Genomic DNA, 72,089 nt, shown 5'->3' with positions numbered 1-72,089 from the left:
GGATTCCGGAATGCCAGCAGGCCTTGGAGGAACTAAAATGGTATTTATCGGGCCCACCGCTGCTTCACACCTCGAAAGTGGATGAACAACTTTACTTGTAATTGGTAGTCTCGGAGATAGCGGTAAGTGGAGTCCTGGTCCGAGAAGAACAAGGTACGCAATTCCCTGTCTATTATGTTAGTCGGACCTTAGGTGAGGCTGAAACTAGATATCCACACTTAGAAAAATTAGCGCTTGCTTTAATAAGCGCCTCTAGGAAACTAAAACCATATTTCCAATGTCATCCAATATGTGTGGTAACAACTTATCCTCTTCAAAATATTTTGCACAAACCCGAGCTTTCGGGTCGATTGGCCAAATGGGCCATAGTAATCAGTGGGTACGATATTGAGTATCGACCCCGAACCGCCATCAAGTCTCAAATCTTGACAGACTTAATAGTTGGCTTTACGTCGGCCCTCGTACCAGAGGTTAAAAAAGAACTACTGATAAAATCGGGTACATTTTCGGGAGTCTGGACCCTCTTTACGGACGGTGCTTCGAACACGAAGGGGTCCGGACTAGGCATCGTACTTAAATTACCCACAAGTAATTTAGTTAGACAGTCTATCAGAACTACAAAATTGACTAACAATGAGGCCGAGTATGAGGCCATGATTGCAGGTCTCGAACTAGCTAGAAGCTTGGGAGTGGAGGTTATAGAGGCTAAGTGTGATTCCCTCATCGTGGTAAACCAATATAACGGGACTTTTGAAGTCCGAGAAGACCGAATGCATAGGTACTTAGATAAACTACAGGTGAATCTATATCGATTTAAGGAATGGACCTTGCAATATGTACCTCGAGAACAGAACAGCGAGGCCGATGTTTTGCAGACTTAGGTTCATCAGTCGAAGACGACGAACTCAACTCGGGGACTGTCGTACATCTCATGAGATCGGTAATTGAAGAAGGTCACGCCGAGATAAACTCCACAAGTTTAACCTAGGATTGGAGAAACAAATACATAGAGTACTTAAAGAATGGGAAGCTTCCATCAGATCCAAATGAGTCGAGAGCTCTGCGCACAAAGGTAACACGGTTCACTTTGTCCGAAGAGAGAACGCTGTTTAATGGACCGTTGGCAATATGTTTGGGACCGGGAGATACCGACTACATCCTACGGGAAATTCACGAGGGCACTTGTGGAAATCATTCCGGTGCCGATTCGCTCGTCCACAAAGTAATTAGAGTAGGGAACTATTGGACCGATATGGGGAAGGATGCAAGGGAGTTCGTTTGAAAATGCGACAAATGCCAAAGGCATGCGCCCATGATTTATTAACCCGGGGAACAACTCCACTCGGTCCTGTCCCCATGGCCCTTCATGAAATGGGGAATGGATATCGTTGGCCCTCTCCCGTCGGCCCCAGGTAAGGTTCAGTTTATTTTGTTTATGACTGATTATTTCTCTAAATGGGTTGAAGCACAAGCTTTCGAGAAAGTCAGAGAAAAGAAAGTCATAGACTTCATTTGGGACCACATCATATGTCAATTCGGGATGCCCTCCGAGATTGTATGTGATAATGGAAAACAATTCATCGGCAGCAAAGTAACTAAATTTCTCGAGGATCAAAAGATCAAAAGGATCCTATCAACAACTTATCATCCCAGCGGGAACGGACAAGCCGAATCGACCAACAAAACCATCATCCAAAATCATAAGAAGAGATTGACCGACGCCAAAGAAAAATGGAGAGAAATACTACCCAAGGTTCTATGGGCATACCACACAACATCGAAATCCAGTACCATTGCAACATCATTCTCGTTAGTTTATGGTGCCGAAGATATGATCCCGGTCGAGGTCGGAGAACCTAGCATCAGGTTTCGATATGCAACAGAGGATTCAAATAACGAGACCATGAATACGAGCCTAGAATTATTGGATGAAAGACACGAAGTCGCTCTCGTCCGATTGGCCCCCAAAAATAGCAGATCGAAAGATACTACAATCGAAGAGCCAATCTTCGACATTTTAACGTCGGGGACTTGGTGCTAAGAAAATTCACCCTCAACACCCAAAATACGAATGAAGGAAAACTGCAAAGGACCGTACCAGGTTCTCAAAATCATCGGAAAAGGATCCTACAAGCTCGGCACGATGAACGGCGAACAACTGCCGAGCAGTTGGAATGTATCGCACCTAAAACAATACTACTGCTAAGGTACGACGCCTCCCATTTTCATTTATATTTTAAACTAACCCTTGCATGTTTTTGACCAGAAACAACGATGGATTCTTCGACACGAAGCCTTTAGGTCTGAAAGCACGCGTTGCACTCTTTTTCCCTTAGACCGATTTTGTCCCAGATGGGTTTTTCGGTGAGGTTTTTAATGGGGCAACCATTGATCGTGCTAACTTAGAACAACTCAATAGTACCCGAGGCTTCTTTACAATCAACCTCGAATACTGAGGGGCATTTCCCTCGAATGTCAACTTTTATGCGAGGAAGTTACTTCATTTAAGCAGGGTCTTGATAGAAAAAATTTGTAAGGGCCAAACGGTCAAACGAACCGTGCCCGCGTAGCTTGCTCGAGCCCTGGCATAGAACATGTACGCATGTATAATTATTTATAAAGAGAAGTATTTTTCTTTACCGATATCTCATGCCTTAGAAATAATTTTCTACTTTACAATTTCATACTCTCGATCTATTATGTAAACATGCTTAAGGGCCGACCATGACCAGAGTTCGGATAATTATCCCCATGCTCGGGGACTGGCGTCCGAAAAATAAACGAGATTGAATTATTAAAATTCCGAGATCATAAGACCTTTTAGGAAACCCTTGATTTTTATAGGCCACGGCCACCCCACTCGGGACAGACACTTCAGGCAAGCTCGAAGTAAAACAGGATAATTAGCCCAAGGGTCAAATCTCGAACTAAATAGGCTATGGCCGAATTAACACGGGTCGAAGACATCGGAATTCCGTAACAAAACATGCCTTCAAATTATTTCATAAACCGGTTAAAAAGGCTACTCCCGGCAAAATCATAAAAGGCATCGATAATATCAAGCCTCGAAAACTCTAATGAGTACTAAATTATTCGAAATTTCGAACAATTCCTTATTTCATGCTAAGGCATTACAAGTTTTGTAAATACAAATGATAAAAAACTTTTTCAAGCCAAAAAGGGGAGAAAGCCATAAACAATCTTTTTACAAAAGCCTAAGGGCTGTTTCTTTGCTTTGAGTTTGAGAGACCATCCCCGCTCAAATAAAAAATCTAAGGGTTACCTTACTTCGAGTTCGAGCAAGCACTCACTCGATCATAAAGCCTACGGGCTATACTAGTTTGGTTTCAATCAAATTGTCTAAACCTTGCACCTTAGAATAAAACTTCATAATTTTATAAGGTAGAAAGGAAGAAAGTTTTTCTATATATATATGTCAAAAATCATTTACAAGGGCAGCATGGCCCGATCAAATTTCTCTACAAAAGACCGAAACAGTCTTAAAAGAAACACAAAAAATACTAACCCTAAAGGACTTAGTCTTCTCCAGGAGCAGCATCTTTGCCCTCGAGGCCTTCTTCGCTTTCAGATCCGCTCATACTCCCAGAATCATCATTATCAGGAAAGGCCAACACTCTAGATTCAGCTTCAAGCTCCTTATCATTCTTGATCTCGGCTGTAAGATCGAAGCCACGAGCATAGATCTCCTCGAGAGTCTCCCTTCGAGACTGGCATTTAGCATGCTCGGCAACCCAGCTTGCACCAAGGCCTTCTTTTTCAAGCTTCGGAGTTGGGTCTCAGCCGAGGCCAGTTGAGCTCGGTCAGCCTCCTTTTCTGAGGCAAGGCGGTCCATGTTCTTCTTCCACGCCTCAACCTCCTCTTTCACTGTGTCCACTTACTCACAAAGCTGCCCAATCACATCGAGCTTTTGCTGGACCTGTGGGACCGAACTGTTAGCCACCACGCCTGAGTCAGTGTCATTAACTTCAAAGATTCTTTTTACCTGCTCGGCCAGATCAACTTGTTCTTTCTGAGCTGCTTTCAGGTCAACTCGAAGTTCTTTTGCTTCCCCTTCTCTCTGCTCAGTGAGAAGCTTGAAGGCATCTCTCTCCTCAGTAAGCCCTCAGATTTTGGCTTTGTACCGGCTCAGCTCCCCTCGGGATCGGAAGAAAGCCTCTGTCACGCCCCAAACCTGGGGAGGCGTGGCTGGCACTCAGTGCCGTAGCCCGGGCGAACCATTCTGTAACTCATTCTTTCTATGACCATCATGGGCCAACATGGCAACAACTCATAGTGCATGACTGTAAGTGGGCAACCATTGTATCAATGAACCATCATTCTTAAAACATGAATACATATGGGCCGTCAAGGCCTCTGACATACTATACAAAATGAACCTCTATCTACAAAGCCTCTAGGATTATTTGACATCAAATGGGATAGGGTACCGACCTACCCATAAATCTGTAGCAAAACTCTGACACGATGACTCATAGACTCGGCTGCACTCCGAATGAGGTGGAGTCTTACCGATCCTTCGCTGAATGCCAATCTCGTCTACTATGAGGGCTCGTCAAACTGATTATCTATACCTGCAGGCATGAATGCAGCCTTCCCAACAAAAGGACGTCAGTATGAATAATGTACTGAGTATGTAAGACAGAACTGAAATATAACAATAAGTCCACATTACTTTAAAGACATATAAGAATCAACCTGAATCTCTGAAGTACCACCGTTTATGCATACTTATTATACTTACATATATACAATGCTTCTCTTTGAGATTGTTATCCATATCGTATGATGCATGACTGCCCAACTGATCAGTGGTAACTGCCCGACCGGCCGTAGCTCGGTGATAAATATGTAACTGCCCAACCGACCGTAGCTCGGTGGTAAATGTGTAACTGCCCAACCAGCCGTAACTCAGTGGTAAATGCATATGTATGTCTGCCCAACCGGCAGTAAATAATGATACATAACTGCCCAACCGGTGGTAACTGCCAAACCGGCTGTAGCGCGATGGTAAATGCATGAAGATGCATGTATCACTATATTATAAACATTAACATCTCTATCATAATACCTCAATAGGGAACTAGATACATACTTAGACATGCTTGAATATAACTCTACATGAATGAATAACATAGATATCCTTAACTGCTAAGAGTAGAACCACTTATGGAATAACATTACATTTACGTATCGTTACTTGGATCATGCCAAAATGAAGGAAGGACTTAGCCTTAATATACCTGAGCCGATTCTCTTAACAATCCCTTTCTAATATAGCCAGATGGAACGATATATCTGTCACTTAATAAGGATATATCTCTTTTTTTAGATCTTGCCAAACTTCAAGGCCTTTAGGATGAGGGTTTACATATGCCTTCATGAATAATTTCTCTGAGGAAGCTATGATAGTGCTAAAAGCCAACTTTGCATCCACTATTCCTTCATCTCTGAGCCAATTATACATTGAAAGCCTAAGCCTGATTCTTGGAATTGTGTAGTTGAGGTAAGATGGAAACGAAACCAAAGTAAACAGCGGATAACCCAATTTATTCACAAGAAAATCAATCTTTGCCTCAAGTACCTCTTTCCTTTGGTTGAGTATTTGTGGATATATTTTCAGCACTGACGCGACATGCTTTGTATCCAAACCAGCATTTACCAAACAATCAATTGAAACTTACTGGAAAGTCATGTGTACTCCAAAAGTGTAAACAAAAAAATTGATCTACTAACATTGGACTTTATCTTCTAACAATGTGACACCTATTTTAAATGACTAATGAGTCATTAATTAGAAGGTGAGGGGGCTGCCACGGTTTTTACACCTTGAGCTCATCCAAAGACTTTAGTCTTTATCCAAAGACTTAAATTAATCAACCACTAATTATTAATTACCCAATTATCCGCATAATAAAGAATTATTTCAAATTACTTAAAAATTCTACTTATTTTTAATACACTTTATACATCCTACTATCATGTTCATATGGTACCACATAAAATAAATACATACACTATTATTTTTATTAAAACATCCATGTAAAAATACATATATTTTCTCAACTTATAATTTTCCTAATCTCATATAAAGAGTAAAAATTCTCGTACGCTTAATTCTTAAAATGGTAAAAAGATAACCTTCTTTTCTTGTGAGAAAATAATTTCTATCTTTACAATAAAGAAAATCTCATAAACTTTCTTATATTATGTGTATAATTTATCATATTCGAAAATAGTAATAATGGTAACTATCCAAAATTATACTTATAAAACTTTTACTAAAATACTCCACTTCAAAGAAAGTACCACATTAACATAATATCTAACGGTATCAATGTAGTTAAACTTATGGAGTCTTAGAATAACATAGTCACAAATCCTATATAATTTCATGAATGGAATTATACAAGGGGAGAAAAGTACAAGTATGAAAATTGACAAAGAAAATATGAACTTACCCGGTTCAGGGCTTGTTAGGCTTCGTTTAAAAGACACGGCGCTCCCACCTCGTCCATCTGGGCTTGGTCTTCTTCCGTGACAAAACATCAGAGGTAGCTAGCCACCCCTATGGGGGCAGCAAGAACCCGGGCATCCTCCAAGACCATGATAACGATTGTTCGCTTACGCCCGGGATTGACACTAGGGGTCGAAAACTGATTGGTTAGTTTAAAACCTGAGGAAGCCTCGCCTGAGCTCTTCTTCGGAGCCTCCAAGTCACTCAGACCGGTGACATCTTCTACCCCAACAAAATAACCACGAAAAGGATCTTCCTCTCCGTAGGATCCCTCCCCGTGACAAGTCTCCACGGCCTGAGCGTCGCGTATCATCGACTCGGAAAATGAAGGAAACAAGGGTGAATCCCCGATCTCTATTGCCCCAAGTAAGTCTTTTGGGACGCCGCCTCTGTCTTGGGGAGCCTCAAGCCCGATTTTTGTACCGGCATCCACCGCCTCTTCAACGATCTCTTCGCCTCGAGATAAAGCATCTTTGGTTCCTCTCGGCTTGGGGACTTGGGCCGAAGTCTCCTCCTCGACCTCATCAAGCCTAAACGGAGCAATATCAACTTCCATCAGTTCCGAAATTCTCTGAATCTCGGTGCTAGCTCGCGCACGGGCCACCATCCTGGAATCATCTTCTTTCTCTTCTTCTTCTTCTTCCCTTAGTCTTTGGACTGACTCCGTAATCAGCAGGATTGTGTTCCCCTCGGGTTTACGGGCTGATCTCTTCTTGGTTTTTTTACCCTCAGAGTTCGAGGCCCTTTTTCTCTTATTCTCTTTCGCCGGTTTCGAGATAGGTGGTAAAACTTCTTCATCACCGGATGTGGGTCTCATAGTCGCATCCTTTCCGAGACCTACAAAAGGAGAAAGTAAGTAAACTCATGTTTGAAACGATGCTTGAACGATAGGCAAATCGGTAAGTTAGGAAGAAGGCTTACCATGAGTACGAGCTTCCTACCGGCCCTTTGACAAACCGCGACATGCACGCTCGGAGTATGGTGACGTCGAAACCAGGCTCCTAACCCAGTTCTCGAGGTGGGGAACCGCACCCGATATACAAGCAACGGCTGCATCGAGAAAAAACACTGATAAGAAAGGATGAAGAAGTAAAAACAATGAACAGAAATTAAAGACGGAATCATACTTATGTTTCATATTCCATTTCTCAGGAAATGGCACGCTCTCAGCCGGGATTAGGTCCGTTGTCTTCATTCGAATGAACCGGCCCATCCAGCCCCGATCTTTGTCTTCATCTATACTCGAGATGAGTGCCTTGGTGTCCCGTCTTTGAAGCTTTATCAGCCCACCTCAATAGAGTCGAGGGCTATATAATCTTATGAGGTGGTCAAAGGTGAAGGGAAGCCCGTCGATTTTGCTCACGAAGAAATGAAGCAGTATCATGATCCTCCAGAAAGAAGGGTGAATTTGGCCGAGGGTCACCTGGTATATCTTGCAGAAGTCTACGATGCCCGGATCGAGGGGACCCAACGTGAAAAGATAAGTGTAAACACTCAGGAACCCTTCCACGTGGTTGGTGATCGCTTCTTCTGGTGCTGGTATCACAACCTCTTTGTTTCCCTAGTTGCAATCTTTCTTCACCTGGTCAAGGAGGCTTTTGGATATCGAGAATATGTATCTCGATGCCGACTCGCATTGACCAGGAACCGAAGAGGGTTTCTCGACCTTAAAGTCGGAATCAATGACACACCCCCCGGGAATAAGTTCTTCAGGGCGTGGCTCCACCACTGGTTTCTCGCCGGCCGGCCGAGATGAGGAAGCAGCCTCTTTCTGCGGAACAGTTTTAAATGTTTTGGCCATTTAGGTTTTGTGGGCAAAGAAGAATGGAGATTGAAGTATTTAGTGTTTTAGGAAGAACAAGCAGAGAAACTAAAAAACTTGTAGATAGGAAGATTTGGAGAAGGCAAAGAACTATGGAGATTGGAATGAAAAAGAATTGAAAGTAAAGTTTGAAATAATGAAGAAGGGGGCTATTTATCGATTTCACAACGACGGTTCAAAACTGGTAATGGCCGACCGTCGACTGATGATCATTAAATACCCGAGAAACTGTATCGACGAGATGTTTCGGTCACTCATGCTGTTTATCTCACGACGATTACGTCATGATGTACCAAGGTGAAGATCGAAGGCTCAAATCGTTTCTTGTCATTACTCTCCAAAAAATGAGGGGACTATCTGTGTACGGTCAAAATCGGGCTTGACCGATTTTGTATGGTTAATCGAGATCGAGAAGGATAGAGATCTAGCGATATCGAAGGAAGCCTGCTAAGTCAAATAACAAAAAGCCGAGGAATCCGTGACCGGGTGAGGATTGTGGCGGAGATCTCGGCATGTATCAAGTCAAGACCGGCTGATTAGCCAATTAGGAGATTTCCTTATGTATTTAAAATTGTACCATATGTAGAACTCCTCTACTATATAAAGGGAGTTCCAATCATTTTGTAAGGGGGACATTCACGCATAACAAAGCAATATATTACGTTTTCTCTCTTAAGTTCTCTTATTCAGTTGTTCAGTTCTTGCTTTTCAATAATATACTCAGTTGGTTCGAGGGCGACCTAGCTCGAGGGTCAAAGTTGCGTGTTACATTGGTTTGCTTCATTTTACAGTTAAATAATAACTTCAATTCTCATATTTCTCAGTTTGTGCCACATGAAATCACATATCCTTAAAATCACTTATAAATTTAATTGTTATACGATTTTAAGGGTAAACACGCTCGAATTACTCAATAAGAATCACTTTTTCATTCATTTAATTATTTATTTTGTCATTTCATTAGTTTTGTTATCGTTATAATACCAAAGGTTCAATTATCGTAGAATAATCATATTTCTTGTGGCCTAATCTTATAAATTTAATTGCTTAACCTATTTATTAAATTTTAGTGTAAATAATTTGGCACTGTAATTACCCGGTCGATCGTCTTAAGCTTTAGCATTTTGTTCAAGAATTTGAGACTTGCGTATGATTGACTCTGATGTTTTCAGGGTTCAGAATTGATTTGATAGAATGATTCTTAATTTGGAAGCTTCAAGTTGGAAGAATTGACCAAAGTTTGACTTTTAAATAAACAACCTTGGAATCGAGATTTGATGGTTTTAATAGGGTTTTATGGTAATTTTAGACCTATGCGTATGTTCGTATTTGAATGTAGATGTTCCTGGAAGAGTTTGGCTCTATTTATCAAAAGTTGGCAATTTGAAGGTTTAGAAAGTTTATAAATTTGATTGAGAGTTGACTTTGATATTATCGGGGTCGGATATTGTTTCGAAAGTTGGAATAGGTTTGTTTTGTCATTTGGAACTTGTGTGCAAAGTTTAGTAGGATTCCAGATTGGTTAGGGTCAACTATGAGCAGGGGAGAGTGGGTGGTTACCTTCGAAAGATGGCTATGCTTGCTTAGAAGTGGGGGAATATTGTTATGGATTTTGTGGTAGGGTAACCATAGGCTTTGAGGAAGGTTGGTGCGTCTTGGGTCATTGTGGACAAATGAGTAAGACTGTGCATTTCATTTTGGTGATGACTACCTACGTTTTGGAGGGTTTTGGATTTGATAATAAAGGTTAGCTTGAGCTACAAAGGGAATGTTTTATGCTTGATTATCATCTTGGTGTACTATAAGGTCTTGAGTTTTCGATGAGTTGATGGATCTTTCGGTTGTTCATCGATGGAATGAAATAGATTCTTGCGGCATGTATACGAGTGTAGACATGAGAGAACCAATGCATTACATAGTGGTGGTGCTCATCGCAAGGTATTGGAAATAATTGAGGTTACACATGTGGGCTATCTCCTGTGGGAAGATTTGGGGTGGTACGATTTCTTACAAGGTTACTATGAAGAGTTTTACCTTCTATCAAATGGGATGTATGTACTATGATTTAAATCTGGATCGCTTGAGGTAGACGGCACAACTATCACAAGGTTGAGTATGCATTTCGGCTGATAATTTGGGATGTGTTATCGATAGTGCAACATGAGCTTATGGAAAGTCAGCTGAGTAAAAGTGTGAGGTCATGGTAATTAAGGAAGAATGATCATTGTGAGTTCTTAGGTTATGTGATTGCGGTTTGAGGCCAAGTGGGAGGGCCTATCATCGACTTTGGATCACATGGTCATATGTGGTTGTATTCCTGGACTTCGAGGAATTTGTGGATGCAAGATAAAGGGATTCACTCTGTTATTTCTTAGGAGTACTCATGTGCTTATAGAGCACTAGTCGTCAACATGTTAGCTATATATTCGGGACTAGCACTGACTGGGTGACTCTCCAGGGTGGTTCTAGTGAGTTCAAAATTTATGATGTGGTACCTAAGGATTTTCAGATTCGTCATGTGGCTGAGGAGTTGAGACTGACGTAAGATTGTGGGAGAGACTTGGAGCACTTCTGTATTATTATCGGTTCTGGGGGCAGTGTTTGATGGAAGAAACAACTTCAGGTTCATAGAAGATCTCTTCAGAATAGGTATTTTAATTTGTGGTACTACTGGGTGTATAAGAGGGGGTAAAGTGGCTTACAAGTTCTAGGACGACGAGATTTCATGCTGGGATCACTTAGGATGGTTTTTTTTATTGATGTCTATAGTGTGTTGGAAAGAGTAGTGTTGCCATAAAGGCGGGTCATGAGTAATCTGAAGAAGTTGGGTTTGTTTAGCAATGACTTGGTTCAGCATGGTTATAGAGATGATTAGTTTCTTTGGTATAATAGGGTTTTGCATATGTATGTGGCAATACCTTTCGATCTAGATAGTCTGTGTGGCTTGGTTGATTTAGAGAAGTTCAGTTCTGATGGCTTGGTCATGTGCAAATGGAGTCCGAAGAGTTTATGATGATTTTGACCACGACTTGAGGTTGATATAATCTACGGATATGGGGAGGTTGTTGCCTGTTGTGATTTTTCTCCCGAACTGAGTTAAGTTGAAGATTTCTAATCGATAGACTGTGTATCCTATTCGTGATTCAGGATTGATAATGGGGTTCTCCTATTTTCGTGTTGAGGTATGATAGATGCAGTGAGACATGCAGAATTGAGATTGAATGGACAAGGTTGCAGTTTAGTTTGAAAGAAATGCCATGAGTTCTAGAAAGCATGGAGGATTTCATATCATCGGAGGAAAGTCTATGATGTAGAAGACGCATTGTAGATTGAATTGCAGAGGCTTGAATAGTTCTACAAAGATCGTATGGTTGGTGACTGTGGATGTTCAGATTTCTGCTACTTGGTGCGAACAATTATGGGAGTATTTTCTTATGAGGCGATTGTGTATGTGTGATGTATCAGTCATTTAAGTGGGAGAGTAAGATCAAGTATGGAGATTTTGTATTCTCGAGGTTTAGTGATTTGATCTTTGTGGAGGCAGATTGTTCTGTTGGTGGCAGACTGTGAAAGTGTGTTAAGGGCTAGACAACTGATTGTTGGGGTCATTGTGGATTTTGGGAGGTTTTTTTAACCTGTATCGGGATGATCTGAATCGATTTGGGTGCTTATTTGTAGGCTTAGTGAGGATGAATATTCTATACTCGATTGGATTTGCATACCCAGTACAACTTTTGTTTCTGTGGATGTGTCATCGGGCCGAATGGGTGTTATTCTTGCCCTGATCAATTTTGTGTCTTACTCCCGTAAGCTATGGTGGATTGAGAGGATACTTAATTATTCACGCGCATGTTGTGGTCATGTTTAGGCCTTGTGGTGTTATATGAGCGAGATGGTTCTTGAGATGTTGATCTGTTTATTACATCAGAGTTGTTCTTATCTTTTCGTAGTGCTTTATGCCATCCATCTTCCCGTAGTTATGTTTATGCACGGTATGTGCTTGTGGTTGATACACATGTATTTGGTGAGCATGAAGATTTTAACTCAATAAGTATTCCCGTGTGGAGCGGTATGATGATTGGATCGTGTTGCATATCACATTGATGTTATGTTTGGATATGATTTCTGGTGCTTATTCCGTGTGTTTGTTTATACCTTGCGAAATGGATCAATAGCAAGCATTTGCGATTGTATCTGTCAGGCTTGTTGGACAATTCACTCATTTGGTTCTCTTTCCGTTATTAGCTATATTTGAGTTGATGCTTATTTGGTGCACAAATTGAATCGTATACGATTCTAGAAGGAAATGCATAATGTCTGGAAGCAAACTACTTAATTGTGTGAATAACATACGTGAGAAAATGTGCCTAAAAGACATATGTACATATATATACGGAATACGGTTGGGCGAGCCGACAAGGCCACATACTATCTGACTATACATGACTGTCTATAGATCTCTAAAAGAGTGTACATCTGTATAAAGGATGGGACTGGGCCCCATCATACCCATATATGTATACAAACATATCGTACCAAAACCTAAAAGCAGCTCCGGATCAAATGGAGCATGCCAACTCTCGCTGAGCAAGGATCCTAAGAAGGGAAACCGTCCGCCTGTCTACCTGCACATGCGGGCATGAAACGCAGGCTCCCCCAGGAAATAGGGGCATCGGTACGAATAATGTATCGAGTATGTAAGGCATAAAAATCAGTACATAAAAGACATAAAAGAAACATGGAGTAAAGGAATCCGCCTGTAAGTCTAAATAACTTAGTGAATCCTGAAATATTTATAAAGTCATGCATGTGCGTATAAATGTCGTATCATGCATAGGTATATGTGCACATAACATCATCAAGCCTCTGAGGGCATCCCATCATATCATCTCGGCTTCTATGGGCGAAATCATCAACGTATACTAACTGATCAGGTGGTGGTGCGTATATAACGCCGTAACCTTTTCCCATATACCATATAAATTTAATACACGCGTATATAACACCACCTGGTCATGGGTAAATGTACAATGCATAAGAAGTAAGTTAATAAGATTTCTCGGAATGTCATAAGATCAATATGCCTTCGGATAAACTTTATCAACTTACATATTTTCTGAGACCCATGAACACACGATATAATAATAGGACACATGGGGAATCAATAACATAGGCACCCCTAGTACTTCTACGAATAGAGTCATTTATGAATGTTGCGCATTTTCTCGTTTCGTTGTATCATATGGATCATGCTAAAATGAAAGAAGGGATAGCCTTAACATACCTGAGCCGATTCTCTTAACAATCCCTCTAACCCACATCTTTTGTGATAAAACACGTAACAACGCATCGAAGTAGGGAAAAATTCGTATGATATTCTTGAGAAAATTTGTATCGTGCTCCCTTAGAATTTGCAACTCACGCTGCTATAGCATTGTAGGGGTTCATAAGAATTCCTTTTTGAGAATTTCCATCCGTTACTAGCAAGCATATACATTTCCCTTTAATGATATAGGGAGGTGTCTTTATCATAGTGGGTGTGGGCCCCACTTTATAAGATGACTTAGCCAAACAATTCCCTAAATATGCCACCTAGCCCCATAACTTACCTAGTCAATTCTAGGCTTGATTAAGAGCCCCTACTTGCTGCCACGTTGGGAGGTATTAAGCTTACCCACAATTTCCTAATTAGCTTGTTAATCTCCCACTAAATCAATAATTAACCAATTACCCACATAATTAAGAATTATCTCAAATTACTTAAAATACTAATCATTTTTAACACACTTTATATATCTTACTATCATGGTCATGTGGTACATTGTATGGCACTAGTCCATAAATACGTGGTATTATAGCTTGGACTGTATTTTATCCCAAATTGTCAAACTTCAACGAAACTCATTTGTTTCGATTTGTTTACCCTCTAACCTTCACGACACTTACTTATCACCTGTTATAAATAGCATAAATACTTATAACCTCAAAAATAATCTCATTCCCGAACCTACGTCGATTAACTTACGACGAAACTTTAACGTACGAAAACGTGAAATGTAACATCCTTCTCCCCTTAGAAACATTCGTCCTCAAATGTTTAACTCCTCGGGATCTATATAAATTTTGGCAGAGTCGCTTTTGTAACAATACTACTACCAAACCTTCCTGTAGAAAACTCAATAATTCAATGCCATATAGAGCAACAATCATCAATAACAACAATGGTCTCACACGACCAATGACAATAACTAACACAAGAATCCATACACGCACCTTAAGGCTGTGATGTCTTAATCGGATTCTCCTCTGGAAGAGGAAACAAGTGAGGATACCTAGACTTCATGTCTTCTTTGGCTTCCCAAGTCATTTCTTCCACATTATTGTTTCTCCAAAGTACTTTCACCGAAGCTACGCCTTTAGTCCTCAATCTCTGAACCTGTCTATCTAGTATAGCAATGGGAGTTTCCTCATATGATAGCTGGTCTGTGACCTGAACATCGTCGACTGACACGACTCTGGAAGGATCTTCGATACATTTATGAAGCATAGACACATAAAAGACTGGATGTACAGACTCCAAGTTAGAAGGCAAGTCTAACTCATATGCTACCTGGCCTACCTTGCGTATGATCTTATATGATCGAATGTACCGAGGGCTAAGTTTTCCTTTCTTACCGAACCTCATAACACCTTTCATCGGTGATACCTTTAGGATTACCCAGTCGTCAACCTGAAACTCTAAGTCTCGCCGTCGATTATCCGCATAAGACTTCTGACGACTTTGAGCTGCTAATAGCCTTTCCTGTATAAGCTTAATCTTCTCGATTGCTTGTTGTACCAACTCTGGTCCTACTAACTTAGTTTCCTCAACATCGAACTATCCTATAGGCGACCTACACTTTCGTCCGTAAAGTGCTTTGTATGGATCCATCTTAATACTGGAATGATAGCTATTATTATACGCGAACTCAATAAGTGGTAGATGATCATCCCAGCTACCCTTGAAGTCTATCACACAACCCCGTAATATATCCTTAAGATTTTGAATAGTACGCTCAGCTTGTCTGTCTGTCTGGGGATGAAATATTGTACTAAGACTTACCTGAGTCCCCAATCCTTTTTGGAAGGCCCTACGGAAATTAGCTGTAAACTGAGCACCTATATCCGAGATAATAGGTATAGGGACACCATGAAGTTGTACTATCTCCTTAATGTAAAGCCTTGCATAATCCTCTATGAAATATGTAGTCCTAACAGGCAGAAAATGGGCTGATTTTATAAGTTTATCAACAATCACCCATATAGAATCGAACTTACGCTGGGTACTAGGTAGACCTATGATGAAATCCATATTAATTACTTCCTCCTTCCAAGTCTGAATCTCTATAGCCTGCAATAATCCACCGGGTTTTTATGCTCAATCTTAACCTGCTGACAGTTGGGGCACTGAGCAACAAACTCCGCTATATCCTTTTTCATTCCGTCCCACCAATATATTTCCCTGATATCATGATACATCTTTGTTGCTCCTGGATGGACAGAATAACGAGAATAGTGAGTCTCTCCCATAACCTGCCGACGCAGCCCTACAATATTAGGGACACATCATCATCCTCGATATCTGAGGACCCTATCTCCTGTAATCTCAAATGGTGTCTTCTCCTTATGAGGGGATGTATCTCTATAATAAGCTAACATAGGATCCTCGTACTGGCGTTCCTTCACTTCAGTTACTAAAGAGGATGTCGTCGTGTCCTGAATGGTAACTCTGGTATCACCTGAATCCAGTAATCGAACTCCAAGACTAGCTAGCTGATGAATCTCATGGGCTATCCCCCTCTTCTCTGGCTATAAATATGATAGGCTACCCATAGATCTACGTATAAGTGCATCGGCTACTACATTCGCCTTCTCTGGATGGTATAAATTATCAACGTCATAGTCTTTCAGTAGCTCCAACCATCTTCTTTGACGTATATTCAATTCCTTTTGCTTGAAGATATACTAAAGGCTCTTATGATCCGTATAGATATCGACATGAATGCCATACAAATAGTGCCTCCACATCCTTAGTGCATGAATCACCGCGGCTAACTCTAAATCATGGGTCGGGTAATTCTTCTCGTGCTTTCTTAGTTGTCTAGAAGAATAAGCTACAACCTTACCATGCTGCATCAGTACACAACCCAATCCAACGCCCGAAGCGTCATAATAGATAGCATAACCATGGGTTCCCTCTGGGAGTGTTAGAACCAGTGCTGAAGTTAATTTGTCTTTCAATGCCTGGAAACTCCACTCACAAGCATCAGCCCGTTGAAACTTAGCTCCCTTCTGGGTCAACTTTGTCAATGGTGCTGAAAGAGAAGAAAATACCTCTATGAATCTCCTGTAATAACCTGCCAAACCGAGGAAGCTACGAACCTCCGTTGGTGTCGTGGGTCTAGGCCAAGTCTTCACTGCCTCAATCTTTTGGGTATCAACCCGGATACCCTCACCTGAAATAATATGTCCAAGGAAAGCTACAGACTTCAACTAGAATTCACATTTAGAGAGTTTTGCGTACAACTTCTCTTTTTGTAGAACTCTGAGCATCGTACGCAAATGATCTGCATGCTCAGTCTCTGAACGGGAATAAACCAATATATCATCAATAAATACAATCACGAACAGATCTAAAAAAGGCCTGAACACACGGTTTATCAAATCCATGAATACTGCTGGGGCATTGGTCAAACCGAATGATATAACACGAAACTCAAAGTGCCCGTATCTGGTCCTGAATGCTATATTCAGAATATCTTTCTCCTTAACCCTTACCTGATGGTACCCGGACCTCAAGTCTATCTTCGAGAAACACTTGGCACCTTGCAACTTATCAAATAGATCATCAATCCTCGGGAGCGGATACTTATTCTTGATCGTCACCTTATTCAACTGTCTATAATCAATACACATCCACAAGGAACCATCTTTCTTCCTCACAAATAACACATGTGCTCCCCACAATGATGTACTAGGTCTGATAAAGCCTTTTTCAAGCAAGTCCCTTAGTTGTTCCTTCAACTCTCTTAGTTCTATAGGTGCCATTCTATATGGAGGAATATATATTGGTTGAGTATCTGGTAATATGTCAATATCAAACTCAATTTCTCGCTCTAGCGAAAGACCTGGAAGCTCATCGGGAAAAACATCGGAAAACTCATTAACCACAGGGATAGACTGAACGGTTGGTGACTCTACTTTCACATCCTGAACCCGAACTAAGTGATCAATATAGACCTTTCTAATCATCTTCCCTGCCTTGAGATAGGAAATAAACCTACCTCTCGGCAATGCCGTGTTACTTTTCCACTCCAAAATAGGCTCCACTGCAAATTGGAATCGAACCATCTTTGATCTACAATCAACGTTGGCATAACAAGAAGCCAACCAATCCATACCCAGTATAACATCAAATTCTACCATATCTAACTCAATTAGGTCTGCTACTATAGATCGACTATGAACTACTACTGTACAATCTCTATATACCCGCCTAGCTATCACTGGATCCCCAACAGGTGTGGACACCTTAAATGGTTTAACCAACTCAGGTTCTATCCTAAACTTACTAGAAGCCAATGGAGTTACATATGATAAGGTGGAACATGGGTCAATCAATGCATATAAATCATATGAGGAGACTGATAATATACCTGTAACAACATCAGGTGACTACTCCTGATCCTGTCGTCCTGCTAATGCATAAATGCGGTTCTGAGGATCGCTCGAGCTAGATGCTCCACCTCTGCTTCTACCATGACCGATTGGTGCTTATGAACCTTGACCAGGGGGGTGTACTGATGATGACGAACCAAATACAGATCCCACTGGCTGAACTATGCTTGCACCACCTCTCGTCGGACAATCTCTCATAATGTAGCCTGGATAACCACAAGTATAACAAACACCCAACCCCATACGGCACTACCCGACATGCTGCTTACCACACTGAGCACATCATGGTAAGGGCGGCCTCATCTGACTTGACTCAGCCCTATACTGAGAACTTAAGGCCCTGGAATTCTGACTAGGCCCTAAATATGTGGAACGATCAAATCTCATACTGGCAAACTGAGGGGGTGCGCTAGCCGATGGCTGGGCTGGATACCTCAGGTATTATTGTCTCTAACCACCTCGAAACTCACCAAAAGGACCCGAAGATCCCGCTCTCTTACTCTAGCCCCTATCATGCTCACGATCGACCCTCTGCTTCTGCTTATGCTCCTCTACACCCTGAGCGTATGCCTGAATACGAGAAATATCCATGCCTTGCTGAAGTGAGACCGACATACATTCGTTAATTAGGTGTGGCTCCAACCCATCACAAACCGATGAACCCGATCCTCCATCTTAGCTACAATAGTGGGAGCGTACCTAGCCAAATAATCAAACTGAAGGTTGTACTCTCAAACACTCATATTACCCTGCCGAAGGGTCAAGAACCTATCAACTCTGGCCCGTCTAAGCTCTGGTGGAAGATAATGACGAAGAAAAGCCTTTGTAAACTCATGCCTTACCGCTAGAGGGGCATCCTCACCTCTGGACAACTCCTAAGACTCGTACCAATTAACTGCAACATCCCGAAGTCTATAGGATGCTAGCTCAACTGACTCAGTCGCAGTGGTCTTTATTACTCTCAAAGTCCTCTTCATCCTATCGATAAATACCTAAGGGTCCTCATTTGGATCTGCTCTAGTGAATACCGGCGGGTCCAAATTAATGAAATCATGAACCCTCGCACTTATGGCCCTATCTGCATGACCAATACCTACTTCTTGACGCTGAGATTGTGCGGCTACTAATCGAGTCAATAGCTGAATAACATCTCTCATCTCCTGACCCAATGCATATGGTTGAGGAGTTGGGTGTACAGGGGCAGGCGCTGGAGCTGGTGCCCCTTGGAGCTCCTCTGGAAAGGGTGGGGTATATGAAGTCTGAGATGGAATCTCACTACGAGACTCTTCTTGTCATGCCCCGAACCTAGGAGCGAGACAAGCACCCGGTGCCTCACCTAACCTGGCGTACCAAATTGCGACTAAGGGACTCTGAACACATAATGTCATACTTTGGCCATGGGGCCACCTTGCAAGACAATTTGCGAAGCAAAATATAAAACTGAATGGAAACTAGCGCTAACTAAACATCAATATAAAGCTAGGCTGAAAAGTCCGTCATAGCTACTACAGCTGACAAACCACCAAATTATACATACCAGGCCTACAAACCCAACATACTGCACTAACCAACAGGATATGTCTACAAGCCTCTACTGATAGATGTACTATGATCGGAACAGGGCCCCGACCTACCCATAACATATATACAGATATACATAAGATGTACACAACACTCTAGACCTGGCAACTCCGAAAGGCGTGGAGCTTACCGATCAGGCTGAACTCGAGAAACACCTACTGAGGAGATCTACTCGTCTGTCTATCTGAACCTGCATGCATGAAATGCAGCGTCCCCGAAAAAGGGACGTCAGTACGAAATAATGTACCGAGTATGTAAGGCAATAACATAACTGAAAATCGAAACTGAACTGATAATATAATAACTGGAAGTAACTGGGAGTCAAAGATGATCTGGAGATATACTTACCTGCTGATACTGACTCAACTCCTTCAATATAGTAAGTAAAATAGTTGTACGGCCTTATAAGGCTCGGTATATATAACTGCTCTGCCATAGTAGGCTCGCTCATAGGCGCTCGGCCATACTAGGCTATGTATCTCGACCATGCTGGGCTCGCTCATAGGCGCTCGGCCACAGTAGGCTCGGTATATAACTTTCCATCTGATCAGAGGTTGCCCAATAGGGGCCTGCCCATCGATTATAGCTCGATGGTAATGAAAATACTGTAATACTGTATATATAGGCTTGCTGCTCTCTTGACTGGAAGAAGACAATACTAAAATTGAATATAGAGTCTCGATAAGGAATAATATTGTAACTTATGAGACTAGAATAGTGTGAATAAATTCATGAATATGAACTTCTCTTTTGTCTCATTACTAACACATGTAGCTACGAGATCATGCCAAAATGAAGGAAGGCTTAGCCTTAACATACCTTATCACAATCTTTCCAATCACCAAGTTGAACTCACCTCTTTGTACCTTAATCTACAAGAACGATAATAATACTATCGTTAAGTTACGAAAGGTACAACTATCGCACAACGAACGACAAACTTATTTTGTATTAAAACGGGCAGCATCTCCCCTATAATCCTTACTTCCTCCAAATTCAAGATAACACCAACAATACAAGAACAGAACAATAACAACATATATACATCATTTTCCAGCCCTATATACACCATCAAATACTACCAAATAGCCCAACACACCCCAATCTCTTCGTACACAAAACGACCACCGTAGTAGTGTCAAACGACCCGAAAGTGTTATGACGAACGACCAGCCAACCACCCTACATTTATATGGTGTTTATAAACCCCCTTCCTCCTCCAAAACTCCACAAAATAGTAGTAAAATACGCAGCCCAACAGCAACACAAAACAGTCCACAAAACAGTCCGCTACAAGTGAATAACTCGAACTCACGGCTTCCGATCACCGTCCCGTGAGTTCTTACAAGTATAGAACGAATTACCATGAATTTACAGAAGAAAAATTGGATGAAAGAGAGCAGTAAACTCACCTTATTTGTTGGATAACTCAGCTCTTATCTTGGTTCTTCAAACTCTAGGTTTTACCTCTAATTAGAACTTGAAAGGGAGAGAAAATCAATTAGGGTTTGTGGAAAATTTTTAGGAGGATTCTTTGCAGAGCTTATGTCTGGTTATTATGCTCTATTTCAAGTCTAATATATGAAGAAAATAGGCCCTTAAAAGGCCTCTTTGGACGACCCGAAATGGCCCATTTTTGGGCTTTCATTTAAGCAAGTAGGTGACACACCTACTTGTCACCTAGTAGCTTGCGCAGTATCGCAAAAAATGCCCATATCTTTCTACTCCAATATCGCATTGACAAACGGTTTAATGCGTTGGAAAATAAACTCATAGATCTTTAATTTGATGGGTGGAACACCCCATAACTCTAAGTATATTGGGAGAAAATCGCAGTTACATTTGACCCAAAATTTCAGTAAAACTTATGAGTGTAACTTGTGATGACTTTCATCGACTTTTGTTCCACAACTCGCTTGACATTAAAACATAATACACGGATGTCATACGACTAATATAAATCATAACATAATCTCTTTATCATGTTAATCACCCTAGTCTCACCCCAAAGGTACATGTTATAACATTCCCAACTTGTCGACTTTCGACGAAACATTGTTTTATTCAATTGCTTTAGCTTCTGAACTGTCCAACCCTCTTTGTACTTGTTGTTCATGATCTTCAATATTTGTAACCTCATAGGTAACATGATTAACTTACTTTATATACTTTTAAATATTATCTCATTTTTGGTCCTACATTAGTTTGCTTACGACGCATTTTTACGTACAAAAATATAGGGTGTAACATCACTCCCCCCTTGGGAACATTCGTCCTCGAATGTTTACTCTTAGAGGCTTTGGAAAATTTTGCCAGAGTATCCTTCGTACACTAGGTTAAAACCAACCTGCACGCAGCCAGAAAACATACTATGCATGCCACACATGGCCAATCTTTATAAATAGCAGCAATTTGCCTCACCGACCGTAAATCATAAATATTGAAAGTGAAAAATAAAAGCTTACCTGATGACCTGCTAGCCTACATAGAGCTATGTTGTAGCATCCCATCTCGAACCATATCTTCAGTTTGAAATAGGTGGGGGTATTTAGACTTCATTTCTTTCTCCGATTCCCACGTCATCTCTTCTACATTCTTGCTCCTCCATAAAACCTTCACAGAAGCTACCTCCTTATTTCGTAGCTTGCGGATTTGTCGGTCTAGGATGGCAACTGAAATTTCCTCGTATGACAAGTCCTCTGTAATCTGTACATCATCTGTGGGCACCACTCGGGTAGGATCGCCAATGCACTTCCGTAGCATAGATACGTGAAAAACCGGATGGACAGACTCCAATTCTGAGGGCAACTCTAACTCATAAGCTACTTGGCCCACTCTCCGAATGATCCTATAAGGCCCAATATACCGTGGGCTAAGCTTGCCTTTCTTGCCAAACCTCATCACGCCCTTCATAGGTGATACCTTTAAGAATACCCAGTCATTAATCCTGAACTCTAAGTCTCGTCGCCGCACGTCGGAATATGACTTCTGACGACTCTGAGCTGTCAACAGTCGCTCCCGGATAAGCTTTACTTTCTCTATGGCCTGCTGAACCAGGTCTGACCCATGTAACCCAGATTCTCTAACATCAAACCACCCTATAGAAGATCTGCACTTACGCCCATACAAAGCCTCGTACGGAGCCATCTGGATACTGGAGTGGTAACTGTTATTATATGCAAACTCGATAAGAGGTAGATGTTCATCCCAACTTCTTTTAAAATCCAACACACATACTCGTAACATATCTTCGAGCGTCTGAATTGTGCGCTCGGCTTGTCCATCAGTCTGTGGATGAAAAGCTGTGCTGAGATTCACCTGAGTCCCTAGACCTCTCTGAAATGACCTCCAAAAATGTGCTGTAAACTGAGCCCCACGGTCAGATATAATAGAAACCGGTACTCCGTGTAGCCGCACTATCTCCTTAATATATAACTTTGCATAATCTTCTGCTGTATATGTAGATCTGACTGGTAGGAAGTGAGCTGATTTCGTGAGTCTATCGACTATCACCCATATGGAATCGAACTTACGATTAGAACGAGGTAAACCCATGATAAAGTCCATGTTTATCGCCTCCCATTTCCATGTCGGGATCTCTATAGTCTGCATTAGCCCTCCGGGCTTCTGGTGTTCTACCTTCACTTGCTGGCAACTAGTACATTGGGCGACAAACTCAGCAATGTTCTTCTTCATATCATTCCACCAGTACATATCCTTAATGTCATGATACATCTTCGTCGATCCAGGATGGATGGAATACCATGAATAATGTGCCTCTGACATAATCCTGTCTCGTAGCCCTGCTACATCTGGAACACACAAACGACCCTTGTATCTGAGAACCCCATCTCCCTTGAGCTCTAACAATGGCTTCTTCTGCTGCGGAACTCGCTCTCTCAACTCGACCAACTCTGGGTCCTCGTACTGCCTTTCCTTGACTTCAGCTATGAGGGATGATTTTGCAGTGTTTTGGAGTACAACTCCACCATCCTCAGAATCTACTAACCGAACCCCCAACGAAGCCAATTGATGAATCTCTCTAGCTAATTGTCTTTTCTTAGGCTCTACATGTGCTAAGCTACCCATAGATAGGCGACTTAAGGCATCTGCTACAACATTAGCTTTCCCTGGATGGTAGAGAATGTTAACATCATAATCTTTCAATAACTCAAGCCATCGCCTCTGTCGCAAATTCAACTCTTTCTGCTTGAAAATATATTGTAGGCTTTTATGATCAGTAAATACATCAACATGAACACCATATAAATAATGCCGCCATATCTTAAGTGCATGGACAACCGCAGCTAACTCGAGGTCGTGGGTCGGATAATTCCTCTCGTGCTTCCTCAACTGCCTTGAAGCATATGCAATTACCTTCCCATGTTGCATCATGACACATCCTAACCCGACACCTAATGCATCACAATACACGGCATAATCCTCTAGACCCTCTGGAAGTGTTAGAACTGGAGCTGAGGTCAACCTGTTCTTAAGCTCTTGGAAACTCCGCTCGCAAGCCTCTGTCCATTGAAACTTAGTTTCTTTCTGTGTCAACTTCGTCAATGGTGCCGAAAGGGAAGAAAAACCCTCTACGAACCTCTGATAGTATCCTGCTAAGCCTAGAAAGCTACGAACCTCTGTCGGAGTGGTAGGTCTAGGCCAAGATTTCACGGCCTTAATCTTCTGAGTGTCTACCTTTATCCCTTCATCTGATACAATATGCCCCAAGAATGCTACAGACTTCAACCAGAACTCACATTTAGAAAACTTAGCATACAACTAATGATCACAGAGGGTTTGGAGTACCGCTCGCAGGTGGTCCGCATGCTCATCCTCTGAACGGGAATAAACCAGAATATCATCAATAAATACTATCATGAACAGATCTAAAAATGGCCGGAATAGGCTATTCATCAAGTCCATAAATACAGCGGGTGCATTAGTCAACCCGAAGGACATGACAAGGAACTCGAAGTGGCCATATCGGGTCCTGAAGGCTGTCTTCGGAATATCTTTTTCCCGAACTCTGACCTGGTGGTACCCCGACCTCAAATCTATCTTTGAAAAGCATCTAGCTCCCTGCAACTGATCAAACAAGTCATCGATCCTTGGAAGTGGATACTTATTCTTAATAGTTACCTTGTTCAGCTGCCTATAATCGATACACATCCTCAGCGAGCCGTCTTTCTTCCGCACAAATAGTACCGGTGCACCCCAAGGTGAGGTACTGGGCCTAATGTAACCTTTCTCCAGCAAATCTTTTAACTGCTCCTTCAACTCCTTCAATTCGGCAGGTGCCATTCTATACGGAGGGATGGATATTGGTTGAGTTCCTGGAAGCAAATCGATGCTAAAATCAATCTCTCGCTCTGGAGGAATACCTGGAAGCTCATCTGGAAACACATCTGCATACTCTTTGACTACGGGAATAGACTGAAGTGTAGGTATCTCAGCATCTGTATCTCTAACTCGCACAATATGATAAATGCACCCTTTTGCGATCATTTTCCTCGCCTTCAGATAGGAAATAAACCTACCTCTGGGTGTTGGTGTATTACCTACCCATTCAAGGACTGGCTCACCCGGAAAATAAAATCTGGCTGCCTTTGCTCGGCAATCAACTGTGGCATAGCAAGCTGCCAACCAGTCCATGCCCATGATAGCATCAAAATCCATCATCTCTAGCTCAACTAGGTCAGCTAAGGTCTGACGACTATAAATTGTCACCGTACAACCTCGGTAAACCCGTCTAGCAATAATCGATTCTCCGACCGGTGTAGATACCGCAAAAGGATCACTTAGTATTTCAGGCACTATACCAAACTTCCTCGCGACAAATGGGGTAATATACGATAAAGTAGATCCTGGGTCTATCAAAGCATAAGCATCGTGAGAGCAAATGGTTAATATACCTGTCACAATGTCTGGTGAAGACTCCTGGTCCTGTCGACCCGCTAAAGCATAGATACGGTTCTGATTACCACTTGAACTGGAACCTCTACCTCTTCCCCGACCTCTACCAGCCGAAGACTGAGACTCGCGCCCTGAAGGATGCACGGACATAGATGATCCTGTTGCTGAACTCGCTGGTTGTGCCATTCCCCCCGAATCTCTATTTGGGCAATCCCGCATCATATGCCCTGGACGCCCACATGTATAACAAGCATCAGAACCTGCTCGGCATTGGCCCAAGTGTCCTCTACCACAGATGTCACACCGTGGAGGAAATGACCATGTCTGCACAGATCCTCACTGTCGCTGCAAACCCGACGCCCATGAGCTCTCACCTGGTCCTGACTGAGTATAGCGGTCATACCTGTAACCCTGTAACTGAGGTGGCGGAGGCCTAGGTGGCCGTCCGAAGTACTGGGTCCTATAACTACCCTGATATTGCTCCTGAGACCTGGGAAATCTCATCCTCTTATGTTGCCCTTGCTCAGCCCTTTCTGCACCCTGCTGCCGACGCCTACCCCTTTCTATATTCTGGGCGAATGCCTGAATCCGGGAGATATCCATACTATCCTGCAATGCAGCGGTGGCACATGCCTCGGTTAACTCTGGGGCTAACCCTGTTATAAACCTGTGAATCCTGTCCCGCATAGTAGCAACAATGGATGGCGTATATTTGGCCAATGAGTCAAAATGGAGACTATACTCTCGAACACTCATATTACCCTGCTTGAGGGATAGAAACTGATCGACTCGAGCCTGTCGGATCTCCCGCGGTAAGTACTGGTCAAGGAAGGCATCTGAAAAATTCTCCCAAATAGCTGGAGGTGCATCACGTCCCCTGAACCTCTCCCATCCCTCATACCAAAGGATGGCTATATCTCGGAGTCGAAAAGCTGCTAGCTCAACTGCCTCTTTCTCCGTGGCATGCATAACATGAAAGATCCTGTGAAGCTTATCTATGAAATCCTGCGGGTCCTCCCTCTGATCTGTCCCCGTGAACTCTGGGGGACTCAAAGCAATAAACTCTCGGACCCTTGAACTCCTAGACCACTCAGAAGTTCCTGCACTAGCTGATGCCCTAGCCTGTTGCTGGGTAGCTACCAACTGTGTCAATAAATGCACCGCACTCCTCAAGTCCTGATCTAATGGAAGTGGAGGGGGAACTGGATGTGCGGTTTCCCTAGGAATCTCCATAGTTGGTGGAGGAGCCGGTAATGGCTGAGTAGGTGTCTCACCTTGAGCCTCAGACTGGGCCCCATCTACTGGGGGTACCTTGCTGGTCCCCTCACCTACTGCTGTATCTCTCCTCTGGCTAGCCGTAGTCTTCCTAGTCACCGACATCTGTGCATGCAAACACCAACACATAAGTTTAATTCAAATTTCCTATAACTCAGTTCTGTAGCACGATTTAGATTTCAAAGAAGGGTAACCAACTCCTAAATGCCCTGTAGTGCCCTGCTTATATAATGTGGTGCACAACACATCTATAAACAAGACCCTACTAGACACGGCTTGTAGACTCCCTAGGACAGAACTGCTCTGATACCAAGTTTGTCACGCCCCGAACCTAGGAGCGAGACAAGCACTCGGTGCCTCACCTAACCTGGCGTACCAAATTGCGACTAAGGGACTCTGAACACATAATGTCATACTTTGGCCATGGGGCCACCTTGCAAGACAATTTGCGAAGCAAAATATAAAACTGAATGGAAACTAGCGCTAACTAAACATCAATATAAAGCTAGGCTGAAAAGGCTGTCATAGCTACTACAGCTGACAAACCACCAAATTATACATACCAGGCCTACAAACCCAACATACTGCACTAACCAACAGGATATGTCTACAAGCCTCTACTGATAGATGTACTATGATCGGAACAGGGCCCCGACCTACCCATAACATATATACAGATATACATAAGATGTACACAACACTCTAGACCTGGCAACTCCGAAAGGCGTGGAGCTTACCGATCAGGCTGAACTCGGGAAACACCTACTGAGGAGATCTACTCGTCTGTCTATCTGAACCTGCATGCATGAAATGCAGCGTCCCCGGAAAAGGGACGTCAGTACGAAAATAATGTACCGAGTATGTAAGGCAATAACATAACTGAAAATCGAAATTGAACTGATAATATAATAACTGGAAGTAACTGGGAGTCAAAGATGATCTGGAGATATACTTACCAGCTGATACTGACTCAACTCCTTCAATATAGTAAGTAAAATAATTGTACGACCTTATAAGGCTCGGTATATATAACTGCTCTTCCATAGTAGGCTCGCTCATAGGCGCTCGGCCATACTAGGCTATGTATCTCGACCATGCTGGGCTCGCTCATAGGCGCTCGGCCATAGTAGGCTCGGTATATAACTTTCCATCTGATCAGAGGTTGCCCAATAGGGGCCTGCCCATCGATTATAGCTCGATGGTAATGAAAATACTGTAATACTGTATATATAGGCTTGCTGCTCTCTTGACTGGAAGAAGACAATACTAAAATTGAATATAGAGTCTCGATAAGGAATAATATTGTAACTTATGAGACTAGAATAGTGTGAATAAATTCATGAATATAAACTTCTCTTTTTGTCTCATTACTAACACATGTAGCTACGAGATCATGCCAAAATGAAGGAAGGCTTAGCCTTAACATACCTTATCACAATCTTTCCAATCACCAAGTTGAACTCACCTCTTTGCACCTTAATCTACAAGAACGATAATAATACTATCGTTAAGTTACGAAAGGTACAACTATCGCACAACGAACGACAAACTTATTTTGTATTAAAACGGGCAGCATCTCCCCTATAATCCTTACTTCCTCCAAATTCAAGATAACACCAACAATACAAGAACAGAACAATAACAACATATATACATCATTTTCCAGCCCTATATACACCATCAAATACTACCAAACAGCCCAACACACTCCAATCTCTTCGTACACAAAACGACCACCGTAGTAGTGTCAAACGACCCGAAAATATTATGACGAACGACCAGCCAACCACCCTACATTTATATGGTGTTTATAAACCCCCTTCCTCCTCCAAAACTCCACAAAATAGTAGTAAAACATGCAGCCCAACAGCAACACAAAACAGTCCACAAAACAGTCCGCTACAAGTGAATAACTCGAACTCACGGCTTCCGATCACCGTCCCGTGAGTTCTTACGAGTATAGAACGAATTACCATGAATTTACAGAAGAAAAATTGGATGAAAGAGAGCAGTAAACTCACCTTATTTGTTGGATAACTCAGCTCTTATCTTGGTTCTTCAAACTCTAGGTTTTACCTCCAATTAGAACTTGAAAGGGAGAGGAAATCAATTAGGGTTTGTGGGAAATTTTTGGGAGGATTCTTTGCAGAGCTTATGTCTGGTTATTATGCTCTATTTTAAGTCTAATATATGAAGAAAATAAGCCCTTAAAAGGCCTCTTTGGACGACCCGAAATGGCCCATTTTTGGGCTTTCATTTAAGCAAGTAGGTGACACACCTACTTGTCACCTAGCAGCTTGCGCAGTATCGCAAAAATGCCCATATCTTTCTACTCCAATGTCGTATTGACAAACAGTTTAATGCGTTGGAAAATAGACTCATAGATATTTAATTTGATGGGTGGAACACCCCATAACTCTAAGTATATTGGGAGAAAAACGCAGTTAGATTTGACCCAAAGTTTCAGTAAAACTTATGAGTGTAACTTGTGATGACTTTCATCGACTTTTGTTCCACAACTCGCTTGACATTAAAACATAACACACGGATGTCATACGACTAATATAAATCATAACATAATCTCTTTATCATGTTAATCACCCTAGTCTCACCCCAAAGGTACATGTTATAACATTCCCAACTTGTCGACTTTCGACGAAACATTGTTTTATTCAATTGCTTTAGCTTCTGAACTGTCCAACCCTCTTTGTACTTGTTGTTCATGATCTTCAATATTTGTAACCTCATAGGTAACATGATTAACTTACTTTATATACTTTTAAATATTATCTCATTTTTGGTCCTACATTAGTTTGCTTACGATGCATTTTTACGTACAAAAATATAGGGTGTAACATCACTCCCCCCTGGGAACATTCGTCCTTGAATGTTTACTCTTAGAGACTTGCCCTTCTGGGCGACTGTAGCCTTCTTAGGCATCGCTGAAAACATAACACATCGTTAGGAACATGAATTCTTATATCGCACGATCTAAGATAAGAAGGGAGGTTAACATCTTATAAGTCTTGTAGCCTCTTGTTTATAAATGTGGTGCACAACACACTCATATACAAGACTCTACTAGACACGGTCTGTAGACAACCCTAGGACAGAACTGCTCTGATACTACCTTTGTCACGACCCAAACCGATGGGCCATGACGAGTGCCTGAGCCTACCTGTCGAAAACCCCTAAGCATACGTCTAAGATAAAACATGAAATAAGTGTAGGAAATGCATAACGTCTGGTAGCAAACAAATTGAATCGTATACGATTCTAGAAGGAAATGCATAATGTCTGGAAGCAAACTACTTAATTGTGTGAATAACATACGTGAGAAAATGTGCCTAAAAGACATATGTACATATATATACGGAATACGGTTGGGCGAGCCGACAAGGCCACATACTATCTGACTATACATGACTGTCTATAGATCTCTAAAAGAGTGTACATCTGTATAAAGGATGGGACTGGGCCCCATCATACCCATATATGTATACAAACATATCGTACCAAAACCTAAAAGCAGCTCCGGATCAAATGGAGGATGCCAACTCTCGCTGAGCAAGGATCCTAAGAAGGGAAACCGTCAGCCTGTCTACCTGCACCTGCGGGCATGAAACGCAGGCCCCAGGAAATAAAGGAATCCGCCTGTAAGTCTAAATAACTTAGTGAATCCTAAAATATTTATAAAGTCATGGATGTGCGTATAAATATTGTATCATGCATAGGTATATGGGCACATAACATCATCAAGCCTCTGAGGGCATCCCATCATCTCATCTCGGCCTCTATGGGCGAAATCATTAACGTATACCAACTGATCAAGTGGTGGTGCGTATACAACACCGTAACCTTTTTCCATATCCCATATACATATAATATACGTGTAAATAATGTCATCTGGTCATGGGTCAATGTACAATGCATAAAAAGTAAGTTAATAAGATTTCTCGGAATGTCATAAGATCAATATGCCTTCGAATAAACTTTATCAACTTACCTATTTTCTGAGACCCATGAACAGACGATATAATAATAGGACACATGGGGAATCAATAACATAGGCACCCCTAGTACTTCTACGAATAGAGTCATTTATGAAAGTTGCGCATTTTCTCGTTTCGTTGTATCATATGGATCATGCCAAAATGAAAGAAGGGATAGCCTTAACATACCTGAGCCGGTTCTCTTAACAATCCCTCTAACCCACATCTTTTGTGATAAAACACGTAACGGCGCATCGAAGTAGAGAAATATTTGTATGATATTCTTAAGAAAAACTGTACCGTGCTCCCTTAGAATTTGCAACTCACGCTGCTATAGCATTGTAGGAGTTCATAAGAATTCCTTTTTGAGAATTTCCATCCGTTACTAGCAAGCATATACATTTCCCTTTAATGATATAGGGAGGTGTCTTTATCATAGTGGGTGTGGGCCCCACTTTATAAGATGACTTAGCAAAACAATTCCCTAAATATGCCATCTAGCCCCATAACTTACCTAGTCAATATTAGGCTTGATTAAGAGCCCCTACTTGCTGCCACGTTGGGAGGTATTGAGCTTATCCATAATTTTCTAATTAGCTTGTTAATCTCCCACTAAACCAATAATTAACCAATTATCCACATAATTAAGAATTATCTCAAATTACTTAAAATACTTTGAGTTTATCTACTAATGTACATACTTTTTCTTTACTTTTTCTAATTATGCCAAAACTTCTTTATTGAGTTTGGCATTTTAATTAATAAAATAAACTCTTTGCTTAAGTGTTGTGCAAAAAATATTCTTTTCCATTTAAGTGACAAAGCTTCAGGAAGTATTTTTACATCCGATAGCTTTTGATTTCGGGCATAAACACTTCCGAAATCTACCCTTTACTATGAGAGTTTACGCCCTTATATTTACGGTGCTCCTGAAGAGGACGTCTCTTGTTTATTTCGGCACAAGCATTTGAAGTTTTTGTCAACTTTTAAAAGATAAAATAAATTTACTCATCATTCGGATAAGAAATAAGATAAAAATAAAAGGACTTCGATTTATTCCCTCTATCTTTAAAAGTACATTTACATAAATATTCTTTTGCTTAAGTAAATAAAGTTGTCAATACATATGGCTAATTTGTACAACTTATTTCTACGGGGCTGAACATGTAGTACCCTGGTCTTGATAAGACATTGATCCTGGTTCTAACAGTCCCCGGTATTCGTAACACTTTTAGTGCCTTGTCATGTATTATTCCCCCCCTCTTCAGTGTTCGAATGCTAAGTATGAGAGTTTGAACACTTGAAGTCTTGCATTTACCGATGACCTTTTTTCGTAGTATGCTTTACATTGCTGCCTCATTAAAATGAGAGTTTTAGGAGATGCCATATACTATCGAGCCAAAGATTATTTAGCTATCCACAAAGTGCTTTCCTCACGAGCTGATCTACAGAACTGTTTATACTCATGTTAAAGTGAAGGCAATAGGGCTTACGGTTGTTGATTCACCAGTGAAAGCAAATGATTATCTACAGATTGCATCTCATATAGAGCATCCTTGCCGATGATCCTTCCTTCGTAGTATGGTTTACATTGCTGCCACATTAAAAACCTTGCCAGAAAAACCCAATTGGAACAAAAACTAGACGAAGGGAAAAAGAGTACAACACATATTTTCAGTACCAGCAAGGATCTTTAGCAATAATACCTTTTGAGGTTAGTCACGTTCCAAGTCTTGGCAATTTAACTCTATCTTGATTTTTTAATTCATACTAACCTTTTTTGGTTATAGCTGAAACCCGGTAAGGTCGTTCCCATGTTTGTCCTAGCTTCCCGAGTATTTTGAGTTACCTTTCTCAGAACCAAATCCCCAACTTTGAAATATTAGAGACTTGCTCTACGGTTGTAATATATTTCGATCCTATTCTTTTGTGCAACGATCCTCACATATGCCAGATTCCGGTGCTCTTCAAGCAAATCTAGTTTAACCAACAACCCTTCATTGTTTGTTTCTTCGTTTGCTCAGTAAAACCTTAAGGTCGGTTCCCTCACTTCCACTGGTATCAAAGCCTCTGAACCGTATACAAGTGAAAAGGGTGTTTCACCCGTGCTCGACTTTGTCGTTGACTCTACCTGTCCATTAGCACTCGGGTGGTATTGTGAAGATGTAATTCGTTTGATCTTCATTCCTTTTGAAACTTTGTGACATAACGAAATTTTGTGACTTTCGAACATATGAACTATGGCTCGTTCGATCACTTCTCGTTCTCCGATATTTTGATAAGCACCTGCTTTAACCCATTCAGTAAAGTAATCTGTTAAAACCAAAAAACATTTTACCTTACCGGGTCCTTGTGGTAAGGGACCGACTATGTCCATCCCTCATTTCATGAATGGCCACGGTGACACTACTGAATGCAAAAGTTCTGTCGGTTGATGCACTAACTATGCGTGGCATTGACATTTACCACACTTTTATACAAATGTCTTTACGTCTTGCTCCATCCGAGGCCAATAGTAGCCAGCTTTGACTAACTTGAGAACTAACGAGTCTGCACCGAAATGATTCCCGCAGACCCCTTCATGAACTTCCCTCACCACATAGTCAGCCTCTGATGTCCCGAAACACTGATCCAATGATCCTTGGAATGACCTCCTGTATAACTGTCCGTCAATAAGATAGTAATGAGTCACCTTGATCCGCAGTGCCCGGGATGCTTTCGGGTCTTCAGGCAATTTTCCATGCCTTAGATATTCAATGAACTCGTTCCTCCAATCCCAGATTAAACTGGTTAAATTAACTTCACAGTAGCCGTCCGCATCCAACACTGAATGCAACAATTGAACTACCGCACCAAAATCAGATCCTTTCATTTCTGTGGATGACTCCAAATTGGCTAATGCATCTGCCTCCACATTTTCCTCCCTTGGAATGTGGACGATTGACCATTCTTTGAACCAGGAAAGTAATACTTGAACCTTGTTCAAGTATTGTTTCATGCGCTCCTCATTGGCGTCGAAAATTCCATATACTTGGTTCACCACCAGCTGGGAGTCGCACCTTTATTTCGATAACCTCGGGACCTAGTCCCCGAGCTAGTTCAAGTCCTGTAACCAAAGCCTCGTACTCAACTTTATTGTTAGTTAACGGTACAATTCTAATGGCCTGCCTCAGTGTTTTCCCCAAAGGAGTGTTTAAAACTACCCCAAGACCGGACCCTTTTACGTTGGAAGATCCATCTGTAAACAAGTTCCAAACTCCCGATACCATTCCCGATACTGACACTGCTTCTTTATCAGCTAAATGCATTAAACTCGGACTGAAATCGGCCACGAAGTCGGCCAAAACTTATGAATTGATTGCAGTCCTAGGCTTGTATTCAATATCAAATTCACTAACTTCGACTGCCCATTTAGCCAAACGACCCGACAACTCAGGCTTATGAAGGACATTCCTTAAGGGAAAGGTTGTCACAACGGCGATTGGATGACATTGAAAATAAGGCCTAAGCTTCTAATAGGCAATTACGAGAGCTAAGGCCAGCTTTTCAAGGTGTGAATATTGTGTCTCCGCTCCCAATAATATTTTACTAACATAATAAACGGGAAAATTGCTTACCTTCTTCTTCGTGGACCAAAACAATGCTTACCGCTACTTCTGAGACCGCCAGATAATTCAACAGTCACTCACCTTCTCCAGTTTTGATAATAACAGAGGGTTAGACAAGTACCTTGTTAGATCTTTCAGTGCCTGTTGACATTCCGGAGTCCACACGAAGTCATTTTCTTTTTTAAAAGTGAAGAAATAATGACGCTTTTTCGAATACCTTGAGATGAACCTGCTTAGAGTCTCCAATATGCCGGTCAATCTTTGTACTTTATTCACACTTTTTAACTGATCAGATATATCCTCAATTGTTTTGATTTTTGTTGGAGTTTACTTTGATTTCTCTTTGAGAGACCAGAAATCCCAAGAACTTACCGGAACCAACTCCGAAGGCGTACTTCTCTAGGTTGAGCTTCATATTGTATTTTCTCAAAATGTTGAATGTCTCTTGGAGATGTTTTAGATGATCTCCTACATTAAGAGACTTAACTAACATGTCGTCAGTATAAACTACAATTGTTTTACCTATCTATTTTTCAAACATTTTATTGACAAGCCTCTGGTAAGTGGCTCCGGTATTTTTAAGACCAAAAGGCATCACATTCTAGTAATATGTACCAATATTTATGATGAAAGAAGTCTTCTCTTGATCTTCTGGGTCCATCCTAATTTGATTATACTCAGAATAAGCATTAAGAAAACTCATCAACTCATGCATGGCCGTAGCATCAATCATTTTATCAACATTTGGCAACGGGAAAGAGTCTTTAGGGCATGCCTGATTTAAATCTTTATAATCTACACACATTCTACATTTATTATTCTTTTAGGTGCTACTACTATGTTATCTAGCTAATCCGGGTAATTTACCTCTTGAATTTAACCTATGTTAAGTAATCAGGTTACTTTTTCCTTAACATACCTATTTCTGACCTCTACTATTGGTCGTTTCTTCCGCTTTACCGGAGGGAAGTTAGGATCCAGACTCAGTTTGTGGACCGCTACCTCCAATGGAATACATTCCATATCTGAATGTGACCATGCAAAACAATCAACGTTAGATTTAAGAAAATCCATAATTTTTAACCTGAGTTCAAGACTCAATCCCGTTTCTAAATAGAGTTTTCTTTCCAAAAATTCTTCGATCAAGGCCGTTCGAGCTCTTCTGTGATTGACTTGGTCGCGTCTGTCTCCTATGGTACCTGAAAAGACATTGGTACCTGATATAATTCCGATGACTACTCGTCTTTATCATCTTCAATTAAGATGGAAGAAGACACCGGTTCCTGTAATTGTTATTTGCAAGTTTCCATGCCCTTGATACCGGAAACGGTCACTATATTCATATCCCTTGCAGCCGGTTGATCCCTCTGATCTGCTTGATCCCTTCTAGTGTTGGAAATTTTAACAGTTGATGGTAGGTTGAGGGCACAACCTTAATTTCATGTATCCATGGCCTTCAAAGGATTATATTATAGCCCAGGTCTCCATCTACCACTTCAAACATGGTGGTGTTCGTTACTCCTTTGGCATGTATGGGTAGGAAAATTTCTTCTCGGGTTGTGACACTTGTTAAATCGAACCCGTCCAAAAGCTTTGTTGCCGGAACTATGTTTTCGGTCAGCTTCGCTTGCTCCAAAACTCTCTATTGTATGATGTTGGTTGAGCTTCCTGGATCCACCAACACACGTTAATTTTAAAATCTAAAACATTAAGAGAAATTACCAAAGCATCATTGTGTGGTAGAAGAAGTCCATCAACATCCTCTTCTGTGAAGGTGTTGTCATTTTCTGAGATCTCTCGAATCCTCTTGCCATGAGTCACCGATATCTTTGTTTTCTTTGCTGCCGAACTTCAACCCATTTACTTCGTCTCCTTCAAAGACCATGTTGATTGTCACCCGAGGTGACCCTTCTACCGGCTTTTATGGTTCTGCATTATCCGGTTTCTCCCATAGTTGTTCTTGATGCAGTCGCTTAGAAACTCTCTGAGGTGACAGTTCTTCAACAACGTTGATACCTCTTCTCAAAGATGTTGATAGTCCCCAGTCCTATGGCTGTGAGTTCCATGGAATTCACACTATATATTAGGATCCCTTTGGCTAGGATCCGATGAAATTGGTTTCGGGAACCTAACTTCTTTAATATTTCTCATGGCCGACACTAATTGCACAGGATGATATTAAAATTATAATCGGATAACTTGGGATATAGTAGATCTCGGGATCCCAACGCCTCTTTCTCCTGCAATGATCTGCTATTCCGAGCTCAGTTCGCCCTTCTATCGGAAGCGAACATATCCGATGACTGGAATCCTTTATTACCACGCCTATCAGCCCTCTTGTAATGCTGAAAACGACTTCTGAAAGACCTCTGATCTGCATCAAAATTATTTTTTAAATTTATTTTGATTCCGGTCACAATTTCGTCCTTTGGAAGACACTGAGGAGCCAAGTTGATCATCTTCTATTTTGATCTTTGACTCGTAGCAGTTGTGAACATTTGCCCATGTGGTTGCCTGAAATTCGAGCAAGCTTTCCTTCAATTTTCGGGAGGCATCGGAGTTCAATGAGTTGAGACCCTTTGTAAATGCATCCACTGCCCACACATTCAGAACCGCTGGTAAAACATTCTTTCTTTTTGGAACCGGATCACAAACTCTAGTAAAAGTTCAGATTCTCCTTAGGATATTCTGAATATATCCGCCTTCCTTGCCTGGACCTTTCTTTCTCCAGCATGAGCTTTGATAAATGAATCTGCAAGCATTTCAAAAGAATCAATAGAATGCTCGGGTAAGAGAGAATACAAAGTTAAGGCACCCTTCATCAGGGTTTGACCAAACTTCTTCAATAAAACAGACTCGATCTCATGGTGGGCCAGGTTATTTCCCTTTTACTGTTGTAGTGTAAGTTGTGATGTATTCCTATGGATCCGAAGTCCCATCATATTTTGGTATATCCGATCCTTCTAACACCGGCGGCGCTCCCAGGATCTGATCAATTCGATCATGAAATTCCTTTGCATTATGATCCATTCATTCATTTATGTCTCCCATGAATATCATGAGCTTAGTTTTGAAAGGGTCATTTAAGTTGTTGTTCCGAGATACATTATCGGTACCTCCTGCCTCGTCTAAATCGATCTCCTCTCTTGGAGTGTCGTTATCATCTCTTTGAACCGTTTGATTTGCCAGAATGCTGAGAGGAATCAGAGCCCTTCCATTATCATTATTGAAAGCACCCGATAATGCCTGCTTCAATTCTGTCATCACCTGATCTTTCCTTGAGAGGTGATCCATAATCGCCTTTTGTTGTTCTCTCAAGATTTTGACCATTTCAACAACGTGTTCATCATCCGCATCATCAAGAGTTTGGCCCCTCACATGTAAAGGATACTAGCCTTTGTGAACTTGGGTTTATAGCATGGTTTATAGACAAGCGAATCGATTTGACCCAAAATAGTAAATAACTAAGAACAAAAATAAGATTATGAAATGAAATTAAAGGAAATACAAGCCTAGCTATGAACTTAGCCTGCCCGGTGGCCCAAGTGTTATCAATATTTAAGAATAAATACTAAGAATAGTGTTATACAATGAGAATTAATGTAGCTTTTATGTACATAATTGGCGAAATTTGGCAATTTGGAGTTTTAGAATGTTCATAAGTTTGACCGAAAGTTGACTTTGATGATATCGGGTTCGAATTTTTGCTCCGGTAGTTTGAATATCTTCGTTATTTTATTTGAAACTTGTGTGCAAAATTTGAGGTCATTCCGAGTTAATTTGATATAGTTTGCCACGAGATTTGGAAGTTGAAAGTTTAAAAGTTCACTTAATTCGATTTGAGATACGATTCATGGTTTTGATGTTACTATGTGTGATTTTAGGCATCGAGTGGGTCCGTGTTATGTTTTTGGACTTGTCGGTATGCTAGGACAGGGTCCCGAGGGGCTCGGGTAAGTTTCAGATGTGGTTCGAATTGTTTTAGCATTGTTGTTTGCTGGTGTGTCTGTAGAGCATCGCGATCGCGTAGAGTAATTCTGGAGCTGGGTATTTTCTTCTTCGCGTTCGCAAATATTCGACCGCGTTCGCGTAGGTCGCTGGAACTTGAGCATCGCGTTCGCGTAAGTGGTTACGCATTCGCGTAGTGTAGAGCTAGGCTGAGCAGGCTTCATTACTTCTTCATCGCGTTCGTGTTGTTGCGTCCGCGTTCGCGTTTATTCTATGCATATGTTCACCGCGATCGCGAGCCTGGGGCCGTGTTCGCATATAGATTCTTTGAGGCTAAGCATTTTGTGCTTCGCGATCGCGAAGCTGGTCCCGCGATTGTGAAGAGTATACCTGGGTAGTGCATATAAGTACTCTATTACGGACCTTTGAGTTATTTTATCACATTTTGAGTTGGGGAGCTCGGTTTTAGGTAATTTTTACCACATGGATTGGGGTAAGTGTTTTATACTCGGTTTTGATTATATTCTGTGATTCCATCTTCATTTTTGGCATTTGATTGATGATTTCAAAAGAGAAATTGTGGGTTTTTGTCTAAACTTTCCTAAATTGAATTTTTGAGTTTTGAACATCGATTCAGAGTCAAAATTAAGTGAAATTAGTATGGTTGGACTCATAAATGAATGGGTTATGGTATTTTGTAAGTTTTGTCGGTTCCGAGGTACGAGCCCGAGTTTGACCTTTTGGTTGACTTTGAGTAAATGTGTAAAGATTCGACCTTTATCGATTGGGTTTGCTTCCTATGGGATTATTTGATGATTTTGAGTTGCTTTTGGCTAGTTTTGAGGCGTTCAGAGGATGATTTGTTCAGGATGGCGATTCTAGTGTATTGATTTGACTTGGTTGAGGTAAGTATCTTTCCTAACTTTGTTGAGGGAAGTTTTTCCACTAATAGCCATTGTTTTCTACATGCGGGGGTGATGCATATATGATGTGATGAGCGTATATGCATGTGCAAGGGTTAATCATGCTCGGGGGTAAATTATATGATTAATTGTGCCTCGTAGAATTACGTGACCTACTTGTTTCATGTCTTACTTGACTCCTAGATTACTAAAAATACGAAATTAAATGCTAGAAACCAAGATTTAGCTTATTATAACTTGATTAAAATTTGACGGATTTTGTTGAAACTATTGATGTGTTAAATTCGGTCATCACTATGCTTAATCACTAATACATTGCTATGACCGTTATTCTTGAGATATTGGATCCTATACTTGAGTTGAAAATCATTTTTGAGACTTGTCGAAATACTTGAACAATAAGGCTCTGAGGTTTATTGAATTGTTATTGGCTTGAAAGCTGTGATTAATGTTCATTTGGAATATTCGCTTAAACACTCTCCTTGATGTTATTCATACTTCCTACCTTGCTTAGTGAGGAAGAGTGTAAAGCACGAAGGGTGATTCCATGTCATTTCATTTACATTATCATGTGAGGATGAGAGTAAAGCACGAAGGGTGATGCCCTGCCATTTCATTTACATTATCATGTGAGGATGAGAGTGAAAGTACGAAGGGTGATGCCAGGCCATTTCATTTATATTGTCATGCTATCATTTACATTATCATTTGATGATCAGAGTAAAAGCACGGAGGGTGATGCCGTGCCATTTAATTTATATTATCATGTTATCATTTACATTATCATGTGAGGATGAGAGTAAAAGCATGAAGAGTGATGTCATGCCATTTTATTTATATTATCATGTTTTTATATTATCATGTGTTCACGACACGAAGGATATTTCCGTGCAGGCGAGGACGAGGGACATGCATTATGTTGTGATATCTTTTCCTTGTGTATACATTCATGCCTTTACCTGGACCTGTTACTGTTGCACCTATGGTTTGTCGTTGTTGTTCTGTCTTTGTCTTGTATCGCAATTATTGTTGTGTTGTCCATGACTTCTATCTATTTAACTTGCAAATATCATGCTTTCCTTCTTGTTGTCATATCTACATCCATGCCATTTCTTATTTGTTGCACTTTCGTATAAGCCTTCTAACATGTTAGTTATTCATGCCTTCTATTTGTTAGCTCATAAAGGTCATGCTTTCCCTCTTGTTTGTTATATCTGCATCTAGGCCTTCTACCATGTTAGTTAGTGAATTTTATGTTCTTCTTTCCTAATTGTTGTCATTACTTCTATGCATTCTACCTAGTCTGTTACTGTTGTCCATATGTACTTCCTTGTTCGTTATTGCTACTTGTGTATTTCCCACTTTGTCATTACTGTTATTGGCATTTCTTTCACCTGGTTGATACTGTTATACATATATTTGGTGAGGAAGAGATAAATGTACGAAGGGTGTTGTCGTGCCATTTGATTTGATGTCTTGAGTATATTTCTCACACTATGAAAGTTATGAATTTACTACTGTGGTCTGTTGGTTATCGCTCTAAGGAAAGGATTGTCACGCCCCAAAACCGAGGAGCGCGACCGGCGCTCAACTGAGTGAACCCGGCCGAGCAAGCCTACTAGATTTCCTTCTACCCAAACTCATTCATGATTAAAGAGAATATATATGTTTTCGTTTATCAACCAATAAAGTGAACATGTTGCAATACCAATTTCTTACTATCAGTTACTTTATTTTAAAGTCTCAGTTCCAAACACATCTTTCATAATCTGAAGTGGAAATAGTAATTCAAGCACAACACACGAGTTAGACTTCCCCAGCACCATTATACAACTCACACTATGTCTACGGAGCCTCTATAGATAAAGATGAGTACAATAATAATGCCAACAACAAGGCCCCGGCTATACCTCAAACAGAATACACAAAGAACAAAAGATACATGACCCCGGGATGAAGTGGGCCTCACCAAGTCAGCTGGGAAGAAGGTGTACTGCTATCACTGATCAATATCTCCTGTTGTTGAACCACCTGTATCTATTTAAAGATACAACGCCCTCATCAAAAGGGATGTTAGTACCGTTGAATAGTACTAGTATGAAAACTAAATACCAATTTAAGAATTCAGAAATACAAGATGAATATGATGAACCGGTGCAGCAATAGAATAATATAGATAATCATTTAAACCAGAGCAAGCTTATTAAGAGCTATCAATAATATTTATTGGATTTAAGATGAGATCCTCTGTAATCATCTTCACACAAAGCGGCCCCGCTGCCTCACCCGATGTATGCAGGTGGAAGTGTAAGTATAATACCACAACTCTACTCAAGCGGATCTGCCGCCACACCCCAATGTATGCGGGGGGATGTATAACCACAGTACCAAGATCCTACACAAAGCGACTATGCCGCCTCACCCTAATGTATGCTGGTGCAAATGCATCAACGATACCAATACCAACACAAAGCGGCTATGCCGCCTCACCTCAATGTATGCAGGTGGTGGTGCCACAACAATACCAAAACTATACACAAAGCGGTCGTACCGCCTCACCCCAATGTAAGCGAGTGAAGGTGCAGTCCCACAATACCATAATCCCTACACAAAGCCGTCATGCCGCCTCACCCCAATATATATGTGGGTGGAGGTGTATCACAATCACAATCTCTATACCATAATCCCCACACAAAGCGGTCATGCCGCCTCACCCCAATGTATGTGGGTGGAGGTGTATCACAATCACAATCTCTACACAACTTGGCATAATAACTTTCACATAAATCACGACTAAAAATTACAACATATGGATACATAATCCATAGTTTGGGACACATCCTCAATTTATAATGCAATATGATAAGAGCATTTGAAACATGAATTGAACATATATCTTCACCACAAAACTTATCGGAATACTCCATTTATAATTAACTTCTCAAAACTTACAAGGATATTGGGAATTCCAATTCTTAAAGAAGAGTTTAGCCAACATACCTCACTTGAGCTTCCTTACACCCTAAATGTTCCGGAATTCTTAGCAACTTCAATCTATTTTAGAAAATATACAAATTGAACCAAAATTAGGAAGTTGATCATGGTTCTAGCTCATTTGAGCATTTTATCAAACACAAGGTGTGCATAAGGTTTCAAGGCCCTTTTATGGAGAATTCCATCATCCCACAACTCAATATTTACCATGCCTAGTTCAAAAATCTTCCTACACCCCTTGATATCACATGCATGTAAATAAACAACCCTCCTGCCCAGAAATTATCTTGCTAATTATCCAATTCTACACAAAATTCGAAAGTGAGGGTTAGGGTGTAGAATCTTACCTCTAGGATGAAGACCTAGTGAGTTTCCCTTCTTAATCTCACTCTAGGGCACTCTCTCTCACTCTACAATATCAAATTATAGTTCAAAAATGGCCCAAAGAGTGTATTTAACGAAATAGAGTCTGGTTTTAAAAACCCAAACATGGAGCTCTGTAACGGTTCTGCGGTCGCATATGCGACCGCATAATGGATATGTGGACCGCATTTCGGTCGCATAATTGCTGACAAAAATGATCAAAATTTGTCTGTGTTTGCGGTCACTATGTGGTCCGCATAACTGTTATGCAATCGCATAATGCACCGCATAACAGTTATGCGGTCGCATAGTCGACCGCATAGTTGCTTCCAGAATGGCCCTCTCCTTCTCACTTCTGCGGCCATTATGCGGCCCGCAGAGTGATTATGCGGTCGAATAATGGACCGCATAAACGCGCTTTTCTGCCTAAAATTTTCCTTTACTTTCCGGTGTATTGTTCAACCCAAAAAGTCCGAGCCGCAAAGAATTTCTACAATCCTCAAACACGTAAGCCTAGTATGGCACCATGAAACATTATTTTCTTTGCAAATTTTTACCGAGCTTTACACTTAAGTACTTCAAAATTTTCTGGGGTGTTACATTCTCCCCCGCTTAGGATCATTCGTCCTCGAATGAGGGTAAAAATCCATCATTAGCATCTTCTGCAACTTAGTTTGTTTTATACCACAAACTAGCAGCCCCAAATTTTACTAACTCCATAAATTTCCAAAACTTTCGCCAGAGTTTCCTTTGTAATTAGACCTATCCACCTGTCAGAGAGCCCCAGAAACATATCCTAACAACATATACATATTCCAATGACATAACATAATACAAAACAAAACCAACTGTGGCCTCATAAGCAATATATTTCCAGAAAGGAACACCCTTAACGCCAATTGTTCAAATGATACAAAATTCATAAAAAGTAAGTCTTATAATTTTTTTTCCTAGATCACATATTATAAATACATGGTCATTCAAACAAATAAGGATACTTTTTATTCATTTCTTCCTCAGCCTCCCAAGTAGCCTCTTCAACCTGTTGGTTTCGCCACAACACTTTTATGGAGGCAATTTCTTTATTTCTCAATTTCCGGACTTGCCGATCAATAATAGAAACTGGAATCTCTTCGTAAGTCAATTTCTCATTTACCTCAATAGTCTCAACCGGAACAATGAGTGTCAGATCTCCAACTACTTTCTTTAACATAGACACATGAAACACTGGTGTACTAATGACATCTCAAGTGGTAGTTCAAGCTTGTATGCCACCTCACCGATCCTCTGAATGATTTTGTACGGTCCGACCTACCTCAGACTCAATTTCCGTTTCTTACCAAATCGCATTACACCCTTTATGGGGAAACTTTTAAGAATACCCAATCTTCTTCTTGGAACTCCAATTCTCTACGACGAACATTCGAATAGGATTTCTGACGACTCTGAGTAGTATTCAACCGCTCCTTAATGATTTTAACTTTTTCCATAGCCTGATGCACAAGGTCTGGCCTATTAAATCTGCTTCCCCAATTTCGAACCACCCAATGGGAGATCTACATCTCCTACCATATAAAGCCTCGAACGGTGCCATTTGAATGCTAGCATGATATCTATTGTTATATGCAAATTCTATGAGTGGTAAATGATCATCCCAGCTACCTTTGAAGTCTATAACACAAGCGCGCAACATATCCTTAAGCATCTGAATATTCCGCTCTGCCTGCCCGTCAGTCTGCGGGTGAAAGGCTATACTAAGATTCACCTAAGTACCCAAACCTTGCTGAAATTTCTTCCAAAAATTAGCAGTGAATTGTGCCTCCCGATCAAAAATGATAAAAACTGGGGTGCCATGCAACCTTACTATTTCTTTGATATACAATTAAGCATACTGCTCCACTGTGTCGGTATACTTAATCGGCAAAAAGTGTGCTGATTTCGTGAGTCGATCCAAAATCACCCAAATTGAGTCAAACTTGCCCAGAGTGCGCGGTAATCCTACCACAAAGTCCATATTAATCATTTCGCACTTCCACATTGGAATTTCTATGTTCTGTGCCAACCCACCGGGCCTTTGGTGTTCGGCCTTGGACATCTTGCCACAAAATCTGCCACATTCCTCTTCATATCATTCCACCAATAGACTTCCTTAAGATCATGATACATTTTCGTAGAACCTGGGTGCACGAAATACCTAGAAGTGCGAGCTTCAGTCATAATTCTTTCCCGGAGACCATCCACATTTGGAACATAAAGTCTCCCTTAGTACCTTAGTGTACCATCATCCATGCCAAGAGAAAAGGCCATGGTCTTGTGTTTATGAATCCCCTCTTTCAACTGAACCAACAATGGATCATTGTATTGCTTCTCTTTGACTTCCACAACAAGCGATGATTCAGCCCTATTTTGCACAATTACCCCTCCTCCACTAGAGTCCACAAGAAGAACTCCCAAACTAGCTAATCGGTGAACTTCCTTGGCTAATGGCCTCTGATATGCCTCCAAGTGAGCCAAACTACCCATAGATTTCCGGCTAAGAGCATCAGCCATAACATTGGCCTTTCCCAGATGATATAGAATATCAATGTCGTAGTCCTTGAGTAACTCAAGCCATCTTCTCTGCCTTAGATTCAATTCATTCTACTTGAAAATATAGTGAAGGCTCTTATGGTTCGTGAATATATCAACATGGACCCCATATAAATAATGACGCCAAATTTTCAATGCAAATACCACTGCCGCAAGTTCTAAATCATGTGTTGGATAGTTCTTCTCATGATTCTTTAGTTTCCTAGAAGCATAAGCTATCACCTTCCCATGCTGCATTAATACACACCCAAGCCCAATTCTTGAAGCATCACAATATACTACAAATCCATCTATACCCTCTGGTAGAGTCAACACCGGCGTCGTAGTCAATCTTGCTTTCAATTCCTGGAAACTCTTTTGACAAGCATCTAACCATTGGAACTTAATTGCCTTCTGCGTCAATTTAGTCAATGGAGAGGCAAGAGTAGAAAACCCCTCCACAAACTTTCTGTAATATTCAACTAAGCCTAAGAAACTACGAATCTCTGTTAGAGTTGTAGGCCTCGACCAATTCTTTACAGCCGCAATTTCTGAGGATCAACATTAATCCCCTCACTAGAGACAACATGACCCAAGAATGTGACATACTCAAGCCAAAATTCGCAGTTCAAAAATTTTGCACACAACTGGTGTTGATACAGAGTCTACAACACTACCCTGAGGTGACCGGCATGGTTCTCTCGATTGCGTGAATATACAAGAATATCTTCAATAAACACTATCACAAAAGAATCAAGGAATGGCTTGAAAACGCGATTCATAAGATCCATGAAGGCTGCTGGGGCATTTGTTAGCCCAAAAGACATCACCAGAAATTCAAAATGCCCACACCGGGTTCTAAAAGCTATTTTCAGAATATCCCGCTCCCTGATCTTCAATTGGTGATTCCCGGATCTTAAATCAATCTTGGAGATGTACCTGGCACCTTGCAATTGATCAAACAAATCATCTATCCTTGGCAGTGGGTACTTATTCTTGATTGTGACCTTAGTAAGTTGCCGATAGTCAATACACATTCTCAATGACCCATCTTTCTTTCTTACAAAAAGGACCGGTGCGCCCCAAGGCGACAAACTTTACAGGATAAAACCCCTTTCTAACAAATCTCTCAATTATTCCTTTAGCTCCTTCAATTCTGCCGGTGCCATTTTGTAGGGTGGAATAGATATAGGATGCGTGTCTAGCATCACATAAATCCCAAAATCAATCTCCCTGTCTGGTGGGATCCCAGGGAGTTCATCCAGAAATACTCCCGAAAATTCATTCACAACAGGCACGGACTCAAGTGTAGGTGCCTCAACATCGATGTCCGTAACCGGACCAAATGGTAAATACATCCCTTGTTGATCATCTTTGTGGCCTTAAGGTAGGAAATAAACCTACCCTTTGGCACCACAGCATCACCCTTCCACTCAATAACTAGCTCATTTGGAAATTCAGACCTAACAGTTCTGGTTCGGCAATCAAGCTTGGCAAAACATGAATAAAGCCAATCCATCCCCATTATTATATCAAAATCGACCATTCTCAATTCAATAAGATCGGCCACGGTGTCTCGACCACGCAATGTGACAACACAATCCCTATAATCCCGCGCGGCCAAAATTGACTCACCAACCGGAGTAGATACATAGAACGGCTCATAAAGCTGTTCTGGTTCTATCCCAAATTCCATAGAAACATAAGGTGTGACATATGACAAAGTGGAACCGGGATCAATAAGAGCATATACATCATGAGATTGGACAGTCAATATACTTGTGACAACATCTGGAGAAGCCTCTGATTCCCGACGTCTCCGCATAGCATAAAATCTGCTGGGTCCTCCCGAATTCTGTGCACCACCCCTTGTGGGTGCTAGGGTGCCTCGAGCTGGAGGTGTTGTGGTTGTAGTAGCTGCAGAATTAGATGGTTGTGCCGCACCTCTGCCCATATTTCGGCGGGACGAGCGGCAATCTCTCTGAATGTGAGCCCTCAAACCACACCCATAGCATACTAGTAGGTCCATGAAACAGGACCCAAAGTGCATCCTCCCACACTTAGGGCATGGAAGCCTCCGATGCTGAAACCTTCTGTCGGGCCGACCCTGCTGGTGGGGTCCCCTGTTGCCCTGACTGGGGTCCAGATGATTGTGCACCCATCGAAGACTGGGCGAATGATTGGGATGGTCCTGATGACGCTCTCCTGAATGCTGACCTACCACCACTACGAACGGAAGAACCACCAAAGTTGCCCGTGGACCGGGCCTTGCTGCTACTCTGACACTCTATTCTATTCTTCAATTTGCGGGTCTCTGTGGCTTGAGCAAATACCACCATCTTACCATAATTTATATCAGAATTCAAGGAAGTTGTAGAGGCCTCATTGATAACCAAGGGGCTAAGGCCCTGTACAAACCGGCGTACTCTAGCCTCCATAGTGGGTTTTGGGTCGCGACAAGTTGGTATCAGAGCACTAGTTTTGTAGGTTCTACGAGTCATGAGCAAGTGTCTAGTAGAGTCTTGCGGATCGATATGATGACGTCCATTCCTATTTTCGAGAGGCTACAAAGCATTTAGGAAAATTTCCCTTCTTTCTTTCCTTATCGTGCGGCCTTATTCAGCTTGAAACCTACGATTTTGATTCTTCTTATTCATACATATGCGATATTACGCACTTGGTATTCGCTATGCGCTGACTGTTTGTGATGTTACAGATGGATTACGAAGGACTATGGATGCTTGATTATCATCGCGATGTGTTGTGTGGTCTTGGGAGCGGATGCTGTGATAGATCTTTCAGTCATTCATTTGTGGTACGAGGCGGGTTCTTATATCTGGTTGGTAAGCATGAACTTGGGAAGACTGGCTGGTGGCCTAGTTGTTGTGATTAAGGTGGGTTCATGGAAGGGTGTCGATTTGAGTACAACTAGTGGGTTATCTCCTGCATGATGATTTTGGATCGTGTGTTTCGTATGAGGCTTTCATTCGGTGGAATGCATATATTATTATTTTAGAGCATTTGGGGAAGTTTGCTTGACTGTTACAAAGATGGGTAAGCGCTTGGCAGAGTCTTCAGAGTGTTGTATGACCAGTATTGCATGCGTGTTTGAAGTATTCAGCTAAATAGCCATGCAGGATCGGGGTAGCTATGAAGATATGGTACTTTGGATTACCAATGATGTGTTCTATGGCTTGGGTCTAAGTGGGGGAGTCTGCTTATGACAATTTGATTGTAGGATCATGTGTTGTATCAGTTTCTTGGCCGAGGGATTGCTTGGTTGTTTCTTTGAATAGTCATATACTGGTGAAGTTCGGGTTTCTCGGTGCGTATTAGCTGTGTATTGAAGATCAGAGTAAGGTGAGTGGTTATCGAGAAGGTTTTGACGAGTTCCAGATCATATATAATATATAAAGACTTCTGAGTTTGTGTATGGGTAGGGCTTGAGATCGGTAGAGAATGGTAATCAGATCTGCGGTATTTCTATGTCAAGAATGATTCTACATGGTAATATTGGAGAGATGCAAGAAACGGCTTCGGATTCCCAGAAGGTACCTTCAGAGCAAGCATATCAGATTGAGTTAATTTTGGGTTGGCAGTCTGGGTGACTTGGTTGAGTTAGAGGCGATCAGTTCTGATGACACGATTATGTGTTAATGAGTTCTGAAGAATTCACCATGGTTATGGCCACGGCTGGAGTGATGTTTGCTACAAGTATAGAAGCTATATTGCGTGTGGTGATGTTCTCCTAGATTGAGTTAAATGAAAGATTTGCGGTTGATGAGGTGTTTAATTTGCCTATGGTTCAGAGTTGACTATGAGATTTTCGTAATGTTACGAGTTAGCATGCTAGAGGCGTTGTGCCGTATGGGGTTGAAAGTTGCAAGTACAAGGTTGCGGTTTAGTTGTGGAGGGAAGGATATGAGTTTTTGATGACACGAACGATTTTCGATGTCTAAGAGGATGTGGGTACTATTTGATATCTCCGGAGGAGAGTGCACATGTTGGCACGTGCATTGGTTTTTGACTTGTGGGTATTTTGTCACGACCCAAACCGAAGGGCCACGACGGGCACCCGGTGCCTTACTCAACCAAGTACAAACGTAACATATCTTTCTTATCGTACTATTATAGGTAAATGAGCCGGAAAGGCCGTCATGAGATAACCAGAATAAAATATAAGGTAATACTCGATATAGGACGACCCAACATAATATACAAACTTATACATGCGACATACGGGCCTATAAGGCCGACATGAACATTGGTACACTCAACACGTAGGCCGACAAGGCCATACAAGTATCCATATACATGACATCTATCTACAAGCCTCTAAGAGTACATAAACATCATAAAGGTCGGGACAGGGCCAAAGTCTACTGACGAAATAGGCAACTCCGAAGCAAGTAGAGTGCGTCAACACCTTCCGCTAAGCTGATAGCCTACTAGGAAGATTGTCAACCTGTCCGTCGGGAAGTACGGGCATGAAATGCAGCGTCCCCAGGAAAAAAGGGACGTCAGTACAAATAAAGTATCGAGTATATAAGGCATGAAAAGCAGTATATAAAAGGCATAAAAGAAACGTGGAGTAAAGGACTCAAACTGTAAGTATGAGTAGCTCAGTAAATCATGAAACATTTATAGTGTCATGTATATGCATATAATGTCATATCATACATAGGTATATGCGTACATAATATCCTCAAGACTCTGAGGGCATCCCATCATATCATATCGGTATCAGTGGGCGAAATCATCAATGTATACTAGCTGATCAGGTAGTGGTACGTATATAACGCCGTAACCTTTCCCCATACCCCATATACATATAATATATGTGCATATAACGCCATCTAGTCATTGTACATGTATAAATGAATGCAATGCATAAGGAAGTAAGTCGATAAGATCTATCGGAATGTCATAAGATCAATATGCCTTCCGTTAATATCATGAAATAAACTTTATCAACTTACATATTTTATGAGACCCATGAATAGACGATATAATAATAGGACACATAGGGAATCAAGAACATAGGCACCCCTAGTACTTCTAAGAATAGAGTCATTTGTGAAAGTTCCGCGTTTGCTCATTTTGTTTGTATCATATGGATCATGACAAAAGGAAAGAAGGGATAGCCTTAACATACCTTAACTCCATTGGGTCCGTAATACCTTCCAAGCAATTGGTCAAACAACTCTACAACAACGATAATAAGACCATCGTTAAGCTATGAAAGATACAATTGTCGCACATCAAACAACAAACTTATTTTATATTAAAACGGGAAGCATCTCCTCGGTTTTCATTACTTTCCCAAGTCCATAAACCAATAAGAACTCATACAACCCTCAACTATATACTTTCAGCACCACAACATAAATCAATCTACACAACAACAAGTGCATAAATATCACCCACGAAACTAGTATTTAACAAGACGAACGGCAAGCTCGGATTGAATCCCTTTTGAACCCTTTAATCCCAAAGTAATTCATTCATTAACTTAACAGCACATCCAGAATGAAATTAAGAACAATGGGAGGACTTCTAACCTCCTATCCATCTCCTAATGCACCCTCAAACAGCCAAACAATCCAACAACAACAACAAGTACAACTTTCCATTGTCATGTTGTCCTTTCTCTTCATATTCACCGTACCAACAGCACGTTTGAAATGTAGACAATATATTTATAATAACAACATCATAATAAATTCATTTTCCAAGGTTTACAACCATTTAAAGTTCATGGAAAAACCTTTTCAAAATAGTCCATTAAGAACAATAACATCTCACACTATTTCAAGTCTCCTCTTGTAGTATGTTGCTCAAATAATGCGACTAACATACAAAATACTTCAAGCACATATAATAGGCTGTTATACTCACCTTGACCAGTAGAAACAACTTGAAATTTTGGCCAAACACAGCCCACAACTATCCTCAATGACAACACAACCTCAGAGAGGTGTTGTTCTTTACAACAACTAACTTTTGATGTTGACATATGGTGTAATCACTTGGATTCCCCTTTAAAACCTTATGGTATCTGTTTAAGAGGAGTTTAGAGACGAAGGTGACTCAAAAATGAGGAGAAAATAGGCGTCCAAATCGTTTTTAAAGTTAAGTAGGTCGACCACCGCCTCAGTGGGTCCCATTGGGAGCTGCTTGCGCAGTCTCGCAAATATACAAATATCTCTCTGCTCCAATGTCGAATCGACAAATGGTTTAATGTTTTAGAAACTAGACTCATAGATCTTCAATTTTGTAGGTTGATCATATCGTAATTTCAAGTATATTGGGAGAAATGCTTTGCTACATTTGACCTAATGTTCAGCACATTTATGAATGTAACTTGTGATGACCTTTGCCAACTTCTGTTACACAGCTCGCTTGACATGAAAACGCAATACACGACTATCATATGACTAAAATAACTCATAACATAACCTCCTTATGATTTTAAGTACCCTAGTCTCACCCCAAAAGCACATGTTATAACATTCCCAATTTATCGACTTTCGACGAAACTTTTTTTCTTCAATTCGTTTAGCTTCTAAGCCTTCCAATCCTCTTGGTACTTGTTATTCATTATCTTAAATATTTGTAATCTCCATGGTAACATGATTAACCGACTGAAGGCCCCATAAAACTTTCCTAATGATTTAAGTTTTTAAAGTGCGCCAACGGTATTTGGGAATAACGTATTTGAGTATTAAAGGAGACCTATGGGATAGAGCTACATAATTTTGAATTTATAATGTATGTTTAAAGGTGTTGGAACATACTAGGGAGTTTTGGGAATGGCAAGAACTTGAGTGGAATAAGTTGGACACATTAAGTGGAAAGGATGTTTCAATTGGCACAAGACCCAATTTCAAATGAATATCACTCCCTCAATATAATGACTTAAGTGGTTATCTACCTATCAAATTAAATCCCTTTGAGTGTAGTTTCCAACGCATCAAACCGTTTGTCATTTGGATTTTTCTACAGAAAGTTATGGCCATTTTACTGGACCTGTGTCATATGCGCGCCCAGATGCGTGGCCGCGCATATTTGAGAGTTTCTGCCTCAGGTGTGCGGCCAATGCGCGGCCAAATCTGCAGCCGCACACGTAGGAACCCATTAAATACCCCCAAGACTGGGTAGAGAGAGATATAAGTCATTTCTTTGAGCTAGGGCTTGTATATCAAGGGAAATCCGCCCAATACCTCCCTCCCATGAACCAAGGTAATGTTTGTGGAGTAATTTTGAGTTGATTACTACTCCTAAACACTTGTATTAACAAGGATTAATCCTGAAGATCCATAGATTTCTATTTAAATCCCCAAATTGGTCAAGAACACTACAAGTTGGGATTTTCATAAGTCTCACTACAAGAGGTATGTCTACAATCTCTAACTAATATATGGGGATTATTTATTTATGAAATATGTGTTAAAACTTATGGTATAGTGATTGGAAGCCATAAGTTCCCAATTTAAATACATGACCATTATAGAGATTGAAATGTGATTATTTGATGGAATTTTGTTGGTTGGGTGTAGATGGATGGTCATGTATGTGATGTTGGAAGTTATGAATTGTTTAAGAATGATGGTGGGATAAATTGTTGGTAAATGGTAGTAGTTGGATGAACTAATTCTATGGTTAAGAGATGTAGAGATTCATGCCTACTAGGTGTATGATAAAATGCCAAAATGACCAAAAACATGGAAATATTTACTAATATTGGTCTAATTGAATTATGTTGATGTAGATTGAAGTTGTAAGAGTAGTTGGTGGTTTTAATATCGCTAAAGAGCTCCATCAATGTATGTTGGCTAAACTTTCTCTTTTAGAATCGAATTCCATAATGTTTCCGTAAGATCAAGTATGATTGGCTCAAGATTCCTAACTTCTATATTCCGGGTTATTCCCTATAAACTTGTTTATTCCGAATGAGCCTTATGTCAAAAAATAGATGTTCAAAGTATGGTTTGCGTATTAAAATATTGTGGCTTTGAGTCGTGTTTTAAATGAGAACTAGTATACCAATTGGGTGAGAAAAACTCGATATGCTTAAGACTCATAATTGCTCATATGTGTACCTAAAGACTTGATTGGAAGTGTCTTGTTGTTGATACTCTTTAAAGATGCTTGAAAATGAAATAAGCGGATTGAAGAAATAGAGTGTGGCCAACGTGCCAAGAATTTAAGTTATGATTGTGGCTAGTAGTGCAAATAATTTGAGAGAATGCGATAAAGAATATGAAATGAGCCTCGACTCAACGGTGTTAAAAGTGATTTGGAAAATAAAATTTGCCTAAGAGCTTTTGTACTCAATTCATGCCCATTAGTGGCTGCTTTAACTAATGCTATGCTTTGTGAGTATATCCAGTGTGATTCGAGTTCTATATACTCATGTGTTGAAATTGTCTATTGTCCTTTTTGGGGAAGAGTATTGCAAGAGTAAATGGTGTATTGATTGTTTATGATTTTTCATGTGTGTTTCTACTGTTGGTTGGTATGCCTCATTCTTTGGGAAGAAACCATTTGTGTTTGAAGTTTCCATTTCAAATGGATTTGAAGTATATGATTTCTGAAATTTTTTATATGTTGATATTGATGGAAATCTTTGAAATTGAAAGAGGTGAAAGTGTGGAATATGAAATACGGCCATTGTGCCAGGAATAAAGAATCTTGTGAACGGCCAAATGAGCCAAGGAAATATTGTCGTTATGAATGACTGGAAATAATAATGAGAATTTATACAATGTGAAAGATGTTGAGGTGAGTACAATTGTAATTATCTTACCTCTGTATGCAAATCAAAAATAAAATATTTTTGGGAGCATCATTAGTAAAATCGAGGAAGGGTGGGTCATAAGGCCCACACCTGAAATTACATGTGCCGGTGTAGGGGTGGATTGTGGTTATTCCCCTTATTTGGGATGAAATTGTGATATTATTCCCCTTAATTGGGATTAACTGGTAATAATTGTGGAATGGAAAAGTCAACCCACACGACATATGTGGGAAGACGGCCTAGCTGATCGGGTGGAGATCGGACTCCATGTTGTGCACATGGTAGTACTACTCTTGGTAACAACTTTCTTTCGCATCACCTGTCAAACCACATTGTCCGTGGGGAGATGGCCTAGCCGATCGGGTGTGATCGGACTCCGTGCTAACAAAGATGGTGGAATATCGGTGCTAATGATCTCCAAACCAAATTTGTATATGAAGTTCGTATTTTGAAAATTATTATATTTTAACTGGACATTTGGATATTGTTGATTGTGACTTGCTATTTTATGTGTTGCCTTTTTTTTATATGGGCATTCTATTTTGAAAGAGGACTTTTAGCTATACATACTAGTGCTATTCGACAGTACTAACATCCTTTTTGCCGGGGGTGCTGCATCTTTAATGGATGCAGGTGGTTCTACAGCAGGCGACATTGATAAGTGATAGTAGTACACTCTTTTCAGCTGATTTGGTGAGCCCCACTTCATTTCGGGGTCATGTATCTTTTGTTTATCATGTACTGTGTTTTGAGGTATAGCCGGGGCCTTGTTGCCGGCATTTCCATATTACTCTTCTGTTGTACTTAGAGGCTCCGTAGACAGGTTGTGGGTTGTGGTTGATGTTGGGAATTGAACTAGAAATGTTGGTATTTGGAAATCATGTTTATCATTAATTCTATAAACGCATAATATTTTGGAAATTATGAATGAAGCTGCTAATGGGAATGAAATGAGAGTTATTAATGAAATCTTTTCAGTGTTGATTAATGGAGTACATCTCCTCTTTATTCATGGATGAGTTTGGGTAGAAGGTAATCTAACAGGCTTGCTCGGCCGGGTTCTCTCGGTTGAGTGCCGGTCGCACTCCTCGATTTTGGGGCGTGACACTTACTTCATGTAATTTCAAATATGATCTCATTTTTGAGCTTACATCAATTGACTTACGATGTACTCTCACGTACGAAAACATGGAATGTAACATCATTCCCCCCTTGAAACATTCGTCCTCGAATATTGATTGATGCGCTTATCAGTCTCATAACCTATAGATCTTATGAATACTTTAATATTGTCCTTGCTCTATAGGAAACTATTTTATGAATAAATCCAAAGGCCAGGGGTATTCCCTCCTTTAGGCCTCTTTCTCACACCACGACCTGTGGTCGAAATTCTTCCAATCTCGTAACTATTGCTACCTTCTATCATGTAGTCTGTACGACTCTCACCTTGTATGTGCGCCTATGCAACTCTTCTCTCCTTTTTCCTCCAGCTTTTAGCCAATCTCTAGGCCTCACTTTGTGAACATATACAGACTTATGACAAGCTATCCCTCTGGGCATCTATAGGTGTACTAAAATTCTTCGCTCGGTACTTTGTTGAACTTACGACTATTGCTATATTTTGTATCATAGCCTCGGTTATCTATACTTATGGCTTTACTGCATCTAGTTAGGTCATACTATACCATAACACTTACTTTGGTTTATTATTACCGAGGTCTGTTACCCAACTCCAAGTTACTCTCTCATTGCTTATCCTACATGTATAAATCTAAGTTCTTTAATGCTTCCTTATTACTGTTCATCTTGAGAATGACTGCTTAATATCATCTCATACTTTGTAACTTCTATCCATCTATTGATGATTCAACTTAATGTTGACCTATACTTTACCACTGATAACTTGAGACCTCTTACGTAAAACATTGTCACTAGGGCTCACGTCTCATCGCGGAACATCTGAAGTGATTTGCCTGATCCACCTAGGGATGATACTATACTTCAATAATTGTATTTTATAGCATCCCAACGTGATTCATCTTATAGGGTCTATTCTAATCCCGTGCAATTTATGAAATCCCTTTTCATTTAAATCATTACTCAATCAAAGGCCTAAATGTCATCCTCTTATCTATCACAACCCTCTTATTCTACTACCGGGGCATTATTCCATCTCTTTTAAATGCTCCAAGTCTTAGACTCCTTTGAGTTCATTCAGGCTATACTGAGCTTTCTATAACTTACGGAAACCATCAACTCTCTTGTTTTGATGGGCTTAATTCCGAAGCCTTACCTATTCTTGTCACCTTCTCACTCACCTTTTCTTATCCTTACTCCTATCTACCTAAAACCTTGTCGCTCTACCATACTTTATCTTGTGACCTACACATATCTATTTAAACTACTCGCAACCCTCTTTTAACTTGCTAGCACCATAGATTTCCTTTCGTGCCTTCTCGGTTGTCTTTAAATGTAAGAAATTACTTTTCCTAGTCATCCTTCCACTTGCTGCATGGATACTTGGCTTATCTTAGTGCCCACGAATACTGGAATTCCCTGTAACTCATATGATCTCAAATATCACTTTTGACCTCCCGTTCATTAGTCATGATAGGTGCCCCTTTCTTATGGAATGCATCCAATGTTATAGTGAGACTGTTGTTACAAGACCATTTCTTCTTCAAGTTACTATTCTTAGGTTGAAGCCTTTTTCCTTATTCCTCAGCTGGTCTTTCGTTGTAGTACTTAGGGAAGACCCTCAGACTCTTGTAAAGCTGCGAGCTTATTACATCATATACCCGATAGAATTTTTGATGTTCTTGCTTGCCTATAATTATCCCTAGTTACTTACCTCCGCGCCCTTGTTCTCATAAGGTTGCTTCTATACTGAATTTTTTGACTGTCTTCCCAGAGACACTCTCTTTTATTTCCATAACTCTCATACGGTATCTTTAACTACCCAACTCCTATCTGAATATTTCTCAAGGATTACGATGTCATATCTGCGAGACTGAATTCAATATATTGGGGTTCACTACGTTAATCTTGCATGATTTGTTGATTTATCTATATCCTCTTGTCTAGCCATAACTAGACTCTTCCTGAATCAACTACTAACTACTCGTTGGTCCATTCTCATATCTATATTCCTCATAATCTCTCTTGGGTTATTTATTTTGTCTTAACTTACCTCTCGTACTGGCTCCTTATGTATCAAGTGTTCATTCGCATTTATTTATCAATAAAATCTTGTGTGTGAACCCTTACTGCAACTCCCCGACATCATTATTGCATAATGTTCTGGAGTCGTAACATATCTGTAGGATTGAATAAATGCAACCTCATCCCTTTCGCCTTTTTATAGCATTCTTCCCTTACCATTCCATAGTTAGTTGAACCACTTAACTCCGACTTAATATCATATCACACTATCTTCCCCTCTTTAGGAGAGTACTGGCATTTAATGCTCGAAAGTTTTACATGCAGATGCTTTACCTCTTCATCTTCGGTGTCTTTCCATATTTTCAATAACCCTTACTCGCCTTGCGGTAACCCTTCTATACCAAGGATAACTGAATTTCTTACAAATGAGAGTGACACCTAGTGTAATTGGCACACTTAGTCCCTTAAGCTTAACTTTACTCACGGTGCTTGCTTTTAGTGAAGTGTTTTCCTAAGTGACCTTTAAAGGTTATTCTTTTGTTGTCCATTCTATTATTGTCGAAACGCGATCTCTAAAATTCTCACGATGTCAACTATTATCAAATTCTTCGGTCCCTAATTCATTTTAATTTTATCTTGTTTATTAGACCATACTAATCTATTACTGAGGGGGTCTAACTTAGCCTTCTGGTAATTATGTTGGAGTCACCAACTCATTTCTAAAACTAAGGATATGACTTTATGGCATTTACTCTTTTATTGTTTCAAGGACTGTCTCTTCTTGTCTTTCCCTTCACTTGACAATAGACTTTATCATCCTGTCATATTTTTATTTACTGTTATCACTCATTTATTACATCTTACTCATAATGCTTCATTTACTTTCTTCTTATTCTACTGCTAATATTTCTGTCTATCACCTTATTCTGAAAACTTCAACAAAACATTCTTTCGCTTTTAGTTCCCTTTGATCCATCCACTAGCACTTCGGGTTGCCTAACGTTCTCTCTTTACTAGGTACAAAAGCCATACTAAGGTAAATATTTATCACTTCTAGGATTCTAGTGTCTGTCTTCTGAATTTTTTGAACATTCTAGTATTCATATCTAGTTGTACTTGTTCTAGGGTGCACTATCTGGGTGTCTCACAAGGAGAACTACTATCACATTTGCAATATCCTTCGGAAATGTCAGCTAATGCTAACAATCCATCCACCATTTTGGGTTACTCTAACCCTTGCTGGATCCTGATATCCTATCCTTCTCTTAAACTATATCTGTTAGCTCCCATAGGGTATAAGTGAGATGGGTGTGGCCAATTGTATATATCTCTGTTACTGTTGAAAGTAACTCAGAATGTTTATATTTCTCTGCCTGAATTGTAAATACTAATAATCTTCACTAACTGGGTACCTGGTACCCTTCTTCACCTTGCTTCTTTTACTTCCTAAACTTTTATCTACCTTCTAATTCTCTTATTTCTTTTTACCTTATGGGTAAATAGATATTCTTACCTTAAGGATCCTTATCAAGAAGCTTACACGTCTTAGTACACACATGATCTGTAGAAGACCTCACATTTACTCATCATAAGCATAGTGCAAAATCAAGTTCCTCTAACTCAGCTCTTCCACAACCACATTCAATCTCTTACCAACTATCTTTCTTGATATAGGTATCATTGTATTACGAATAAAATGGAGTTTAGGAGTTTGAATTTTTACAACTGGGCTCTACCACATGATCTAGAGTAATAAGAAAGAGTGACAGTCCTAAATGCCCTGTAGCCTCCTTCTTATAATTGTGGTGCACAACACAGCCATAAAAGAGACTATACTCGACACGACTTGTAGATTCCCTAGGATAGAACTGCTCTCATACCAAGTTTGTCACGACCCAAACTGAAGGGCCACAACGGGCACCCGGTGCCTTACTCAACCGAGTACAAATGTAACATATCTTTCTTATCATACTATCATGGGTAAATGATCCGGAAAGGCCGTCATGAGATAACCAGAATAAAATATAAGGGAATACTCGATAAAGGATGACCCAGCATGATATACAAACTTATACATGCGACATACGGGCCTATAAGGCCAACATGATCATTAGTACACTCAAAACATAGGCCGACAAGTCCATACAAGTATCAATATACATGACATCTATCTACAAGCCTCTAAGAGAACATAGACATCATAAAGGTTGGGACAGGGCCCTGCAATACCAATCAATATATGTCCAAAGCATACTGACCAAATAGGCAACTCCGAAACAAGTGAAGTGCGCCAACACCTTCCGCTGAGCTGATACCCTACTAGGAAGATTATCAACCTGTCTATCGGGACCTGCGAGCATAAAACACAGCATCCCCAAGCAAAAGGGACGTCAGTACAAATAAAGTACCGAGTATGTAAGGCTTGAATCAAGAAAACTTTATAGTGTCATTTATATGCATATAAATGTCATATCATGCATAGGTATATCCATACATAACATCCTCAAGCCTCTGAGGGCATCGCATCATATCATATCTGTAAGGCCCCGTAAATGTTTTCTAATGATTAAAGTTTTAAAGTGCGCCACCGGTATTTGGGAATAATGTATTTGAGTATTAAAGGAGACCTATGGGATAGAGACACATCATGTTGAATTGATAATGTATGTTTAAGGTGTGTTGGAACATACTAAGGAGTTTTGGGAATGGCAAGAACTTGTGTGGAACAAGCTGGACACATTAAGTGGAAAGGATGTTTCAATTGGCACAAGACCCAACTTCAAATGAATAGAACTCCCTCAATATAATAACTTAGGTGGTGATATACCTATAAACTTAAATCCCTTTGAGTCTAATTTCCAACGCATCAAACCGTTCATCATTTGGATATTTCTTCAGAATGTTATGTCGATTTTACTGGACATGTGTCATATACGCGCTCAAATACGCGGCCGCGCATATTTGAGAGTTTCTTCCTCAGGTGCGCGGCAAGATGCGTGGAGTTTTGCCCAGGTGCACGGTCGCGCACGTAGGAGCTCATTTACTACCCCCAAGGCCAGATAGAGAGAGGGGTTAAGTCATTTTTGACCTAAAACCTGATATTTTAGAGAGAAGTGAGAGTGTTCTAGAGAGAGAAAATATATGAAGTATTTTGTTCATCAAGATCTTGTTCAAGCCTTGCAATCCAATAAGGAAATCTCACAAGATCTTCACTCAAGAGGTAAGATTCAATCCCCTAGTCTTCAATTTCGAGTTTGGGATAAAAGAGGGGTGATTTGGAGTATGATTTTTGGGTGTAAGAGTGTTAATTATACATGCTTGTACCAATAAGGTTTGTGGGAAGATTATTGAGCTAAAATAAGTAAAGATTGGGTTGTGGAATGAAGGAAATCTTGTAGAAGAACCTTGTAGCCATATTTGTACACCTAGTGTTTGATAAAATGCTCAAATGAGCTGAAACCATGAATATCTCCCTAATTTGTGTTCAATTTTGTTATGTCTCAAATAGATTGGGATTGCTAGAATTTTCGGAATGTCGTAGTAATTTAAGGAAAGCTCAAAACGAGGTATGTTGGCTAAACTTCTTTCCTTGAATTAAATCCCATGATGTTCTTGTAAGTCCCCAATTATTAATTATAAATTGACTATTCCGAATAAGCTTTGTGTCGAAAGGTATATGTTCAAAATGTGTTCCGAACGCTCTTGTCATATTATGATATCATACAAGAATGTGTTCAAGTATGGGATGTGTGTTAAGATGTTATGACTTCAATTAGTGTTTCGAATGAAGGCTATTATGCCAAATTATGTAAGAAGTCTCGACGTGCTTAAGACTCTTAATTACTCATGTGCGTAATGAAAGTCGTGATTAGAGTTGTTTTGTTGTTGATAGTCTATAAAGATGCATGAAAGTGAAAGGAGAGAGTTGGGGATATAAAGTGTGGCCACCGTGCCAAGAATGAAAGTTATACTTCTAGCCAATGGTGCAAATGAAATGAAATAATGTGAGAATAGTTAAGAAATGAGTCTTGATTCAACTATTCCAAATTGACTCCGAATATAGATTTATCCAAAAACTCATGTACTCAAGTCATGTCCAAATGTAGTTGTTCTAACTAATGCTATGCTTGTGTCACGCCCCAACCTCGGGGAGCGCGACCGGTGCTCAACCGAGTGAACCCAGTCGAGCAAGCCTATCAGACCTTCCCTACCCGACTCATTCATGATCCGAAAAGAGGACGCGTTACCATCTTCTAAATAGGGGAGAGATCAGATATACATACACAAACGTTGCTAGTCCATTTTTCATTATATACATTATGCCATAGTTAAGTTTTCAAAATACAACTTAGTCCAGTGACCACTCCGATACCCATACACGACCCACATAAACGTCTACGGAGCCTCTAATGATACAAATGACCAATATGACAATGCCGGCAACAAGGCCCTGGCTATACCTCAAAATGTGAAAACATCTACAAAAGAAGGACTACATGACCCCAGGAGGAAATGGGGGTCACAAAGACTGCTATGATGAGTGTGAGGGAGAGCACCACTATCTACGATCAGCGCTATCTGCGATGGAACCACCTACATCCATTCAAAGATGGAACCACCTACATCCATTCAAAGATGTAGCGCCCCCGGCAAAAGGGACGTTAGTACTGTCGAATAGTATTAGTATGTAAGGCAAACACCAATCTTAGTAGAATGAACAATGAAACAAAGAGAAGGCAGTCATAATAATCAATAAGTGCTTCACAAAAATACAAAGAACACCAAGTATGGATCGCATAGTTTCTGATTCAATCTTTCCATCTTGTTAGGTTAATAATCATTAGTGCCAAATGCCACAACTCACAATGCCACAACTCACACGGAGTCCGGTCTCGGCCCGACCGGCTAAGCCATCTCAGGTGAGACATATCCATATCCACAATGTAAATCAATAATTCCAACACAAATGCCACCATGTGTACAGCATGGCGTCCGATCTCGGCCCGATCAGCTAAGCCATCTCACTTGAGACATAACCTCTTTCAATTGTTCACTCAATTCACATTTCTTTCCCATCTTTCGTTACATGGCACAAACAACCTCATTTATTAAGTAGTTCTTGGCACTTAGGAACATTTTACAATTCAAGTCTTTCCCTTTTTATCCGTTCAAATAACATCATCATTCATATCGATAAGGGGTAATTGGGGTGGCAACAATCAAAGAAATTGGGGGAACAACAATAATCAAGGGGGGCAGAACAATAGCAATCAAGGAAATTGGGGGTCGGGCTTTCAGAGTCCCCCGATGTATCAACAACCAAACAACCCGCCTCCATATCCGTCGCAAGGTCCTAGTTCTTCCAATAGTGAAATGGGACGGATTGAAACATGTTTAAGCAAATGATGGAGAAAAATGCCGACTCCGATGCCCAATTAGCCTCCCACAACACTTCTATTCTCAACTTGGAGGTTCAACTTTGCCAAATTTCTCAAGCTTTAAATACTCGCCAAAAGGGGGCGCTACCTAGTGATACAGTGGTGAATCCGAAAGGTGGGAATACGGGGCATGTAATGGCCGTGACAACAAGAAGTGGGAGAGGTGGAGTTGCTAGTACCTCAAACCAAAGAAAACATGTGGGCAATGATGTGTTGGTGCAAGATGATGATGAGCCAAGCAATGATGTTCAAGCTAATGAAGAAGCGAGGATTGATATTGATGAAAATGTGGAGGAGACACAAGAAGAAGTGAACCCGTCTAGGGAGAACGTGACTGACATGCCAGAAATGGTAGTACCAAAGGCTAAGGTACCAATGCCAAGGCCTCCTCCTCCATACCCTCAAATACTTGCAAAGAAAAACAATAAGAATCAATTCAAGAAATTCATTGATATGATGAAAAGTTTGTCCGTAAATGTGCCGTTGGTTGAAGCCTTAGAACAAATGCCGGGATATGCCAAGTTCATGAAGGATTTGGTAACAAAGTAGAGATCAATGAACCGTGAAACGAACAAAATGACACATCAAGTGAGTGCTATAGTACACTCCATGGCTCCAAAGTTGGAAGACCCCGGTGCTTTCACAATCCCCTGCACTATTGGGAGTGCCAATTTCGCCAAAGCTTTATGTGATTTGGGGGCAACCATTAACTTGATGCCCTATTCTGTGTTCAAAACGTTAGGGATTGGGAAACCAAAACCCACATCCATGAGGTTGCAAATGGCATATCGGACAATGAAAAGACCATTGGGGATAATTGATGATGTGTTAGTTAGGGTGGACAAGTTCATCCTTTCCGTAGATTTTGTGATACTTGACTGTGAGGTTGACTACGAGGTGCTAATAATTATGGGGAGACCTTTCCTTGCTACAGGGAAGGCCTTAGTTGATGTAGACGCTAGAGAGCTCACCTTCCGGGTGGGCGATGAAAAAGTGGTGTTCCATGTTTGTAAATCAATGAGGCAGCCAAATAGCAATGAAGTGTGTTTGTTCATGGATCTTGTGACTTAAGTAATTATTGATGACACAAGTGCTGTGATAAATGTGGAAGACACCTTGGAAATTGTGTTGTTGAATCATTATGAGGATGAGAAGGAAGGCTTTGTAGAATGTGTCAATGCTTTGCAAGGAATAGGATCATATACTTATAAGCCCCAAAAACTTTCCTTGGATCTCGAAAACCGGAAGCCTCCACCAACAAAGACCTCAATCGAGGAGCCTCCCACCTTGGAGTTAAAGCCTTTTCCTTCACACCTCAGGTATGAGTTTCTAGGCCCTTGTTCCACTTTACCTGTTATTCTTTTCTCGTACTTAACTAACGTGCAGGTAGATGCCACCCTTGCGGTGCTTCAGGGTATAAGCCTCACCTTTTGCATGCACAAAATCATTTTGAAGGAGGATGCCAAACCATTCATGGAACATCAAAGATGATTGAATGAGGCCATGCAAGAGGTAGTAAAGAAAGAGATCATCAAGTGGTTGGATGCCGGGGTGGTTTACCCTATTTCTGATAGTTCGTGGACCTCTCCAGTGCAATGTGTCCCAAAGAAAGGGGGCATGACTGTGATCACAAATGAAAAAAATGAATTGATCCCCATAAGAACTGTCACCGGGTGGAGAGTGTGCATGGATTATAGAAAGCTCAACAAAGTTACGCGGAAAGACCATTTTTCGCTTCCATTTCTTGATCAAATGTTAGATAGGTTAGCCGGACGTGCTTATTATTGCTTCTTGGATGGATATTCCGGATATAACCAGATTCTTATTGCACCTGAAGACTAAGAGAAGACCACATTCACTTGTCCATATGGCACTTTTGCATTCTCGCGGATGCCATTCAGGTTATGCAATGCACCAACAACTTTTCAGCAGTGTATGATGTCCATCTTCACTGATATGGTGGAGGCATTTCTCGAGGTTTTCATGGATTATTTCTCTGTTGTGGGGGATTATTTTGAAGAGTGCTTGGATAACTTGGATAAGGTATTGGCACGTTGTGAAGAAACTAACTTGGTAATGAATTGGGAGAAGTGTCACTTTATGGTAAAGGAGGGCATTGTCCTCGGTCACATGATTTCCAAGAATGATATTGAGGTTGATAAAGCAAAAATTGAAGTGATATCCAAACTATCTCCCCCTACTTCCGTAAAGGGAGTGAGAAGTTTTCTAGGTCATGTGGGGTTTTACCGCCGATTCATCAAGGACTTTTCTAAGGTGGTAAACCCCTTGTGCAAACTCTTGGAGAAAGATGACAAGTTTCTTTTCAATGAAGATTGTATGAAGGCATTTGAATTACTCAAGTATAAGTTGACTACCACTCCTATTATCACCGTGCCAAATTGGAGCTTACCATTTGAGCTCATGTGTAATGCAAGCAATGTGGCAGTTGGAGCGGTATTGGGGCAACAAATTAACAAGATCTTTTATCCGGTCTACTATGCTAGCAAGACCATGAACGAGGCCCAAGTCAACTATACAGTGACCGAGAAAGAACTCCTAGCCATTGTCTTTGCTATGGAGAAGTTCCTTCAATACCTAATGGGTACAAAGGTGATTGTTCACACCGACCATGCGGCACTTCGTTATTTGATGAGCAAGAAAGACTCTAAGGCAAGGTTGATGCGGTGGGTACTTGTATTGCAAGTGTTTGATCTAGAGATTCAAGACCGAAAGGATTGTGAAAATCAAGTGGCGAACAACTTGTCCCGATTGGAGGAGGAGGGGAGGCCACATGATGGTCTTGAGATCAATGATTCATTTCCTGACGAACAACTCCTTTCCATTTCTATGACTGGGATGCCATGGTTTGCCGATGTGGCCAACTATCTTATGAGTGGCATTGTTCCAAATGAGTTCTCCTCAAACCAAAGGAAGAAGCTCAAACGGGACTGCCTGAACTACTATTGGGATGAGCCATATCTCTTCAAAATTTGCACTGATGGTGTTATCCGGAGATGTGTTCCAGAAGAAGAGCAATTGGGTATTCTTGAAGCTTGCCATTCTTCGCCCTATGGTGGTCACCATGGTGGGGCGAGAACTGCTACAAAGTTCCTAAGCTGTGGATTCTATTGGCCTACCTTGTACAAAGATGGTAGCGAGCTCGTAAAGCGTTGTGATGAATGTCAAAGGGCCGGTAGGATGTCCAAGAAAATTGAGATTCCTCTCACCGCCATCCTGGATATTGATATTTTTGATGTTTGGGGAATTGATTTTATGGGTCCATTTGTGAGCTCATGTGGGAACACATATATATTGGTAGTTGTGGATTACGTGTCCAAATGGGTTGAAGCTGTGGCTTTGCCCAACAATAAAGCTCGGAGTGTCTTAGTTTTCTTGAAGAAAAACATATTCACAAGGTTCGGCACCCCAAGGGCCATCATTAGTGATGGGGGTTCACATTTTTGCAACAAAGCTTTTGACACTTTACTCTCCAAGTATGGTGTCACTCACAAGGTGTCAACCCCTTATCACCCCCAGGCAAGCGGATAGGTTCAAGTCTCCAACATGAAGATCAAGAGTATTCTATCCAAGAATGTCAATGCAAATCAGAATGATTGGTCAAGGAAACTTGACGATGCTCTTTGGGCCTATAGAACAACTTATAAGACTCCAATTGGTATGTCTCCGTATCGGTTGGTGTTTGGGAAAGCATGTCACCTTCCGGTTGAATTAGAGCATAAGGCCATGTGGGTCTTGAAGAAATTGAACCTTGAGTGGGATGTAGCTTCCAATCTTCGGGTGGAGAAATTGAATGAACTTGATGAGTTCCGGTTCCATGCTTACTCCAGTTCGTCCTTGTATAAGGACAAGATGAATTACCTACATGATAAGTATATCCGGAACAAAGAATTCAAAGAAGGTGACGTTGTTTTTTTATTCAACTCTCAGTTACGGATATTTTCGGGAAAGCTTAAATCAAAGTGGAGTGGTCCTTTTGAAGTGGTACATGTGACTCCTTTTGGCGCTCTTGATTTGAAAAATAAAAATGGTGAGATCTTTAGAGTCAATGGGAACCGGGTGAAGCACTACCTTGGTAAGGTTGATAATGGCCACATGGTGGCATTGCTCCATTTCAAATGAATGATGGTAACATGCGTCGTGCCGCGACGTTAAATTGGGCGCTTCTTGGGAGGCAACCCATGTGTTTTTCTTTCTTTTGATTTTCTTGTTAGATTAGGCATTGTTTTGGACTAACAAGTTGTGAAGTGTATGCAGGAATTGGGTGTGCAGTGCAGAAAAATTGACAAGACAAAAATTGGCCAAGGGGTGAAATTTTGCGGACCGCGCCAGAATTATGCGGCCGCACAATTCTGTGTGCGGTCGCACAGCTAAAAGATGGAAAATACCAACTCTCTGAAGTTTGGTCTGACAAAATCCCTTAAGGATTCGCAGCCACGATCAAAAATTCGCTGATCGCACAAATTGTGCGGTCGCATCCATTTTTATGTGGACCGCGCCATTGAATCAACTGCTGAGTTAGAAAAGGTAAAGAGTGCGGAGCGCACCAAAATTATGCGGCTGCACTCAGGTAAGCCGGTGGGCCAACATGGTCGAGTATAAATTGGACTTTTTAAGACTATTCACACTTTACACACTCTGACCTCTCAAGCTAGACTAAAGCAGTGCACTCTTTCTTGTTTTCAATCTCATCCCATATTCATCAAGTGTTGATTTCCTACTACTCCTTACTGGTATGTTGATTTCAATGAATTAATTTTATCTTTTTCTTTTCTTTTCTCTTTGTGTTAGTTTTCTTTTTAACTAGGGTTAGATTCATGCCAAAAATGTCAAATTGATGCTTAATTCTTGTTTAGAAGCATGTGGGTAGTGTTTGAATGCATAATGGGGGCTGGGGTTAGTATCTTTTATTGTTTAATTACCACAAATCATGCCTAATTAGTGAAAACCCTAGTATTGATCGTACTTCAATGCCGCTCTGATGTGAATTTCGCGGCCGCATACATTTTTGTGCGGTCCGCGCTAGGGTATTCAGCCCCATCAGAGCTACAAGTACCTCCATCATTGGAGGACTCTTTGAAGAAGATTCTGGACAACCAGAACAAGATTCTGGATGACCAGAAGAAGATCCGGGAGACTCTTGATACACATGGGAGAATAATCAAAGATTTGGGGAAGCAGGTGAAGAAGATGCGGAAGACTCAGGCATCTAAAGAGTCGGTGGAGAAGTTGAGCAAAGAAGTTCAGAAGATTGCTTCTGGAAGCAGGTGAAGAAGATGCGGAAGACAGTCCCAGCAGCACATGTAGCAGTGCCCGAGGCATCAGAGGCAGTAGCTGGCCAGTCTGAGGAGTCGGCTACCGCTTTACGCACTGCTGAGGAGCTGATTCAGATGCTCAGCAACCCCGTAGTCCCCCAGTCAGAGGATGTGGAGATCCAGTTAGAGGATACGGATGGTGTTGATGACCCGATGCAGACAGAGACCACATAGGGAGTTTTCTCTACTCTCTACCTTTTTCGTTCTTATTTGTTATGAGCATTAAGGGAAATGCGATTTTTTCTTTGGGGGTGGTACATGTTGTTGATTTGATGACATTTGGTATGTAATAACCATTATACTATTTTTCTTTATCTTTATATATCTCTATTTTCACTTTTGATATGTATATTTTCTTACCATTCGATGTATATATATATATTCGCCTTGCTTCATTTTGTACATATTCAGTCTACTTTTCGTAGCCTACTTCATAACTTGTTTTTAAGTTGTTAGCTTCTTTTTACATTTTGTGTGAACAATAAGCTTTTTGTTCTAAGCCGTGCCTTATGCGTGCACTACCCGTTCCACGCCTATGGTCCAGGAGGCGTTTGGACCTCTATTTTGGGTGGTTCTAGACTTAACTTAGGTTGCTCAAAATGATAAAACTAAGCGACATACAAAACAAGTTGGACTTTATGTGAAGGCAATTAAGGGCTCAAGTTAGCCTCCACACTTAGACAACAAATGCACGCAAACAAATTAGGCGGGTGACAATTTCAGAATTAATAGAGTCTTAAATCCTATAGTCATAGCTTCTATGTGATTCTGGATTTTAATGGGCAGACAGTTTCATATGTAGAAGCCATTTTCTTAATACGATTTCTAAAAGACTACGCAGTTGCCTACTAAGTATAAGAGGTTAAACCTATAGGCATGATATCTAGGTGATTCACACAGTAACTAACAATGGTAATCACAGGAATATATTCAGAACTGCTTAGTCGAGTCCTATAGGCATGCTTTCTAATAATAATAATTAGCACAGTGTTGAAAGTTCAACATTAGCACTTGAAAGAAACGAGCAAAATAATAATTAAGACTTGTTTAGACCCTAGGCATGATTTCTATAGTCATAATTGAGACTAATTTTAGATCCTATTGGCATGGTATCTAGGTAGCATGTAAATTAACAGGATCATATACACCCAAATGCATGTGCACATTGAGATATTGGTCATTTAATATCCTATAGGCATGATTTCTAACAGGTAAAAGCAGAACACATTTGAGCAAAGTAGAGAACTTATAGGCAGGATCTCTACCCATTTCACTGCAAATATTAAGATAAACCCCCTTTTCCAGTTGTACTAATACCCCAATTGTTATTACAACATTATTACAGCCCCGATGAATGGCATAAATTACAGAATAAAATAACTATAGTGAGCCTACAGCAGGCCCAAAGATATACCCAGCCAGGCCAGGCCTTCATTCCCATGGTTCACAACAGCCCAGAAATTACATCTTCATTGACATAAGGCAACTAGAAACCAATTGATTCATCCAGTAGGTAGAAAACAGAGTTGAGAAAATAGAATCAAGACCCTAGTGTGTCAGAGTTTCCAAGGGCTTCAAGAACCCAGGGCAGTGCTCACACTAGGGAGGTTTGATAGGGGAAATTCAGAGAAAGACTAAGGACCAAATCCTAGTTTGTCAGAGTTCACAAGGTTCTCAATTAGACCCCGAGCAGTGCTCACACCAGGGAGGTCAAATGATAGAACCTAAGTAGCCTTGGCTTTCAGTCGGCTAAGAATAAGAACTCAAAAGAGACCAGGCAGTAAGGGAATAGACTAAGGTTAAGGGACAACACTGAGGGATACAAGCAGATTCAAGTTGAGCACATAGAACAGGTAGTAGAACATGCTTAGGTTTTGAGAACTGACTTAACAAAGTTTCAGAAAAACAAGTTCAACACATAATGCATATACTAACAAGACAAGTTTGCAAGATTGATGTACACAAACTCATAGTAAGAAAAAGGTTCAGATTATGCTAAGTGTAGATGCTAGTGTCCCAAGAAGGGATCATATCAATTAGCAACAGAACTTAACAAAATGAGAACAAATTAAGGCAACTATTGGGAAGTCAAGACATGGTAGAAGCATACAAGATCAAACATGCTACATGTCATCACAGCAAATTCAGAAACAGACTTATGCTAGACACTTAGTGAATACATTCATGCTTAATTATCTAATCCATAAATGGGGATATTAAAGCATGTTCAAGTAACATGGTTAATAGCAAATTTAAACACTAAAGAGATGGCTAAAGTGGAAAGGTACTAAACATCAGTAATACATAGGCTAGGTAGACTTAAAAAGAAATTAATTAGCTCAAATCAGGTCTAAGCATGTCTCAAACTCAAACGTAATGGAATTAAGATTGGAAAGGCCTAAAATTGAAGTAAGAGAGTCAGAATTGCACACGAGAACAGCCCAGAAACACATTAAACCACAATCTTCAGAAGTGAAAACATATGCTGATGACAGGTAAATAGGAATAAAATGACAAAGGTTTGGTAACTCATCAGTTAAATGAAAAAACAAGAAAGAACTGAAGTCCACAGTGTTATGAATATCAACAAAGTGCAAGAACCCAGAATTTCTGGCCTTGGCTTTCAGTCGGCCAAGAACCAAAATATAGAGTAAGAGTATTAGAGAACAAAGAGCACGCAACTTTAATTTTTTTTTGTAAATTTCTTAATGATTCCCCCCCCCCCCCAAAGGGGAATGGGGAGGGGTTTATATAGCAGTATAAATCGAACACCCAAATAAGGAAAATCATCAATCAAACACTAGAAAGGAAAGAACATCACATGCAATCGAAATCAGTAAGGAAAAGAGAGAAATTTCAAAACCCTAATTTTAGGAAAAGTACAAATATCGGGAGAATCTAAAAATAAATCAAACGTTGCACAGAATAAGATGAATATAGACTGAAACATCGCTTAAAATCAAAGAATCAAAAAAAATTTGGTTCTATCTAAAGAGATCTGAAACCCTAATTTTTAGGGTAAGTAAGAATCAACAGAGATACACAGAGATTCATACCCATAATAGAACAAGAATGAACATAAACGGAATAGTAGAATTGTTAAGAAGTTGAACCGACTTTGGTTCGATTCTGATGAGATCCGCTTGCCATGTTTAGGCAAGTGGTATAGAGAAGGATCCAGTACCAGGGAAGAGTCGTATATGGCAAGAAATTGCTGTATAATCCCATGTCTGGTGGGATTAGGAGAGGGATTTGGGGGAGAAGACGGCTAGGGTTTGACAGAGAGAGGGGGGGTTTGAGAGAGTTGAAAGGCGGCGGGTGGTGAAAGTGATTTAGGGTTAGGGGAGTGTTAGGGTAATTAAAAGGGAAGGGGTAACATGGGCCGTTGATCTTAGAGATCAACAACCACGATTGGCTGGGGGTCTTGGATCAGGTTGGTTTAATTGGTTGGGTTGGGGTTTATTTGATTTGGGCTTAGATTTTATTGGGTTGGGACTCGGTAGTCTAGGTTCGAAAATAGGTAAGGTTTGGGCCAGATTTTAAATACCCAATGTTTATTAAATAAATAATTTATAAAAGTAATTAATAAATATAAAAAAAATATCATTTGTGCATTAAAGTGATTAAAAATAACTAATTAACATTTAAAAATTTATAAAAAGTCATTTTATGCATAAATAATGTAATTATATATGCATGTGGGCGATTATTGCAAAATGTGCAATTTAGCCTTAAAAATGCAAATGTAGTAATAAGAAATGCATTGAAAAATATTTAAAACCTCATGTTGGTATAAATGATAAGTTTAGATGATTAAAGCATCATAAAATAATTTGGAGGATAATTATTGGATATTTATACAATAAAAATGCAGAAATAAATTGGTTTAAAGTCTTTAAAAATCATGAAAAATACTTGTCTATGCTTATAAATAAAATGATGATGCATATGCACTATTTTTAAAGTGTGTATATATAATATGAGAGAAAAATTGGGTATCAACAACTGTCCCTCTTTACCTGGGAATGATGAAAGAGTTGTCGGGTTTTCATCATTCCCAGGTAAAGAAATGATGACTAATTTTGACCGAATGGGGTAATTTTAAAAAATATAG

General features: G+C 40.5%; 1 protein-coding gene across 1 annotated transcript; it reads right to left on the bottom strand.

Annotated features, from left to right (window-relative positions):
- Positions 1–33,311: 33,311 nt before the first annotated feature.
- LOC142173422 (uncharacterized) lies at positions 33,312–33,836 on the bottom strand. The gene has a single exon (XM_075239009.1). It carries the CDS (start codon positions 33,834–33,836, stop codon positions 33,312–33,314), a length of 525 nt encoding a protein of 174 aa, XP_075095110.1.
- Positions 33,837–72,089: the final 38,253 nt, after the last annotated feature.

The sequence above is a fragment of the Nicotiana tabacum genome, chromosome 19 (genome assembly GCF_000715075.1).
Source record: "Nicotiana tabacum cultivar K326 chromosome 19, ASM71507v2, whole genome shotgun sequence".
Lineage (NCBI taxonomy): Eukaryota > Viridiplantae > Streptophyta > Magnoliopsida > Solanales > Solanaceae > Nicotiana > Nicotiana tabacum.
This window is presented reverse-complemented; position numbering and strand designations above follow the sequence as displayed.

Excerpts from the sequence above, each read along its gene's own strand:
- LOC142173422 (XM_075239009.1), bottom strand. The coding sequence starts at position 33,836 with ATGAAACAATACTTGAACAAGGTTCAAGTATTACTTTCCTGGTTCAAA.